The sequence below is a fragment of the Ascaphus truei genome, chromosome 11 (assembly GCF_040206685.1).
Source record: "Ascaphus truei isolate aAscTru1 chromosome 11, aAscTru1.hap1, whole genome shotgun sequence".
NCBI classification, from domain to species: domain Eukaryota; kingdom Metazoa; phylum Chordata; class Amphibia; order Anura; family Ascaphidae; genus Ascaphus; species Ascaphus truei.
Window position 1 is genome coordinate 27,550,116 of NC_134493.1, and position 72,089 is coordinate 27,622,204.

General features: G+C 48.7%; 3 protein-coding genes across 7 annotated transcripts in view; 1 reads left to right on the plus strand and 2 right to left on the minus strand.

Moving 5' to 3' along the window:
• BFAR (bifunctional apoptosis regulator) overlaps positions 1-6,945 on the minus strand; it is an 18,773-nt gene extending 11,828 nt beyond the window's left edge. For both annotated transcript variants that reach the window (XM_075565406.1, XM_075565404.1), the window contains exons 1-3: positions 6,815-6,945; positions 2,461-2,813; positions 224-428 (exon numbers count right to left, since the gene is read on the minus strand). In XM_075565406.1, the coding sequence (XP_075421521.1) occupies positions 224-428; positions 2,461-2,726 (471 nt within the window). In that variant the 5' untranslated portion in view covers positions 2,727-2,813; positions 6,815-6,945. The remainder of the gene's footprint in view (positions 1-223; positions 429-2,460; positions 2,814-6,814) is intronic.
• Positions 6,946-17,145: 10,200 nt separating this feature from the next.
• Positions 17,146-26,599, plus strand: LOC142462960 (fibroblast growth factor receptor substrate 2-like). 4 transcript variants are annotated; one of them, XM_075565169.1, is made up of 5 exons: positions 17,146-17,271; positions 17,448-17,634; positions 22,119-22,232; positions 24,821-24,972; positions 25,124-26,599. In XM_075565169.1, the coding sequence occupies exons 1-5, from the start codon at positions 17,206-17,208 to the stop codon at positions 26,000-26,002; spliced, it is 1,398 nt and encodes a 465-aa protein (XP_075421284.1). In that variant the 5' UTR covers positions 17,146-17,205; the 3' UTR covers positions 26,003-26,599. The 4 variants fall into 4 exon arrangements, with proteins under 4 accessions (XP_075421284.1, XP_075421285.1, XP_075421286.1 ...); XM_075565170.1 differs by having other exon boundaries at positions 24,881-24,972; XM_075565171.1 differs by having other exon boundaries at positions 24,884-24,972.
• A 19,343-nt stretch (positions 26,600-45,942) lies between these two features.
• Positions 45,943-56,719, minus strand: LOC142462961 (PDZ domain-containing protein 9-like). Its single transcript, XM_075565174.1, has 4 exons — positions 55,751-56,719; positions 54,046-54,205; positions 53,081-53,300; positions 45,943-46,102 (listed from the first exon to the last, which is right to left on the minus strand). The coding sequence occupies exons 1-4, from the start codon at positions 55,859-55,861 to the stop codon at positions 46,063-46,065; spliced, it is 531 nt and encodes a 176-aa protein (XP_075421289.1). The 5' UTR covers positions 55,862-56,719; the 3' UTR covers positions 45,943-46,062.
• Between the last annotated feature and the right edge of the window lie 15,370 nt (positions 56,720-72,089).

Sequence of the window (72,089 nt, forward strand, 5' to 3'; positions counted from 1 at the left end):
GTTGCGACCACTAAAATGCTCAAGGATTAAAATATTTAATGGCCACGTCCAAGGTCTTAACCGTGGGCAACCAGTACTACAGAAAGGATCTGCTGAATTTGTAAAAGACGATTATATTATTATTATTCCCCAGCTTCTCTCCCCCTTTTTTTAGCTAAATGCTATTGGCTCTTTCCATGCTATTGATGTTTTGCTCTGTTATCCATTCTCAAAGATGACTCACCGCCACGCCGGTTAAAGCGGTCAGAACGCCGGAGAAAAACCCCCCTCCTCTTTGGGGGTTTACACGCCCTCCGCCGGGCGCAGTGTGATTCTGATCATTGCCGTATTTCTGGAAGGCCTGCAGACTCTGAATGATCTCACTGTTTTGCTCAATGTCCTCATTCTTCTGCCTGATGACATCAGGGAACAGTTTTTCGATGACGTCCCTGAAAACAAACCCCTAAATTAGCGTGATGATGTTAGATCTGGAGCATTCTGGTCCACTTGAGAAATATACCAAGACTAAAGTATTTACCCATCTACCACCCACTATCTTAACCGTGGGTTCAGTTTAATCGTCATAAACGTGAACTCAACCCATTGAGACTGACCTTTGATACTTCTTAGCTCAAATTACCAATGCTGATTAATCTGAGAAATGTAAGGACTCAAATGTAAACAATGACAAATTGGCACTTTCCTTTTGCAACAATGAAACAGCCAAAGGGTCCAAAGTCACAGCAAAAGCAGCCAGTCCAAAAACTCGTTTTTAGACAAATGTAATGGCAGCCATATATAAGGAAAACAACCACGATACATTTTTAGAGTACTTTTTTGAGTACTTTTTTTTGGGGGGGGGGGAACTTGATAACAAAAAAAACCTCCATATATTGATTATGAAACCATTAGGAATGGGACTGCAATACTAGCTGGGAGCACAAAAAGGAATATGGTACGAAAGGCTGTTATTTAAAGTCAAATTACTTATTGAACTCTAGACTTCTCTTTTGCACAGGGGTCTGGCACCTGGGCAAGAGTCAATCTGCATGAAAAGGTTTGAACGGGCAATGCGGGGGTTGCAGCTATTGTTTCTTAAAAGAAAATTAAAAAATGGTGCAATATTGGTTCCTTAACACAGGGGTGTTTCTCTGGCGTTTTAGGACCTCACGTCATGTGACCCCGTGTTGCCATGGTGATGCGTCGCCAGAGACAAGCTAAGGGGCATACAGAGGCTTCACATGCGCTCGCCCAGCATTTAATATATATGTTGTGGGGAAGAGCGCAGGGCCTCTGTAAGTGCCGCACATATATACACATGCACACCCAGCGTCTGTCCAGAGAGCCATATAGTCGGTGGGTTCATAGTCACCAAAAAAATTACCTCCATCTACGGACAGCATATGAGAACGTGTAATGGTGCTTACAGGGAAACAAAACAACATAAATATATAAGATCATATATATAAAATATTATTGAGAATGATCCATCTACTATGATGTGTCCTTATTAATTTACTAGGAGATAGTGGAAGGTTTATTTAACTGCCGCAGTACCTGCCGGGAACACCAATAATTCTGATTAATAGAAGTCTGATTAATAGAAGGACAAAAACCAGTGCAAATAAGTCATGGAAATGAATGAATTTATGTAAAAAAATATATTTAAAAAAAAATGTACATTGGGAAATACACATATAAATAACAATTCATCAATGAAACAATGTTACCGAACCCTCAGGATGGTTAAGGGGTTGAAGATGGTCACGAAGTGGGAACACCAGCACGGTAATTGTGGATTTAACTGTGCGCTAACTTGTGTACGTCCATATAGTGTGAGCTCCGTATGTCACCATCTTACTTTTATCAGCATTCTATTTGTCGCCACCTTTCCCCTATCACAGCATTATTTTATTTTTATGAAGATAAGGAAAGGAGTTAAGTGCGTATACTTTCTTCCTGAGGATCAGTGCTTGGTAGAAGGCTTTACCCATGTTTTGGTGTCTTCATGCTTAATTGAATCCTACTCGTAAATCAAATGACCAGCCCCCACATGCCCCCGGCTCCGTGAGACACTTACATCCGTAGGAGGTGCCGGTAGCAGCTCTGCACGTGGGTCAATAGGAAGCTGCAAGGGATGACATCACAGCTTACTATTGGCCCACTTGACACGGGACATTTAAAAAGGTGCCATTTCGATAGCCCCACCAAACACAGTCAGGGCTGGTACCGGCAACCCCTTCTGAGGCAAGTATCTCAGGAAGCATGGGGTCCCTGGGGCTGAATTGAACACGGTTCAGCTCCAGAGACCCCCTTGCTTCAAATCTATTACAAATAAATAAAGTGTCACCATGTTCTGCTTCTTTAAAGAGTATTACCATTTGAAATATCAATAAAGAAGCTGCATTGATAACTCGGGAAAGGAGTTTTAGTGGCTGCTGATCTGCTGTTTGAGCCACACACATCACAGAAGTTTCTCACCTAAGCAGGATGTTCACTTTGGGGAATCCTTCCCACTTATCTCTGCACTCAGGGCACTCTGTCTTCTTTGAGGACACCCACCACAGGGCCAGGCAGTGCCTGCAGAAGCTGTGGCCGCAGTTGAGTGTGGTGGGGTTCACCAGGATATCGTAACAGCAGTGGCATGAGAACTCGCTGACCGAAATCTGACGGCCAAGTTTAGCTTCTGTGGCAGTCTCAGCTCCATCGCTGTCCCCATCACCTTCTAGCTTCACATCCTCCTCCATAGCTGTGGCACTCAAGACGTCTGCTCGAGTCAAATAAAGAAGCTGGTCTTCAGGGAGAGTCGTTAAATCCTTCAGGCATAATTAATCCTACAAAAACAGCAGACATCTTATTACCGCTCAATCATAGCCAAAAAGAATAGGTTGAAGGACAGAAACCAGCGCAAATAAGTCATGGAAATAAATGAATTTATGTAAAAAAATATATATATATATATAAAATGTACATTAGGAAATACACACAAATAAAAATTAATCATCAATGATATAATGTTACCAAACCCTCAGGATCGTTAAGGGGTTGAAGATGGTCACAAAGGGGGAACACCAGCACGGTAAGGCCGCGCTTATAGTGCGCGCGATGGCGACTGATAACGTCACCCGTCGCTGTCGCCACTAGCGAAAGTTGTAATTCGCTTTCCGGCAACACGGTTTTTGATTGGTTCAGAGGCTGTCACATGTGGCGACAGCCTCGAAAAAATCAAAATTTGACCGGCTTCAAAAATTCGCGCCGCCACGTCGCTCCCGTCGTGTTGCACTTACTATAAGCGCACGCGACGGAGGCAATACATTTGTTTTGCCGTGACGTCGCGTCGCCGGCACTATAAGAACAGCCTAAGTGTGGATTTAAATGTCCAGGTTCAGGAGCACATTAGAACAAGTACGGTAGACGCCCGCTCCTCGATAATAGCAAGGAACCCCCGTTGTTGAGGATATAGTGCAGGCTCCTGATCTCTCAAGTCGACACCCACAGCACAGTAGGAAGAGGTCGGCTCCGGTAGGGAAAGCACCCGCTCCCGGTAATGGTCCCGTGAAGGTAAGGGAATCAGCTCCAATACAGACTCCAGATCTCTGGACGCAGCATCGTGAGGAGAAATAGACTCCGGTAGGGTATGCGCACCCGCTCCCTGTCTCAACAATGAATCTCCCAAGTCTCCAGTGGCTAGGCAAGTGGAGTTTATATAGGTTAGCACCTCTGTAGGTACAGCAGCTGCCGCAGATCAGTTGGGAGGTATAATCACTGCTTGTTAGTGATACAGGCAGGAAAACCCAATGTGTACAAATCACATATTTAAAGAGCTCTTGTATGTGATACATACAACCAAGAATAGCACACAATCTATTCCTTCCCATGCGTTTCGTAGCAGGTGCTACTTCATCAGGGAAGGTGCTGTTACGAAACGCGATAGATTCTGCGGGTTCCTTCTGGACCAGAGGGAACGGGCCTGAAGAAGGGGTATCCCCCTCATACGTTGCCCCCCCCCCTAATTTACCCTCCCCTACTGTGTTTGTTTCCTCCCCACCTTGTTTATTGCCTCTCACTCCCTTACCCTGTGTTCTTTCCCCATACTACGTATATACCCTAGAGGTCTCATCCATTGTGACACATCACTCCAAGTTAATGTTATCTTGTGTAGACATTCAATTCTTTTCATTTTTGGCTTATTTCCTGGTTGACATTTTCTTAGTTTAGAGTCAGTGAGTGCTGGAACATTGGTTGATGTTTAAATATAGGAGCTTGTCCCATAAGAATATAATAGAAAAACGTATTTCCAGAGGAAAAAAGAGGCAGCACTCTGTGTTAATCCAAAAACCTTGTGTATTAGAGTAAAAAAAGCACACATACAGACCCAACGTTCAGGTCCTCAGAGAGGGACCTTTCTTTCTTACTGACAGTATCGCGATAAAAAAAATAATAGTAATATGCGATTTACATTATCATACTGCTAAATTGCCAAACGCCAATCACTCCTGTGTACTAATCTACAAAGAACCTTCATTTAGCAATGCTAAGAGGCAACAAAAACACTGACACGTCTTCTCCCCATAATACCATATATACTTCCTTTTTTTTTTTTTTTTGGAACCTTAGCCCTAACTATATATAAAACCATAAATGTCTACACTTAGAAATCAGAATTAGAGGGTCACCCCATCAGCTAGATCAAACTTGAGTCTCCCAGTACCATAGCTTCTTTTATTTAATTTTTTTTTAAAAAGCGCTGTTCGATTAACTCTTTAGATGCCCTATAAACGTACTTTGCAAGACATAAGGACCTGCACTCTACGGACCCTATAATATACAGGGTACGCCATGCAATTAATGCTCGCTTTCTAGGGATAGATCGCTGACCAGAAGCGTACTACCCTCCTTTTCCGTTCACCTCCAGCGGGGCGTGCCCTGTAAACCCACGATCGCTACACCAAACAACCGTTCCCGAAGGACACCTGGCATGCTGGTACCAACCAGTCTTCTGGCATTTAAAGGGTTAAACGACGGTCAGCTCGTCTGAGCAGGGACTCCTTGTCCCAACGTTCACTTTTATGTTTGAAGGGCTTATTCCCATTAGGTCTCCTATTACTCTGTAGCTACAAACACGTTATTTGAGCAACAACAAAACATCTCTTTGGAAGTGAACATCTCGGCAGTCCACACTTTATACTGGTTGTCACTCCTTTATCAGGAAGGGAGGGTGTTACAGTGCAGACCAGGCCTTTGGTTACATGAGGAATCTGTTGCCACTCCTCTCTATCAGGAAGGGAGGATGTTAGGCTGCGGTGATGTAACCAACTCTCTAAGCATGAGCGCCGGGTGTCCTGCCTATTTTGCAATCGCGAACGGGGGAGGGCGTTGCGGGCAAGTTGAGTGTGCTTCAAAGTCAGTTTTTTTTTGTCTGCTCAAGCGCCAAGCTTGGGTGACAGCGCACAGCGTGAGCGGGGTCTTCCACATAAAGACTGCAATAAGTAAAAGCGGCAAGCGCACAGCACACTCAGCGCCAGCAGGTACTGAGCCTTAGGCCGCGCTTATAGTGCTGGCGACAGTGACGTCATCAGTCGCTGGCGAAAGTTGTAATTTGATTTTGAGCGACGGCGCTGGCGACAAGGCCAGTGACATCACTAAAAGGGCGGGCCGCGCAATTTGATTTGCTTTAGGCATCGGCCAGGTAGGGAACATGCGCGCTTGCGCTCGTGCACTGCGCCCTGCACGGCTGGGCGATTCGTGGTGCGCGCGCCTCTGGGGGCACAGCCACGACGTCACAGAGCTGGTTCGCCCTCATTGGGTGAATCGCTCACGTGATGCTCACATGATGCGCTTGTGAGCAGCAATTCAAATTTGCTTGCTCGGCAAGCAGCCAAGCGCCGAGCAGGCGCTCACGCTGGCCACACACATTGTCACAATGTGTCTCATCGTCGCGATCGTGAACGCACCCGCCCGCTCAGCTCCACCCTGGAAGAGGCCTCAGAGACAGTCACGTGGCGTCTCTAAAAAAATCAAATTTACCCGTCTTCAAAATTTTTGGTCGCTCCGTCGCGCTTACTATAAGCGCTTGCGACGGAGTCAATGTATTTGTTTCGGAGCTACGTCACGTCGCCAGGCACTATAAGCGCAGCCTTAGGCCTCGGACATGGTGAAGGGAAGAGCGCTGACGCTCATGCTCTCCTGCTCAAGCAGGAGCTTTTTTGTGTCCCTGCATGAGCGTCAGCGTGCGCGCTTGTAAAGCCGTGTGGGAGCCGGGCGGGAGGCGGGGCTAGTGCGCCACGTCACCGACGTCACGGACTGCCATTGGCTTTTGGCAGTCACATGACGGGCCCTCCGCGGCAAAATTTAAACTTGCCTGTCTCCTGCATTTCCACATGCCTCCGCAAGCGGCTCCTAAAGCCGCGCTGATTACAGATGCAGGGGGTAAGTGCATCTGCTCAGCGCTGCTCAGCGTGGTCTTTTTGACCATGGCCCTGGCCTAACAGTGCAGCCCAGGCCTTTGGGTACATGAGGAATCTGTTGCTACTCTCTCTATGAGGAAGAGAGGGTGTTACAGAGCAGCCCAGACCTTTGGTTACATGAGGAAATCTGTTGCCAATTCTTTCTATCAGGAAGGGAGGGTGTTACAGAGCAGCCCAGGTCTTTGAGTACATGAATAATCTGTTGCCACTGCTCTCTATCAGGAAGGGAGGATGTTACAGTGCAGCCCTGGCCTGTGGTTACATGAGGAAGAATCCCCATTAAAACCGCACATATAAAGCCCCAGCTTGGGTGAGCTTGTAATAACCCTACAACCCAGCCTGCGGCGGGCAGGGCATTCTTCCCATACCTGCTGCCCTTTGCCGGCCAGGGGAAGCGCTTCCCACCCCCTCTCCTCACGCTGGGGGAGCCGCGGGAGCCCCGGCAGGTGCCGCATCCCTCTCCCGCAGCGCCCCGGCGGCCATGACAGGCGGCGTCACTTCCGCAATACCATAGAGACGGGAAACCCCCCCAAGCATAGACCGGCTATGCTGCATAAGCCAATCACGGGCAAACATGTCACTACACTGCAGGGGAAGAGGAGACGGTTACACAGTGCAGGAGCTGTGCACTGTAATAACATGGGCGGCTATACATTACCAAATAATATATATATATATATACATACACACACACACTATATTGTATATATGCATGTGCATTTTATGTCAATCTTGTGTACATTTTATTTTTATATATACACAATTTCTATAAGTGTGTGTGTGTGTGTACGTACACACACACACACACACACACACATAGAAATTGTGTATATTGTGTAATAGAGATTGAATAAATATATATACATATACACACACACACAAGATTTAAATAACATAAACATGAATACGTACATTATATACATAAAATAATTCAGATGCCGGGTGCACACTTAAAAGTTCAATGAAAAAAAACAAAATGATACTTTGCAGAGAATGAGGTGCAGGCAGAGAATGAGGTGCGGGCAGGGAATGAGGTGCGGGCAGAGAATGAGGTGCGGGCAGAGAATGAGGTGCGGGCAGAGAATGAGGTGCGGGCAGAGAATGAGGTGCGGGCAGAGAATGAGGTACAGGCAGAGGGACAGGGAACGCCCACAAGTCCAATTGATATACAGCAGCAAGGATTCCGCAGCACTCTCCAAATGATAATAGAAATCACAGATTTAATAATACATCAGGCAAACCAATGCAACCAAAGCAGAGCAACGTTTCGGACCTAGCACAGTCCTCTCAGAGGGCTTAGGAAAGGACCGTGCTAGGTCCGAAATGTTGCTCTGCTGTGGTTGCATTGGTTTGCCTGATGTATTAATAAATCTGTGATTTCTTCTGTCATTTGGCTGCGGAATTCTTGCTGCTGTACATTATATATACACACATTATTTAAATTGTATATATATATATATATATATATTTATGCATACAAGTTAAATATATACACACCTATTGTTGAAGTTGTATACGCACACAATTTATATTTATATTATTTATGTTATGGTGGGTGAAAATGTGACTAAAAACCCTCCACCGTATAGCTTATAAAAATATTACTTGTGAGCACATTCACATGTCTTAGGCTAAGGCCCCAGGGCCTCCGCTGCACGCGAGGATGGCGGCGCGTGCAGCCGATTCCCCGGTCTGCAGTGAACTGCAGGAAGAGAGACCAGGGGGGGGCGTAGCGGGGGAGTGACGAGGACGTGGCCATGATGTCACCCGGCAGGTTCGCCCTCATTGGCTGAACCGCCAGGGGGCGTGGCCTAGCGCTCCATCGCGAGTCCTGCTCAATTATATTGAGAGCAGGAGCAACTCTCGCCGCGGCTCTGCGGCCCCCCCTCGCAGCGGGCCCGGCGCCATTGAGGGGAGGGCTCTCGTCCCTGCAGCGTCCGCCACAGCGGGCGCTGCAGTAGCATGCGGGGACCAGGCCTTAGACAGGCCGGCAACCCTGCTTTTTGCCATTATCACCTAGCATACAGTGCTTCCACTGCAGCAAGGGACTCTGGGAAATTACATGCAAATGAGCACACCGTGCCACCTTTTGTCTCAAGTCCATTATTACACGGAGCCCTTAAGCAAATGCTCGCTATTTTAAACACAGCTTTTAAACATAGCCTGGGATGAGATGCAAAGCCAGTGAACCCACTCACAGACACACTGCTTCAACCTTTTGGGTCTCATCAGTGTGAGGTTGGTTGTACTGGCTTTGCAATTTGAGACTTTGGGTAGGTCTTCACCAGACATTATTTAGGTTATGGTGGGTGAAAAGGTGACTAAAGTTGCAAAGTCTCAAACTGGAAAGCCAGTACAATTTCGTGGCTGGGTCGTATTTGGGCAATCAAAATGAAAGTTTTGCCGCGTCTCCTATATCTTCCGGTTCGTGTCCCACCCCAAGAGCTAGTTGCTTTCTAAGGGATATTAATCAAATGTATATGGAATAATAAAAAGCCCTGTATTAAAAAAAGACATACTGAATCGTCCAAAAGAACTTTGTGGTCTAGCCATGCCGAATATTCTCAACAATTATAAGGCAGCCCAACTAGGACAGGCGATGCAATGGCACATCCCACCAACTTCAAAAAGATGAGTAGAGCTAGAAGCCTGTTTAACTTCTCCAGTACCGTTGGCAGATAATCTGGCTAGATAAGAAAGACCGTCCAACGGTAGTAGCAGACAACTTGATAATGAGACATTCTTATGCTATCTGGAACATATCTATTATATATTTGTGAAAGCACTGTATGTCTGCGTCCCAAGGGCCAATCGCATAACACCTTTGGCCTGTCACTCCGGCTCAGGCCATGCCCGCCCCCGCACACCTCTCATTGGCCTGCGTCCAACACCAATGCCACACTGTCCCACCCCTCACTGACTCTCATTGCCCTGCGTCCAACACCAATGCCACACTGTCCCACCCCTCACTGAGCTACCACTTCCACACTGTCCCACCCCTCACTGAGCTACCACTTCCACACTGTCCCACCCCTCACTGAGCTTTGGGAACGCTTTGCATGCCACGCTTCACAGCTCTCAAAACCCTCACCGTCTGCTACCACACAACTGCCGAATCAGGTACAGAATCAGCACGATCACCTACACACAACCCACGATAACACCAAACACTGCACACACAGACATTCACACAACACCAAACAATGCCTCTTCAAAACACCACCCTCGACCCCCCCCCCCCGGTCCATGCCACAGATCTCCCTCCCGCTACCGCAGACCCTCTACGGGCCGCGGCCTACACTACAACACCATCGCCACCGGCCCACACGCCACACATCTCCCTCCCGCTGCGTCAGACACTCTACGGGCCGCGGACCGGGCCGCACGCCACAGATCTCCCTCCCGCAACCGCACACCCTCTACGGGCCGCGTCCTACACTAAAACATCATCGGCACCGGACCACACGCCACACATCTCCCTCCCGCTACCTCAAACACTGTAGGGGCCGCGGACCGGCCCGCACGCCACAGATCTCCCGCCAAACACCATCGGCACCGGCCCACACGCTCCTCCGCAGGACACCGCACGCCAGATCTCCCGCCAAACACCATCCGCACCGGCACGCATGGTCCTCCTCCGGAGACCACGGCACGCCACAGATCTCCCACCAAACAAACGCCCCCAACAAACAAACACACACTATGCTAGGTACTCACTTCGGCACCGGCCCGCACGGAGCTCTTCCAAAGGCCAGCGAACGCCACAGATCTCCCGCCAAACACCATCGGCACACACGCTCCTCCTCCGGAGGACACCGCACGCCACAGATCTCCCGCCAAACACCATCGGCACACACGCTCCTCCTCCGGAGGACACCGCACGCCACACATCTCCCGCCAAACACCATCGGCACACACGCTCCTCCTCCGGAGGACACCGCACGCCACACATCTCCCGCCAAACACCATCCGCACCGGCACGCACGGTCCTCCTCCGGAGGCCACCGCACGCCACACATCTCCCGCTACCACACCCCCTCCGCTGACAAAACACCTACCACTGGAACTCAGCTGTTCGTTCAAATAAACTATATTTTGCTAACAATGCCAATTTAACCGTCTGTCTCATTTATTGCACAAACACTAATCACACCACCACTCACACACAACACTCAACCACACAACATGCAACTAACATACACTTTGCAAATTTGCCCTCATATACATGTGCTTTCTACTGCTGTTGCTTTACAAACACAATTTTAACTAATATTACATAACATTCACATCACATTACAACTTTCACATACAACATTTACACGTACTTATTCACACTTCACATCCCGGGCAACGCCGGGTATCTCAGCTAGTCTAGGATAAAATTGAAACTCACAGAGAAAAGCTCTCTGATGACCCAAGTAGCGAACAATCACAATTTCCATCCAGGAAATCATGAAACTTATTTAGATAACTGGAGAACTAGGGATATCTCAACGGTTATAGATTCATTCTCGCAGTCCAAAATGAAATCCTTCCAAATTTTGCAAGAACAACGTGATCTCCCAAACACAGACTTTTACCGTTATTTACAAGTCAGACATTTTGTAGAGGAAAAATTCGACCATCCCAGATCTCATATACTATGTGAAGATGTGTAGACATGCTCCTGAAAACAAACTAAATTACATCATCTTTATATTGTTATCTCACTACATTGGGTCCCCAAGAAAAAGATAGATATATGTTGGCCTGGGAGAGGGAACCAGGCGAGGAACTGGGCTGGGAAGATTGGCAAGACATCTGGGAAGCAGTTTAATAAAGGAGAACTCCTATAAATTACTGTATAGATGGTACAAAAACACGACAAAATTAAATTTAATTGATCCAAATATGTCTCCATTATGTTGGAGGGGCTGTGGACAGAGAGGATCCTTATCTCATATCTGGCTGGATTACCCCAAGATTCAGCCCCTACGGGAGAAGATATTTAAATGTATTCTTGATACCACTGGGATCAAGGTACCAAGAGATCCAGGGTTCCTACTCATTAACAAACCACTAGAAGGTATGAATAAAAATGAGTCAGAACTAATAATACATATTCTCAATGCTACCAGATGTCTAGTCGCTAGATGTTGGAGACAGACCAACCCTCCCACATATAGAAAGGTCAGGGAACAAATATCCCATATTATGCTTATGGAAAAACTAACAAGCTACCTTGAAGACTCTATGACTAGGTTCCGGAAAATATAGGACCCCTTTTATTATAAGGATATACATATTTCTTCTATAAATAAGGACAAAACTCGAGAGGAATGGTTGATGACTTGTGTTTAATATTCAAACGGAACAATATATGTGGATCTCATGCATAAGGAATTTGATATATACAGTATATATATATATATATATATATATATATATATATATATATATATATATATAACAGTGGTTGACAAATCACCAAAAAATCTACTCGCCACACAAAAAAATCTACTCGCCACCTAGTACCAAAAGTGTGCTGCTTGGGCCAATATTTACTCGCCCGGGGGTTAAATCCACTCGCCCGGGGCGAGCAAATGTATAGGTTTGTCGAACACTGTATATATATATATATATATATATATATATATATATATATGCAAATATAACTGTATGCTCATCTGCATGTCTTTGGCAGGTCTGCAACCCCGCCTTTCCCCATTATCACCCAGCATACAGCACTTCCACTGCAGCAAGGGATTCTGGGAAATGACATGCAAATGAGCACACAGTGTCACTTTTTGCCTCAATAACCATTTTTAACATGGTTCCCTATAGGCTTAAGCTTGCTGCATATATATATATATATATATATATATATATATATATATATATATATATATATATATATATGTACAGGTATCTGTACCGTGTTAGCCGAGCTTAATAATCAAAAACGAATAGATCGCACACGCCAGGGCTGAGTGCAGCAAGATCGCAGACCGAGTGGGGGCGGACACCAACCGCAAAGCGGGGACTGTGCTGTTCAGACCAGGTAGCTGTAAAAAAAATAATATCTACATGGTAGCAGCAAACCTAATAGGAGGATCAGATCAAGCATCTGCAGTTGACGAATTAGTGAGTGCATTCAAGCCACAGCACCAAGTAGGTGAGAGGATCGTGGACGTGAGAGATCCAGAAAACCACACCAAAGGGGTAAGACTGCATTAAACACTCTGGTGGTATATATACTCACATAAGGTATTAACTGAGAAACTCTCACACAATGAATAACAAAACAACTACATCCTGCATTAAACTTATCAATCTGTCCTGCTATATTGAACTATATCCGCTCATAAAGAGTTAACCCATTCAAAGGAAATGTTAACATCTTATCCCTCTAAACCGAGAAGGGTGGGCACTGTTTCAAATATAGCAAAAGGAAAATCCCCCTGCCGTTTAGGGCTATAAGTGTAACACCTATTGCACATGGTTAGTACTATACATTGTATAAGAAATGCATTATTCTATGTTTTAAAATGTGCTATTATACCTAAACTGAACATATCTCTCCTCAAACAGCACAACCTACACTGGGAATTATATCTCTTTTTTTTCCATTTTTTGTGGTACCAGTTGTGGTGTTTTTGTTTGAGAATTGAGATTTAGTTTAGGTTATTTTATTGTTGTTTATAATTGTGGTCAAGCTGGAACCCAGCCTAGGTATACCAAATTTTATATTTGGTGATTATTATTATATAAGTATATTTTAATAAAATTATTTTATTTTACTACATGTAAACCTGTGGGTCCTCTTGCTATAATCAGCTTCTGGGGAACTGTGGTTCTCCTAATACTATTTAATGCGCTAGGCTCTTAATTATCTGTCAGGGGACAGTATAAAACACACACCTCTTTATTTGCATAAAATGAAAACGGTGCTGGTTACTGGCAACAAAATCTGGTGAAAAAACATTGGGAAACCCTTTAAATAAATGCTAACACAATTTCAAGCAACTTGTGGATCATTAATCCCAGCAATCTCCCATCTGGAAAAAATATAGCAACACTAATCCACAAAAATGCACCAGTTTTATTAAAGGATAAAATACCATTGATTTCAACGTGAACGTTTTTAATCAGTAAATTTGCTGCAGTTATGTTTCCAGGAGAATATTGGGAAACTGCTGTGTTTTATAGCAAAAGTGCTACAATTCTGGGAGGGGGGGGGGGGGGAATATATAAAAAAAAAAACACGGGTGTATGAAAGAAGTAAATCCAACAGGATGTCTTTTTCTTTAATAACCGGTATTATTTTTGGCTTGGTCCATAGCTTCCATAATTGATCTAAGAACCCAAACCAAGTTGACTCACCTGTTAGAATAAAGAAAGATGGTGTTACACAGCATGGCACTATGGGGTTCAAATGAATGTTACTTGCTTGTTAACGATAGGTTGAGGGAGGGGGTGGGAGGAGAGAGAGATTTAATGAATTATCTTCCACAGGTGGGTTCATTTCCACAATTATAAAAAACCTGTGCTAACCAAACCTTTTGGTTTGGGATCCCATTCCAGTGTGAATGATGCCAAAAGAAGCTTAATTTTGAAATGAACCTGCAACTTTGGATGATTTTTACAATAGATCCATTTATTGCAGAAAACAGGTAATTTTTATAAATGTTGTGTGTGGATTAGTCACATATAAGAACCCATCCAGTTTAAGGCAATATACCCTTTCCGTTGTCTCTCAATATATTGTTCCCTCTTAACTTTTTGAACTTTAGGTGGGTTGTTTATTACAATCACACGGCTGCAACAGGCACCCCATTTATTAAGGAAAAATATTCCCAGTGAAACAAGTGGGCTTTTCTTGATTTATTAATTAAGTTCTGCAGCTGAAACGTCATGATAAATCACCGCCTAGGTATATTTGCAATATCCATGGGTAGTCAATTACTGCTGTTGGTTATTTCTGTGCGTTTCCCCCATTAATTGTACAACTATGAGATTTTGGTTACTGGCTCTTCCAAGAATGAATCGTTCTTTAATATAATTTCCATAAACCCATTTACGTTTAGTGTTACTCTGCAAATCTACTGGTAATGAACAAACCTTTTATAGGTATTGCTCAAGGCTGTATATTCCAATTCCATAACAAAATGAAGTATATACAGTATAGCCTTTTTACTTGTCCATCTAATGGTAAAGAGATTCAACCAAACTGTTGTCTTCGTTTGTAGGTAACAGAGCAGCTGCATTACTCACGGTTTATATACATGTATCATTGTGTGTATATGTATATACAGGTGTATTCTATATGAAATATAAAAATAAGGCCCAAACGTGCAACATGTAAAGCTGCTATTTTCATACTTTTGTCAGCTTCTGTCTAGGTTAAACTATAATACATGAAAAGCTCTTATAGAAAGGATTGCTGCCTTGAGGTTCTTGTCCAGGTTTGCAGGTATGAACTGTTGTGTTTGTGAAGGTGACCTTCATTTTTAAAAGGGTTGAGCTGAACTTTGTTGCTGAATGTCTGTCTGCACGCGAGACACTCGTTCTATGGAACAGAGCTATTATGGATTTGTCGAGCACTGCTGATATTCATATTTGTACAGTCTTCCCTGTGCCCACTCTTAACATACATGGGAGGTGCATCTTGTGGTTATTTAGGTGCTACTCATCTGTTGGGTCTGGTCCCCCTTTCTTATCAACACCCGGCAGTCTCTTTTACTGTGGGCCCCTATTGAGATCCTGGCCTGTATAACGTTACGGTTACTTCCCCACTCCTGATTTAGAACTGCCACTTCCTCGGGGAGTACTGATCACTGTGGATGGGGATCCGTGTGTAGGGCTGATCCCACAGGCATCCTGGTGGCACTTCTGCTTGGCCCACTTAGGAATGTCTGCAATCCCTTTCTTTGGACATGCACTTACTTAATCTAGCAATACTAAAGGATCCGTACTAATGGGGCACTGTCCCTGACTGACATACAATAAAGGGGGGCCTGACCTAAACGTACGTCAGGTGACTCGGAGATGCCGGTCAACCGACGATGTCACTCAAGCACACAACCTCCCGGAGTAACAATGGCAGTAATATGCCGAGCGGAGTGGGGGCAATACAGTAACGCTCCCAATAGTATAGAAATCACAACTGCTCCCTGGGATTGTGCCAAAGAAGCTTTTTATAGTTGGGATTTCTATACTATTGGGAGCGTTACTATATTGCCGACACTCCGCTCGGCATATTATTGTGCCATTGTTACTCCAGGAGATTGTGTGCTTGAGTGACATCCTCAGTTGACCGGCATCTCTGAGTCACGTGATCCAGTTTTCCCGCGGTGCTGTGCGGAGGGCGGCTAGTGTGCTGAACCTGACTGTGGGACTGGATCTGCGTGTGCAGATGCACACAACACATTGGCCTGCGCAGAACTGTTCGGATCTAACGCTGTCTCCACGGCGGGCTGGATGTGTCATGGTGTGAGAGACTTTCCTCCATTTACCATCGGGAGAACTGAATCATCTTGCCGCTGACGAGGCGTGACCCAGACGTTAACATCTCGATCTGTGGTTCCAGTTCCATTGTGCGGTAACCCTCGCCATGCCACATGCCATGCCTGTTTGTTTTTAACCTGATGTGCGCAGAACCTTTAACTGTTATTAATACACGTGTTTCACTCTTCACGATGAGCGTTGTGCGCTGTTTTTTCCTTTTTTCTCTCCAGTGCTTAGGGGTACTGAGCAACGCCCTGTGTTGGCTGCAGACACTCCTTATGTTGTATGGGTTGAGGTTGTAATATATATATTTGTTATATACACATTTATTCACCTATGTGTGGGGGCATTTAAATAGACAGAGTGCACTCCTTCACTTTTTGTGAGTTAATTTTAGTTGCGCTTTTTTTCCCCGCACTTTCCAGCACACCTTCCTACGTTCTCCTTACCACTTAGATTGTAAGCTGTTCGGGGCAGATACTCCTTTTTCCTAATGTTACTTTTATGTCTTGTGCCTATTCCCGTTCTGTCCTCACTATTACTGCTGTGAAGCGCCATGTACCTGGATGGAGCAATATATCTGTATCTACCCATTATTCCTGATCTGGTATCTAAGAACCTGATCAAAAAAGTTACATCAAAGTGAGCGTGAGAGAGAGAGAAGTTCATGCATTTATCACAAATGTTGAATCTATTCATCCTTTTATGTTCCATTGAAAATTACATTTGAATTAGTGGAACAAAAATGGCCTGCAGTTCATTCCTTAGCATTTCCTGAAGTAAAGATCTCCAGAAGCAGGGGGGGTCCGCTCTGGAAATCTCCTCCATCAATCCTATGTAAAAAAAAAAGAAAAGCATTTTATTCTTGTTTACGATGAACGCACTCTGTGCCAATATCAACTGTGAGCTGTTCAAATGAAGAATTACAATCTAATTCAATTGCTTTTTGCAGAACCTTTTGTTCTTTAATCCATTTTAATTCTGCCTTTTCAGCAATAACCTGGGGAACATGGACAGAACATTTCCGAATGTCACTTCATCATCTTTACATTGCAGTGACTTACGCATTTACTCTTTGTGTAGTTAAAGTGTGTGTGTGTGTTGGGTCACCCTCACCTCTGGCATGTCACAGAGTGTGGTTTTCTCGCTTTGTTACTTCAGTATACTGCAGATTGATTTGTGGGAAAGGTTTAATACTGCTGTAATGATTCATGGAAAGTGTAACATATTAAGCTCTCATAAGCGTTATGTGTTCTTTTCCCCTCTAGAAGCCATGGGTCATTGTCTCTGTTGCACAGAAAAATGCAATAGCATTGAGGACGCGGAAAACAGATTTCGGGTAAGTCCTGTTTTCCGAGCCACGGCGCTGCAATCCATGCGTTCCGTCGCTTGTCTTTTAGTACAGTTCCAGGCAGAAGATTACAATCCATTTGAAATGTGATTTTCTCTTATCATTTTAGCTGTGTGGTTTTTTTTTTGTTTTTGTTTTTTTAAACATTTCTTTTTATCTTGAAGGTAATAAATGTGGACGATGACGGTAAGAAGATGTGTCCTGGGGTAATGGAGCTTACAGAGACTTGTTTAATCTTTCATCTTAAAAAAGGAGGGTTTGTGAAATGGCCGTACCGCAGCTTGCTGAAGTATGGCTGCGACTCTGACCTCTTTTCCTTCATCTGTGGTAGAAGATGTCAGACTGGAGAAGGTAATACTGTGTATAAACTGTATCAATTTGTTTAAATCGATGCTGCTCTTTCTGTGTCCTGATGCTTACAGTTCAATTTTCCCCAAACTACTGTAGCAAACAGCCGTGGCAGCGATGCTGAGGCCATGGTTCCGCAGACCGTGCGGACGCTGAGCGAACAGACTGCTTTAAGGCAGTGTTCGCGTCCATGCGGCGTGCGGGAGGGGGCTTCCGTTATGCAAAAAGTCAGTCCAAACTGATTTCTTGGCGCGACAGGCCGGTCACGTGAGCGGTTCGCCCAACGAGGGCGAACCAGCTCCGTGACATCACTGGCACGGCCCTAGACACGCCCACTGACGGCGCGCGTATCATGGCCAAAAAAACGCACTCGCTTGAAGCGGGTGACGTCACGGCCGCGCACGCCTAGGCACGGGCGAAGGCACCATGGACCTGGCCTTACACTGCTCAGCAAAGAAATAAACATTCTCACAGCTGCCAAAGTAGAAATGGTTCAAATAGAGTATAGAAGAGTAAAGGTGAGGTTATATATAAAAAGTAACGGTGATGCATTCCCCAATGTAGAAAAATAAAATGTACTAATTGGTATACAAGCATCTGCTGTCCGGAGCTAATCTCTCTAATCCCCCCATCCATGAGGAAAACAAATAGTGTGTGTGTGTATTTCTCTTGATAAAGGGTTTTGCCGAGACGTTGAGGATTCTCTAAGGTGCGCTGATACTTTTCGCTTGCTCTCCTACTTTATTGTATATAAAAAGTGAAGCGGGTTTCCTGCATATCTTACACCGGTAACCCAGCTATGTTATACGTTTCCAAAATGTCGCACTGGTCACAAACTGCAGATATTACATTGCTGATCATAAACCTGCAAACGGTAATTGCCACCTTTTTTAAGCCTTCCATCCGCGTTTATTTAGGGTTTTTTTTTTTTAAACACTTTTTTTTCCTTTATTGGAGACATACATATAAATTACAAACAGAGGGTACAACCAGTGCGATACATAACGATCTGAGTATAGTGAGTCTTGACTGTAAGGTGGGCGCATAGTCTCAATAAATTCTTTTGTTAATTTTTTGGTAAGGAAAGCAGGGGAGAAGACTCAGGGGGGGGAGTCGATAGATGGGAACGACAGGAGAGGGGGAAGGAGGGGGGGGGGGAGGGGGCAGGTTAACCCCTCTCTTTCTCTCCGGCTCCTTAGCGCGTAGGCTCTTTGTCGATGGGATCTAGCCGGGGGGTGGGGTTCAGGAACCTGTCCAGGGCTCCCAGGTGTTATAGAATTGTGGCATTTTCTGTTTTAACATGGCTGTTAGTTTTTCCATGTTCATTACTGTATTTACTCTGTTGACCACAGTCCTTCTTGAGGTTTTTTTTTATTTATTTAGGGGTTTTTTTTAACACTGATTTCTTGGAAGAATTGAGTACGCTTCAGTAGGGCTCTTTTACAGCTTAGAATAATCTGTTTGTAATAACTTCAGTTGATATTTCCCCATTCAGAACTGTAGCCTCAGGACTCTGTACTATGGTAGCAACGTTCAAATGATCCCAGGGAGCGCAGGAAATGAGATGGCCCCTCCCCTTCCATCAGTGACAGAATGATCATGTGACCGCTTCAGAGGAGCACTCTGGCCCCCCTTGGCCCCAAGTTGTAAGAGCAGTTCTCTCTTCCTCCTCCTGGATGGGAAGACTGGGACCCCTGGAGCTGTACCACGTAAATTTCAGCTCTGAGGACCCCCTCGTTTCCGAGAACTTACTGGTCTTTAAATCCTCCCCTCATGTCACGTGGGCCAATAGAAAGGCTGCAATGGATGCCGCCGCCGCCGCCCACATGACTCCCCAGATTTAAAGCTCCATTTCGCTTCCCATGGAGGCGACAAACACGCTGCTTTCAGCGATCAGTATCTCAGAAAACAGGTTTCACCTTTCCACGGAGCAGAAAATGGCTCATTATATAACTTTCTCCCCCCTCCCCCCCCCCCTCACATTTATAAACTTTGAACTTCTCCATTTTACCTGGCAGTAATCATGGAGCAAAATTTACAGTTCGCAGCCTTTACAAATAAAAGCTGATGCCAAAGAATCTAGTCAAAGTACAGCTGTAGAGTTTGATCTCTGCTGACTCCTGCATTGCAGGGCTGGGATTCAAGAGTCCAGGGAGCATCTTCTAGTTTCCTAACTTTCTCAGTAGGCCTCTGTTTAACCCTTTTTGGGATTTAACCCTTTTGATAGTGTTAGTGCTCGCACTCCTTATAGTACTCACTGTACCGGGACAAAAGCATTGCGGTGCACCATATACCGACAAGAGTTTGATCCAGTGGTAGATCCGGCTGTATAAATAAGTTCAATAGTAGGAAGGCAGAAGGCACTCAAGAAGTTTGAAGAAAGGTTTCTTTAATGAATATACATATTTGTCCTGGAACTAGATTCCACATTTCTCTGTCTCCCTTTGCAGCTTGTGGGATTCATATCTCCCTAGTTTAGCTGCCTGTTAGTTACCCTGTCCTAGCAGCTTGCTGCATGTGAAAAGGAAACATTTTTGTTACACATGTTGTTTACACAGTCAGTCAGTGAGTTGCTACAGCAACCTCAGCCTTTCTCTCAGAATGGGCTAGTCTGTCCTCCCCTCTGCCTTGCTGACAGATAATTTGTCCCCAGACTATTCCTGCTACCCAGGTTCCCTCACACTTCCTTTTACTTCCTACATTGGCTGAGTGAGTACGTCTTCTGTTACCCCTCTACTGGCAAGGCCTCATCCTTTTCACCTTTCCCTACTTTCAAGCACATTCTCTGTAGAGACATTCTCTCACAACACCATCTTCCACAAGTGCCTTTGTGTATCTACGCTTTCCCCAATAAAGTGAAGAAAAGACAAAGAACTTGTTGTGCTTGTAACAGGAATGAGTTGAAGCTATCTGGGTCCATTCATACCCTAGACATGACCCTGGGTCCAGAATAATATTCCTACGCGCTTCGGTGAGACAGAAACGTGTAGGAAAATATGTATATTGAATTAACCCTTTTGGGTTCCCATGGATGTAGCTACTACTGTTTTGTCATGGGTTGTGGCACTCCAGGGGCCACAGCACCTGGTAGCTACAGCCATAATCTTATTGCTCGTTTTTTGATCGAGACCATGTTCTGCGCTGCGATTGCGATCTAGCAGGAAGAGGAGGACTTAGCAGGGGGTGATTGCTTGGGGGGGGGGGAAATCACGAGTGTTGGAGGGGCCGTAGCACTCAAACGGGCAATAGGGAGTTGCAGTAGGGAGTTGCAGTAGGGAGTTGCAGTAGGGAGTTGCAGTAGGGAGTTGCAGTAGGGAGTTGCAGTAGGGAGTTGCAGTAGGGAGTTGCAGTAGGGAGTTGCAGTAGGGAGTTGCAGTAGGGAGTTGCAGTAGGGAGTTGCAGTAGGGAGTTGCAGTAGGGAGTTGCAATAGGGAGTTGCAATAGGGAGTTGCAATAGGGAGTTGCAATAGGGAGTTGCGTCTAGAAGAAAAACTGATGCAGGAAAAATGGCAGTGCATCACCAGATCTTTACAATGAATAAGCAAGACACTGTGTATATATATATATTATAGGCAGCACACTATTGAGGGAGATTGTCAATACACCATTGAGGGACATTACATGTGAGCACCTACAAATGAGCTTGGCAGCCCACTGCTGGATTCCTCAGCCCCTCCAGTGCTGAAGAGCCAAAGCATTTATGTTAAAAGCTTGCCGTCCATGCTTTATATATTATCAATCTTGCTCCCAAACTATTACAAATCCCCCCCCCCCCTCATACCGTAGTGTAGTGGCGGATTTCCCATTAGGGCTGGGCCTGGGGCGGAAAATTCCCCCTCCCCCACCCCCCATATACAGAAGCCCCGCTCTCTAACCCGGGGGTGCGGGATGTTTTTTTTGGGGGATGGGGGCGTGCGGGCAGTTGCAGAGGCACCGCACTCTTCCCAAAGGCATTTAAATTAAATGCCGGGGGATGGCACAAGGCCTCTGTAACCTACTAACCGGGAATCCGATGCCTTGTGCTGCATCACCATGGCAACACGGCATCAAATGACACCGCGGGGCCATGTGACGTCACTTGACCCCGTGGTGTCATGGGAACGGGGTCATGTGACGTCACCCGGAGCGTCGGTAAAAAAGTAAAAAGGGCGCGAGCACCTGGGGGAGCAGGCAGGGGGGGTCACAGCTCCAAATGTTTGTGCTCCCGTGCTCTAACCCACTGATTCCTGGGGCCTCTAACGTTCTTCCCTCCTTCGTTCTGCGTCAAATGACGAAGCAACATCACACGGCGTTGTGTTATCACTACAAAGTGACAGCACACTGCATCACGCTGCCATGGCAACGCACGGCACCAGGTAAGTTCCCAAGTGCGTTGTTTCTCTGAATCTGCCACTGCACAAGGGATAACAGTAGTTTCTGCTTCCCTGAACAAAGAACGTCGGCAGTGTATATTGGTAAATGTTTTTTTTTTTTTTTGTTCTTGTCAGGTATATTTGGCTTCAAGTGTCACCGTGCGGAAGAGTTATTCAATATGTTACAGTGCTCCATGCAGAATAACCGAATCAGTGTGATCTCTGAGACGGACTGCGACAGTCCTGCATGTAAGCACATATAATGCTGGACCTTTTCTAGTATAATTTACTTTTGCTAAAATAGAATGTTTGGGAAATAATCACATTTTAAAATCCTTTTTTTTTTATTAGTTTATTAGTTTTTAATTTAAGGTTTTATATTTATCTACAAGCTATTTCATATAAGAACATAGTTTCATTCTTGTGTGTGGGTATATATCAACAAAAAAGACCCTAGCGATGGGTTAAAAAAACAAAAAAAAACGTTCATTATTGCTACAATTAAATGTCCCACCTGCAGCCCATATACTGGAGAACAAGAGGCAACTCTCCATGTATTACTTGCTCTTAAAACCTTTTTATGAATAGTAGTACAGAGGTTAATTTTTTTTTTTTGGTACTGTTTGAGCCACCTGTGCTGAAGCTGGGATATCCTTAAAACCTGACCGGTGGGTACTGGAGTTGAGAACCCCTGTACTGGTGCTTAAAAGGGGGCTTCCTCTTCAAGTTCCTCTCCCAGTCACTGGTACTGCAACCTTCACTGAAAGACAGATCACACCAAACAAACCCTCATAATGTAGCACCTTTTTTAATATGGACAAATATAACAAGTGATGACAAAAACGCACTTGCATACTGTATTCCTCATCGAGTTTTAAAGCATATCTGAGAGGGCTCCAGTTCCCTTCTGGATTATGCTCAAACCTGCGATGTAGATGGGGAATTCCCCGCTCTCGCGCCATCTCCGCCGGGCTGCTCCGAACGGTGCTGAGCGGCCTCTCCTTGCCTTTTGAGCACTCACATGGCGGGCGTATCCAGGAGATGTCACCACAGGGGGACCTGGAACTCCGCTTCCTATCTCGGAGGCTCCGCACTACACGTTTCACAAGCTCCATCTTGCTTCAGGGGAAAGAACAGCTGAGCCACTGATTGTTTTGACTCTGTAAGAAGCCATATTAACCCATACATTACTGGTGTGAATGCACACTAAGATTCTTGATTAATTGTTTATGCCGCCTCTCCAGGTCGTACAACACACACTGATTCTTTTTTTCTTTATTTTCATATTCATTTTGACTTTTTTAATCCTTTATTTTGTTAACAAATCACTTTCTATTTATTTTATACTGGATTCTATCTACCTGCGTATCTCATACTAGACGAGGTTGAAAAAAGACATACAGTACTATATATGCCCATCAAGTACAACATATGTTTAATGTAGATGAGATACTTTATCCATATCCGTACTTATAGTATATTGATCCAGAGGAAGGCAAACAAAAACCCCCAGTGTCATATCATCCAATGATATCTCATAAGGGGAAAAATAAATTCCTTCCTGACTCCAAATATTGGCAATCGGATTTCTCCCTGGATCACCATCCTTCCCATGTATACTTATTTGGTATATCCCTGTATACCTTTCCTTTCTAAAAAGATGGCCAACATTTCTCCACCCTTCAAGATATCTATTGGATCTGCCATCAGTCTCCATGAGTAATGAATTTCACTTTTTTTTTTTTTAAATGTATATCTTGTGGAATATCCACAAATAGCTATTATTTTAGATCCTAAACAATGTCACTACAAATGTTTATTACATTGGATTACCTTCTATATAATGGCATTGGCCCAATCATGTTTTTTTAGTTACTGGAAATGCATTATTGGAGAATTGTAGGGTTAACATATCTATGGTTCCGTATTTTTACTTTTTGGTATGTACTGTATACCAGATTTTATGGTGTGCATTCACACTAGCAATGTATGGGTTAATATGGTGGCTTAAGGAGCAGAAATGATCACTGCCTCAGCTGATCGTCTCTACTCCCCTCCCCCTTCCCCCCCCCCCCCTCCTACCCCCCCCCCCCCCCCCGAAGAAGCAAGGTAGAGTTTGCAAAATACAAATGGTGGAGCTGAAGTGTGAAGAGGCTGGATACCCCTGTCACGTGAGCACGACCATCGGAGAGAGCTCGGAGGGAAGGAGATGCCGCTCTAAACTCCTCAGAGAAGAGGAGCCCTGGGAGAGGGGGGGGTGGGGGGATTCCCCAGACTACATCGCGGGTTTGTGCGTATAGTGCCCGTGACTGCGACAAAAACAAATACGCTGCCACGTGCGCTTATAGTAAGCGCGACGGCAGCCATGCAGCGTCGCAGACTTTGGAAGCCGGGAATATTTGATTTTTTTTAAGGGCTGTCGCCTGATGTGACAGCCCCTGAACAAATCAAATGCCCGGAAGCCCGCGCCGCAAAGCAGAATACAGTATAAGTTTCGCTAGCGGCGACGGGTGACGTGTCCCGTCGCCGGTCGCGGGTACTATACGCGCGGCCTAACACAGAAGAGAACTACAGCCCTCTCAGATGTGCTTTAAAACCAGATTACGAATGCGACTGATTTCTTTTTTGCCATCGCTCTTTATGGTGCGTGTTCGTATGAATGTAATATGCAATAAGACAAATGGAAACCTTTTTGTTTCAAGTAATATTAAAAATGCAAAGTTTCCACAACAACTTGTACAACAATAAAAAAATAATAATAAACTATATATGATGAGTTGTCAGAGGGATAGATGGATAGATATAGATATATTTATTACACTTTTTTTTTCTTATAGCTGTTCAACTTTCAGAACAAAGATTACTGTATCGATCTGAGAAGTATCCTTCTTTTCCAGCAGCGTCTTCCGTTTTGTCATCTTCTCAGAGACCTGAACCTATCGGGGGTGAGATCATTCTGGAGTCTGCTTCACCTCATGTTTCAGAACAAGTGAGCAATTTATACTTTTCTTTCTTATCCTTGTATGTTGTCGGTAGCTGCAATTCTCATTTCTTATCCTTGCCTGCATTTCCCCCAATGTCCTCCTTCCAATTGCCTTCATCCTCTGCTTGATTTTAATGATAGTTTTTCTTCTTTCTAGGCTTACTCCACCAAAGCTCAGAAGGAAGAACGAATGAGACACAGGGGTCATTTAACACTGGAACAAAAAACCTCAGGTGGTGGAATCAGCCAAGCTTCTTATAAGCACAATTACCTCGAGGTAGAAAAACCTCTGCTGTCAGTGGAGTGTCAAGGCGTGAAGTGTTACCAAAAACCAACCTATATATTTAGAAGTCAGATTGAACGAGAAGAATTGGGGATAATAGAAGGCTTCCATTATAACGGAGATTCAAACTACGCTGTCTGGGACATAGGTTATGACAGTGACGAACGAAGAGAGGCATCTTGTATAAGAAGAATGGGTTATGAGAATATTGGAGTTCTACCCAGTGAGTGTTTAAGATCGAGAAGCTGTATGATTTCAGTCAGCAGCTCAGACTCTCAGAACATTGGAATTGTTCCAACACAGTCTCCAGCAGTTAGTTTCGAAAGTCAACCATCTTCTCCGTCTGTCCTTGAAGAAAAATCTAGTTTAGAACAGAAGACTTGCTCCTCTGCGATAGAAGCCAACAGTTCAGAGCATGCACTTCTTAAGAGACACTCTGCAGGGCGGGAATCGAAGACTCGGCAGGACTGTCCAGTCACGTATTTCAATTTTGACGTGAGGCAGCCAGCCCAAGAATCCAGACAACTTAACTACATCCAGGTTGAGGTGGAGAGTGGCTGTGATTCTGACAATCCCCAGACACCACAAAGTCCCAACACTACTTCTATTTCGTGGACAACCAGTCGCCAATCTGAGTTTTATTCGGAACTGGACTTGGAGAAAACGGCTGCTTTGTCACTCATACAAAGATATAGACCACAGGATGATGGTACTAGAAAGACTAGGCATAGTAGCAAATACTACCCAGTGTGATCACGCCTGCTCTCAATGTTTTTGCCAGGACATAGTAGCTATGCATTTTCTCATTGACATGCTACAGTACCAGTTTTTTGTGTTTTATCTTACACACATTATACAAGCCCAATTGTGTTTAGGATTGCATTGCTAACATGGGCTGTTTCACTCTTTTTAAAGGTGGAATAAATCCTGCACTGGATTTTCATGTATTGACGGAGACCACGGAGTCTGAGGGTTAGACCTGCAAGTGTCTGGCCACGTCTATACAGTATTTAACATATTTCAATGTATAGCAATGTTAAGTGTTACGGGATGATTTTCTTTAATGACTGATGGATTACTCCAAAAGTATCTTAAACTTTCTGATGTGAGGTTTAGCTTTAACATACTAACAGGTTAATAATCCACAGCATGCAACAAGGACCTTGCTCGAGAATAGGCCTTGGGTGGGTGTCCTAATGCTTAGTATCCTGTGGTAAACATGAGCTATACTTAAGGGATGTCAAAATTACTCTGCACTATCAAGTAATGCACCTAATGAGGGAGACTTGCACAATAGTAAAAAAAAACAAACTTGTGTTTTTATCATGGCTTTTAACTAGATCTTTTTATCGGCAATATCAATAAGTGTTTGATTCAAAATGTTAATTGCAAGATACACAACATTTTAATAGATGAGTTGTTTTGATTGTAATTTGTTTTTTTTGGTTATGCACTAAAACTGAGAAGAAGAGAGTTGATTGGCTGTGGTCCTTTCATACAGATGAATATATACAATGAAGAGAATAGTATTGGGCATCTTCTTTGGGGTAAACTAGAAACTTCCTCCTCTTGCCAGACACTGAAATCCATTCTTCTTCAAACCACTCTAGTGGCGCACTTTTTTTTTTTTTTTTTTAAATCGTTTATTCGTTTTTAAGAATATACAACAAATACAAAATGTAGAAACCATATACCATTTATAAATCTCAAATATCTGAGAGGGGGAGGAGAGTCACCACCACACACTCTATTCCGGTGTGAACTTTGTAAATGTGATATTGTACACCTTAAATCTGCAATTTCAGCAATATCCTACATGTGAATTTTTTTTAATAAATACATTTTATTTATATATGTTACCAGGAAGTAATACATTGAGGTTTTTTTTTTTTTTGTTAAATGATATTTTCACTGAAATTCAGCCTGTTTGTCCATGATTCCCATGTTTTGTGGAAGTTACGGCCTCTATCAGCAGGACCTCATTCACTAGAAATAACTATAGACCTTGGTGGGACCGGTTTTTAATTTTTCAGGCTGCTGCAATTGTGCAACGTGCTGCCGTTCATACAGTATACGGAAGATCCACTTGTGACGTGGGAAGCCTAGTATTTTCTATTGGTTTTGGTAGAAGTATCGTAACTGGGTTGAATGGGATTGAAATCTCTAACTTCTTCAATCTTCTTCTCACCAGTTTCCAGAAAGTCCTAGAAAGGTAGAGACTCCATTTCCGCAAGTGTCTCCATCAAACATTCTGGCTGACACTCAATAGGGGTGTATAGTTTGACCAGTACAGCATTAACTCTCATTAGGAGTCCAGAAATCATTATATATCTCCCCTTCGGATCTCTTTTGACTCCCAGGGCCTGAAATGGGGGGGGGGGGGGGGGGGGTTAGGGGGAGGAGGAGAATGAAAAGAGTTTATCAAAATGATTCTTGCAAAAATAAGGTATCTCCTTGTAATATTTTTAACTCCACTAATGCTAGCCTTAAGATTTGAGCTGACATTCATAGATATAGTAATCAAAACTCCAATAAAAATGATAAAAAGGGAGCAAGGAGTGGAGGTTATTTAAATTCTTTCTATAGAACATAGGCCTGGTGATTTGGGCTATATGTCCTCTGGGGGTTGTCACAGACCTCCGTCACACTAAGCCTACCAGGTGCCAACTGGTTGGATCCTGCAATTTGATCCTTTCCTGAACCCCTTCAAGACCTCAAGGGACCCCTCCATGTAATTACCAGGAAGTTCCCATGAATCTTTCCAGGGCCCAATTCCACCCAACCCACTTCACATGAGGGCAGAAACTGTAGTTGGTACATATCGACAAATATCTTAGTACTTTTAACTTTGTTACTTTTGTTATGAAAAGGTTAATAATCATACAGGGATGGGGGGGATAGAGAAACGGGGAACATTTAAAGCGAGGAATCTTAACTATCCATTACTAAAAGGACAATGCTGACCATACCACATGCCCTGACAGCTAATACTCATCATTGGGGTGGGTATTCACCAGCTCTCCCCCCTGCCCCTCCAACTATATTTTATTAATGAAACCAATAATGTTGCCCCCTATGTTGAACCTAAATAATGCCCCCCTCTCTACTCTACACACGTAACTGCCCTACATTTTATTTTGGAAAACATTCTTCCAAAAAATATTTGAAAAAAAAACAAAAAAAACGTGTGCATCCAGTAGTTGGGAATATACTGTAGTTTCAAGTGCATAAATGCCAAGGAAAGTCCACAAATTACAAAGCACATTAACCACCATGATTATTCTTCGGGCCTGATTATTGGTTCTTCTGAATCTAAACCATTGAATAGAAAAAACCTGTGTCCACTGGGGCATGTGCAGAGGTATTGGTGATTAAGTGAAGACAAAGTGGGCAACCCCACCACTGGTCCAAAAATGTTAAAATCGAACCTGCTCGGGGATAAATTGCCCTCAGACCACTCTGTACCTGATGGGCATCTTACAATCGGAATCCTATACAGGTTTGTGCCATATGTAGTAATGATACTTAATTTGTGTAAGTCATACTGATGTGACAATAACCATAGAAATAACTCTATTTATATAAAAGTTTTCATAGTCTTCAATACTTGTGTACAAATATAATATTACATATAAAAGTGCAAGTGAGTGCATTAATACAAAATCAGTTGAATAAATAAATCATAAAGTCTGGCGACATTAATCCACCAGGACAGGATTACACACTACTGAAGTAATACTTCCATTATCCTCATAGTACAGCTCAACCCCCTTATAACGCTGTGCTTGGGGTCCAAAGAACCACATCGTGTTGTAAGCGGATCGCGTTAGAAATAATGTACAATTGTATGCATTGTACAATAAAGTATTTAAGATACCAATAACCGTGTTGTAAAGTACATTATTCATAAATATGAAAATTGGGAGCCACGCTTGCATCGCGCTATAAGCGGATTCGCGTTGTATCGGGGTTGAGCTGTATTATGACTATCAAATATAATGTAATGTGTTGCACTTTTATAAACCCATTTTTGTAGCCAATCTCTATCAATTCAATATTTATTTAAAGAGCTTTCAAAACAACTATTGATTGCAAGGGCAGTATAAAGGACTCTGAGCCATCCCTTAAGGTTGGAGGAAAGGAAAATTCACCAGCAACACATGAAAGGGTTCTTTACAGTAAGAGCAGTTACAATGTAGAATTCAGTGAGACTGTGATGGCAGATAAAATGAATATATATATTTTTTTTATCAATTTTTTTATTTGAGAACAACAAACATTTTGCATGAATACAACAGTGTCATAGGCACATGACATGATTCTTGACTAAATAAAGCATGTTGTAGTCTCAATTGAGGGTGTGTTTTCCTTAGTGGGTGGGGATGAGGTGCGGGGGGGGGGGGGGAACGGTGTTTTCGGGCTTCCTCTCCATTGGGTTTTGGGGGGTCTAAAGCAGGCCTATTCCCGTCGGGCCACTCCAGGGCCCCAGGTGTTCCGGAACTGTGGCGTTTTCTTATGTAGCATTGCCGTTAGTTTGTCCATGGACATCACTTCATCTATTCTTCTCAACACTGTGTTTCTTGCTGGGGCTTTGGTGTTTTTTCCAGGCCGCTGCAATTGAGCATCTAGCTGCGGTTAGTATAGCTGTTATTAGTCTACTCATGGGTGGGTCTAGGTCGTCTATTGGTTTGCTCAGCACAAAGGTCAGGGGGTCCAGAGGGAGAAGGAGCCCCGTGGTCTGTTGTATGAGCACCTGGATCTTGGTCCAGTATCTCTGGATCTCCGGACATGACCACCAAATGTGGGCCATGTCCCCCTTTTGACCACATCCCCTCCAGCACAAATCGGGGGTGCCGGGGAAGATCTGGCTCAGTCTAGCCGGAGTCAGGTACCACTGAAAAAGTATTTTATACTAGTATATGTTCTCTTTTGTCACTACAAATTGATGTTTTTGTGGCCAGCTCCCAGATATCCTCCCACTCGTCCATGTCAATCTGGATGTTAAGGTCCTCAGACCACTTCTGCATATACTGGTGGATTGGGGGCACTGTTGCCGACTCCATCCCCCTATAGATCTCTGAGATCAGTCCTTTCTGATAGGAGCCTTTGCGACAGAGGGATTCAAATCTGGTTAAGGGGGGGAATTTGGCGTTCGGGGCTAGGGAGAGGAGGAAGTGTCTAATTTGCAGGAACTTGAATAGGTGGAGGCCTTGGTGGTGATATTTATCTCGTAGTTCCTGGAAAGATAGTAACCCCTCACTCTTCAGCAGATCTGCAACCAGGCTTATGCCTAGATCTTGGAATTGGTCAAATTGTTTTTTGGAGCACCCGGGCGGGAAGTGCGGGTTTCCAAAGATAGGGGTAAGTTGAGATGGGGTAGCTAACAGGCTATACTTCCCTTTGTTTTTGAGCCATACTTCCCATGTGCACCTCATTGCCCCAAGAGCAAATCTCCGTTGTCCCCCCTCCCTTCCTGCCGGGGACCATAGGTGGACCTGGAGGGTGGCCGGCTCGGCATGGTGGGATTCGATTGCCAGCCAACATGTAGTGGCTGGGTCATAGTTCCACACCACAGCCTGTTTCAGCTGGGCTGCTGAGTAATATCTGATCACGTCGGGGACCCCCACCCCCCCTTTTGTTTTAGGGGACAACATTACTGATCTGGGTACTCTTGGACGTTTATCGTTCCAAATAAATTTGGACATAAGGGCCTGAATATTTTTTAGAGCTGCAATGGGAACGGGGATAGGGAGTGTTTGAAAGAAGTAGAGAAGTCTCGGAAGGATGTTCATCTTAATTGATAATTCTTCCGAACCAGGAGATTTGGAACTTTTCCCATGTCTCCAGGTCTTTTTTAATTTGGTCAAACAGGGGAGGGTAGTTGTATTGGTATAGGGAGCCGTATGAGTTAGATATTCTAACTCCTAAATACTTAATATGTGTGGTGCTCCATCGATATTTAAAGTTAGTTTGAAGGAGCTGCCATTCTTGGGTTGGGAGGGATACGTTGAGGGCCTCTGATTTGTCCATATTGACTTTGTAATCAGAGACCGTGCCAAATTGATGGAGTGACCTTTGGAGATTGGGGAGGGAGACGTGGGGGTCTGCGAGGGTCAGTATCACGTCATCCGCGAATAGAGAAATGTTTGTGTTCCGTTTTGCCAATTCGAATGCCCTTAATGCTCTTATCCTCTCTTATTGTGGTTCAATTGTGAGGGCAAATAATAGAGGAGAGAGGGGGCAACCCTGTCTGGTCCTGTTTCTAATCTTGACTGGGTCGGAATATCCGCCCGAGATTTTGACATGTGCTGTCGGGTTTTGATAGAGAGCCCTGACCCCCTGCATGAAGGGACCGCTGAACCCAAATTTCAGCATTGTTTGGTTTAAGAAGGACCATTTGATTCTGTCGAACGCTTTCTCTCCGTCGAGGCAAAGAATCATCGCCTTGGTTCCCGTGAGGTGCACATGGTCTATTATATCCACAATTTTGCGGGTGTTGTCAGTTGCCTGTCTGCCTGACACAAAACCTACTTGGTCTATATGAATGAGTCTCGGGAGAATTGGATTGAGCCTGTTTGCCAAGATTTTGCTGTAGAGTTTAAGGTCGGTGTTTAATAGGGATATAGGTCTGTAATTGCCGCAGAGGAGGGGGTCCCTGCCTTCTTTATGAATGATCGCTAGGTTTGCCGCTGTGATTGTGGCGGGGACCGGCTCTCCCTGCAGAAAGGAGTTGAACATTTCTAGAAGGTAGGGGGACAGAGTCGGCAAGAATGTTTTATAGTAGGCGTTGGAAAAGCCGTCCGGGCCGGGAGTTTTAGCTACTTTTAGGGATCCTATTGCTCCTGACAGTTCCTCCTGGGAGATTTCTTTATTTAGGTTATCTAGTTCCTCGTCCGTAAGGGATGGCAGGTTACACTGCTCTAGATAGTTCGAGATTGTATCCAGGGATACTGGGTCTTGGCCCAGGGGTGTAAATTGTAGAGGTTGGAGTAGAACTCGGCAAATTCCTGCGCTATCTCCTTCTCTAAATAGGAGATTTGTCCGTTTTTGGTGCGGATTTTTGAGATTTGGGATTTGACTCGGGCTCCTCTAAGTTTTGTGGCTAGGAGCTTATCCGCCTTGTTGCCCTTGTCGAAAAACTTCTGTCTAGTCCATTTCAGTTCATGCTCCATCTCTTCTAGTTGTGTGTGTTTGAGGACTGCCCTGGCTAGGTTTAATTGTTTAAATATTTTTTTGGAGGCTGTGGTTTTGTGCTGCTGTTCGAGTTGAACAATTTTGTCTGTTAGTTCTTTCTGGAGTTTAAGTTTCTGTTTCTTTTTGTAAGCCGCCACTGAGATTAGGTCTCCCCTGATGGAGGCTTTATGTGCCTCTCAGAGCATTGCCGGGGCTGACACTGAGCCCTTATTAATTTGGAAAAAAGTAGAAAGTTTTTCTTTAATTAATAGCTCTGTTTCTGGGCAGTGGAGTAGCGAGTCATTTAACTTCCATCTATATGGATTATTCTTTACGAAGGGTAGGGTGAGAGTGAGTTCAATGGGGGCGTGGTCGGACCAGGTGATTGGGCCTATGTTTGAGTGGGAGGAGGCCTGGAAGATGTTGGTGCCTAGAAAGTAGTAGATCCTCAAGTAGGACTGATGAGGGGTGGAGAAGAAAGTATAATCCCTCTGACCCTGGTGCTGAGCCCTCCAAATGTCTATGAGGGAGAATGCTGCCATTATGTCCCTGAATTTTTTGGCCTTCTTTTGGCTTTGGATATGGTGGTTAGTGGATAGACGTGCTGGGGGTGGGCCTCCAGGAGTTGCTGATTTATCCTGTGTGTGGGAGGCTACCATATTAAAGTCCCCTCCAATGATTAACGAGGAGAGAGCTTGTTGCTCCATGAAGTCAAGTATGTTCTGTAGGAACAAGGTTTGGTTATCATTTGGGGCGTATATGTTGAGCAGTGTAATGGGGGAGCCCGCTAGGGAGCCTTGAATAAGCAGAAATCGGCCATCTGGTTCAGCTTGGGCTTTGGTTAGGATAAAGGGGACGTTGTTCCTTATCAAGACAGCGACCCCTCTCTTTTTGTTTGGGGAGGATGCAAAATATGCGTGGGGAAATATACTTTTAAATGTATTTGGTGGTGTAGGGGAGTTAAGGTGTGTCTCTTGAAGAAAGATGATATCTCCTTTTGATTTTTTAAACTCTAGGAGTGCCAGTTTTCTTTTCCTAACTGAGTTGAGGCCCTTTACGTTGAGCGAGATTAGTTTTATTGCAGACATTTGTAATCTAACAGTTTTTCCAGAGCTAACAGCTTCGAGGCTCTTGGATTTCCCATGACAAGAGCCGGGAGACCTGGGACCTCCAGGGAGGCCCGAGGGGGAGGGGTGCAGTGTGTGGAAGTCTGGCCCCTGGGTCTTAGGGGCTGGAGAGGTTGAGGTGAGCTATGGGGAAGGTGACGAACCGTTCCTTCCGCGAAGGGGGGAGAGGGTTGACACATGAGGGAAGGTGGGGGAAAGCGGGCCTTCAACAGGACCTAAAGTGGGAACCTCTCTCGTTGGATCGAGAAAGGTAAAAGGGTTAAACACGCCTGGAGAGGTTTCCGGGGCACAGAACATGGATCGGGCACGACAGAGGGTCGAACACCCTCACTAGTGTTTGATATAAGCACCGCTTGCATGTGAGCAGAGCTCGGTGGGGTCGGATAGGAATTCTTGGGGAGTCTTTTGTGGTACTGGGTGTTGGGTTGGGCCTGGGGACCTGATCCCGGTGCGGGTGGGGGGAGGGTTGAGGGGGGGGGAAGAGGGGGGGAATTCTTTGCATTATAGGGCTATTTATTCATATATTTTGTCTAACGGCCTACGCACTGCACATGTATCTTAGGTTACTGGGTGGGGGGGAGGGAGGAAGGAAGTGGATAGGGTGTGTGGGTATTTCAAAGCATTATAGAGACATTTATACAATAATTACATTTGTTGCTGGAATGTGGTTTGCACTCATTATCATTACAATCATTTGCATTACAGGGCTGTCTACTCAGTTCTTTTAACTAGAGACCTGCGCACTGCCCTTGAGTCTTAGGACACCGGGTGGGGAGAGGGGAAGGGGGGGGGGGAGGGGGAAGGGGGGCGAGGAGGGGAGGGGGAGAGAGGAGAGGGAAGGGGGGGAGAGAGGGGAGGCCAGGTTTTGGGGCGTGCGAGCATAACAAGGCATTTTACAGACATTTATGCTGGAGAAACAGTTGTTGTCGAAATGTGATTTGTGTACCCTTATTATTACACGTCGTTGGATTATAAGATTGTCCAAATATTTCTTTGAATTAAAGTCCTGATCATTGCTTGCTTATCTTAGAACCCCGGGTGGGGATAAGGGGGAGGGGGCAGGGATAGGGGTGTAGTGGGGGGGTGGGATGTAGCATAATGGGGAGGCCTGAGTGTGACAATGCCCCAATCTGGGTCCTTTGCTGCTCCGTTAATCAATGATTATGTCGCTTTTGCACACTGCTGACCTGGGGGAGGCTATGGGAATGTGGTCGGGGGGGATATAGGGGGGGTAGCTAGGGCCAGGGGAGAGCTGGGAAGGGGGTACGTGGTCTTAGTAGTTCTGCAGGTGTATGCCAAGTGGGTTATTTTTTTTTTTTGGGGGGGGGTGGTGCCAAGTGGTCGCTGGTGAGAGGGGGGGGGGGACGACCTGCGAGTGCGCGGGGGGGTTTATATGACCTTACTCTCCCGGTCTTCTGGGAAGCAGTCCAGGGGGGCCCTCGGTGGGGCACGGATGAAGTGGTGGGGGCCTCCTCCGGCAACTGCCGTGGAGGACGTCCATCGATGTGCGGCCCTTCCGTCGCTGCGCTTGATCGATCCTCGCGGCTCTGCGAGGGGACGTCTCTGAGAGAGCGGTGAGGTGGTTATGTTCCGCGAGCTGCCCCGGATCGCCGGGTGGGTCTCCGGAGCCGCTGGAGGAAGCTGTGTGAGCGGAGCTGGGCCCGGGGGGGGGGGGGGGGGGCATCGGCCGGGAGACATCTTCGGCCAGGAACCAGGTAGGTCCCCGGGGATGGCACTGCAATAGCTCGGAGGAGGACGGGGGAGGTGTCAAATAGGTATCGGGATGCAGGATGGATGGCTAGGAGGATGGATGGGTAGGAGGGTGGCGTGGTAGGTATATGCTCTGGGGGAGAGGGGGGAGGGGAGGTATGGTGGGGGGGGTGTGGAGTGGGTGGGGGGGGACACCGGGGAGGGGGGTAGGTGAGAGCTGATGTTCTCTGCTGGTCGTGTAGCCATCTGTCAGGCTTTGTTGTCTGCAGCGAGGAGGGAGGTAGTCGGACGCTCCGCCGCAGGTACAGTAGTCTTCCTTCTTAGGTTGGGGGGTGGCGGCTGTATGCCTGTCGACGTCGTGAAGAGATGCTCGGCAGTGTCGGTTTCATCTCCTCCTCACGGTCCGCGGGTGAGGGCCAAGTGGGCGGGTGAGATCCCCGTCGGGTATTAGCGTGTCTGGAGGCTCTGGTCTTGGTCTGGTGCGCTAGGAGCCTTTTGGTTTGCTATGCGCTCGGAGGCTCTAGGTATTTCCGCCTCATCTTGGCGCGTTGTAGCCTTGTGGGGGCCTCTGCTGTCCGATGGTGGGGTTAACCCTAGCGCTTTTGAGGAAGGAGGGGGAGTCCTCAGGCCTGGAGATGGTGTGATGCCGGCCATTTCTTAAGACGATCAATTTGAAGGGGAAGCCCCAGCGGTAAGTGATGCTGCGTTCTTTCAGTATGTTTATGAGGAGCTTCATCTCCTTCCGTTTAGCCACGGTGACCCTTGAGAGGTCGCTGAAGATCTGAATTTTATTGTTGTCTATGTGGAGGTCTCCTGCTTTCCTGCTCACAGACATAATGCGTTCTTTAGCAGAGTACATATGGAATTTGATTATCACATCTCTGCGACGGTTTGGGTCTGCGGATTTGGGGCCAAGCGCCCGGTGGGCCCTGTCCATTTGTATGTCGTGCTCTGTCAGGTTAGGCACCAGGGACCGGAACAGCTTGTGGAGGTAGGGCTGGAGGATCTCAGGGGTGATTTCCTCGGGGATATTTCTTAATCGTATGTTTTGTCTTCTATCCCTGTTTTCTTGGTCCTCGAGGGTGTCTTTGAGTTCCTCTATGACACGGCCCAATCTTATCACCTCTTCCTCTGTGCTGTTTTGTGACCCTATTATGTCTCTTATTTTGTACTCTATTTTATCTATGCGCTTCGTGAGGCCGTTAATATCAGATCTCAGGTTTTCTAGGGCAGCATTCACATCTTCCTGGACTCCTCTCCTCACCTGGAGAAATAGTGCGTCGAAGTACTGTTTGTTAAGGCCAAATTCTGGCAGTTCGCGGTTGGCTATGTCTGTGTCCTGCTCCGCGTTTGAGGCTTGCATGGCCTCCTCGGCACCATCTTGGGAGTCGCAGTTCGGCTCCGGCAGGCGCGTTGCAGCGGTGAAGTACTTGGTGACCGCTTGGTTCTGCGTTGCCTTGCCTTTGGATGGCATAGTCCCCTGTTCTTAAGTGTGTTGGGGTTTTTTTTAGAAAATTTTGGTGGCGTTGGGTGCTATATTTGGCGAGTTATCAGCGAGGGTCTTTAGGAGCTCCTCTACAACCCGACCATGCTCTGTGACGTCACCGGAAGTCCCACAATGAATATATTTTAAAAAAGGTTGGAGATCCTTTTAGAAAGGAAAGGTATACAGGGATATACCAAATATGGGAACAGTGGCGTAGCTAGACATGTGCGGACCCCCGGGCAGATTTTTTTTCAGGGCCCCATTGTTAGGTCCAATCTTTTTGATCAGACCTAGGGCAGGAAACCTTTTTTACTCTACCCGGGGAGCTTTCCACGGCACTGGTATACGTTTGGTCTCAGATATGATGGTAGACCAGCTCGGAGAGGCAAGGATTCAGGGACACACAATGTGGCTGAGTTCTTACTTCTGTTTAATAATTGGACGGAGCGGTCTTTTATACAGAAAGCAAAAAGAAAAAAAACGTTTGTCAGTTCATTACATCTGTTACTAATTGAGTTCCCACATATAGATCACACATCTAAAATTACAGGTAACATTTAAAAATGCCTTTCCTGTGAAACTTTTAAACATTTTACTGCTGAGAATAGGGATAAAGGTCAAACAGCTATTAATGGGGTCATATAAGGCTTGGTGGTTTTTTTTCTCGTGTAGATGACATACTGAGACAACTGGTCTAAAACTAAGCTAAAATATGTAACTATTTCAGTCCCTGAGACAAACATGGCTGGCACATATTGCTTTAACCTTTTCAGTCCCTGAAGGGAACAGAGCTGACAGATACAATTTTAAACCTTACACCCATTATGAGTGAACATATTTGGGAGTTTCCATTGGGCGCCCATGCGTGTTGGCGGCCCAGTGAGCACCCCCTCTTTTACACCTCCTCACTCTCGATTCACTCATCTCTCCTCATGTATTTATCTCCCCTCTCATAGTCCCTCCCTCACTACCCCCATTTTCCCTCACACTTTTTTCCCCCCTTTCATACTCAATCCAGCTCCCTCAATCCTCCCCTCCTCACATTAATTTCCCCCTCTGCCCCCTGACACCACACACACACACACACACACACACACACTCCTCCCTCTACAATACAGTACCCCCTCACCCCTTGTGACGGGGGAAGTAAGGGGTTAAACTGATTTGCTATGCATTACTGTGTTTGCCCTGTCCCAGCCATTTTTATCCCCCATTTGCAGGCCATTCCCTGCCTGCAAGGTTAAAAGAAAAGATGCATTGCTTGCCATACCCTCTAACCGACACATGATGGCAGTCTAGCAGCTGGCATTTCAATGAGAAATACGAAGTCTAGAACGAAAGCACCCAGAAACCTGATTTTTGAGGTGCAAATACAGTGAACCACTACATGCATGTACATATCATTTTTACAGTTATGACACAAACAGAACATGCTGTTTTAATAAAGTGTGTATAAACTGTAGATTGTAAATGTAAGGCAGGAGGTATATTTTTTAAGTCCAAGCAGGAATTCCGAGGACATCCAGCGGTGAGATGGGTGAACGAGCCCCAAAGGGATCTAGCTGATTTCGCATTTCCCTGTCTAAAAGAGTTTCAGTTACGAAAAGACCCAGAGGCCCATAATGTACACAAAACTGGCATACAGATGCACAACAGACGCCAGGCTAGTGACACCTCTGGCTCAGAAATCAGACTCAGCGGCACCAAGTTATGGGTGTAGCCCAGGTATTTCAAGTAGCATGGGCATCAACCTGGCCCATGCGCCCTGCCCACCGGACAGCCCTTTTGACCGGTCTTATGAACTGTGGATAAACTGGCTATTGGTGAGTTAATGGTTCCCACGAGGGGGATTGGATCCACATGTTAAAGATAGCTTTGGGCAGTCTATAACTGTGGCTCCCCAGGTATTCCCAGGGTGATCCTGAATTTTGATCCATGATTTTGTTCCAGCACAGCGGCAACTGGTCCAGGAGTGAAGGGGTTAATAACAACATAACCACAGGACTTTTAAAACCAAGGTTGCATTTCTGGCGCTTGCAAGCAGAGGACAATTTCTTTCGTTCCAATGATAATTTATTTCGTTCCCTTATCCCAGTAAGTGTTGTTTTAAGTGTATTCTGCAGATGTTGTGTGTTTGTCTATTAAGGTAATAAATCACAATTTAGTTTGCAACTTGTTCTGTTCAATCAAGTACCTCCCCCCCCCCCCACATGTGGTTGGAAAAAACTGGTGCACAGTAACACCTACTTTTAATACAGTTAACTATAGACAACAGTGTAAAGAATTACACAAACTATTTAAAAAATGCTGTAATAACATTTTTATCACGTGTTACCTCAATTACTTGCACTGAGGCGCACACAGCACACTGACAGGCACTGAAGCACACACAGCATACTGACAGATAGTGAGGCACACACAGCACACTGACAGGCACTGAAGCACACACGGCACACTGACAGGCACTGAAGCACACACAGCATACTAACAGATAGTGAGGCACACACAGCACACTGACAGGCACTGAAGCACACACGGCACACTGACAGGCACTGAAGCACACACAGCATACTGACAGATAGTGAGGCACACACAGCACACTGACAGGCACTGAAGCACACACAGCACACTGACAGATACTGAGGCACACAGCACACTGAAGCACACACAGCACACTGACATACTGAGGCACACACAGCACACTGACAGATACTGAGGCACACACAGCACACTGACAGATACTGAGGCACACACAGCACACTGACAGGCACTGAAGCACACACAGCACACTGACAGGCACTGAAGCACACACAGCACACTGACAGGCACTGAAGCACACTGACAGGCACTGAAGCACACACAGCACACTGACAGGCACTGAGGCACACACAGCACACTGACACATACTGAGGCACACACAGTACACTGACAGATACTGAGGCACACACAGCACACTGACAGGCACTGAAGCACACACGGCACACTGACAGGCACTGAAGCACACACAGCACACACAGCACACTGATATACTGAGGTGCACACACAGCACACTGACAGGCACTGAAGCACACACAGCACACTGACAGGCACTGAAGCACACACAGCACACTGACAGATACTGAGGCACACACAGCACACTGAAGCACACACAGCACACTGATATACTGAGGCGCACACACAGCACACTGACAGGCACTGAAGCACACACAGCATACTGACAGATAGTGAGGCACACACAGCACACTGACAGGCACTGAAGCACACACAGCATACTGACAGATAGTGAGGCACACACAGCACACTGACAGGCACTGAAGCACACACGGCACACTGACAGGCACTGAAGCACACACAGCACACTGACAGGCACTGAAGCACACACAGCATACTGACAGATAGTGAGGCACACACAGCACACTGACAGGCACTGAAGCACACACAGCACACTGACAGATACTGAGGCACACAGCGCACTGAGGCACACACAGCACACTGACAGATACTGAGGCACACACAGCACACTGACAGATACTGAGGCACACACAGCACACTGACAGGCACTGAGGCACACACAGCACACTGACAGATAGTGAGGCACACACAGCACACTGACAGGCACTGAAGCACACACAGCACACTGACAGGCACTGAAGCACACACAGCATACTAACAGATAGTGAGGCACACACAGCACACTGACAGGCACTGAAGCACACACGGCACACTGACAGGCACTGAAGCACACACAGCATACTGACAGATAGTGAGGCACACACAGCACACTGACAGGCACTGAAGCACACACAGCACACTGACAGATACTGAGGCACACAGCACACTGAAGCACACACAGCACACTGACATACTGAGGCACACACAGCACACTGACAGATACTGAGGCACACACAGCACACTGACAGATACTGAGGCACACACAGCACACTGACAGGCACTGAAGCACACACAGCACACTGACAGGCACTGAAGCACACACAGCACACTGACAGGCACTGAAGCACACTGACAGGCACTGAAGCACACACAGCACACTGACAGGCACTGAGGCACACACAGCACACTGACACATACTGAGGCACACACAGTACACTGACAGATACTGAGGCACACACAGCACACTGACAGGCACTGAAGCACACACGGCACACTGACAGGCACTGAAGCACACACAGCACACTGACAGATACTGAGGGACACAGCACACTGAAGCACACACAGCACACTGATATACTGAGGCGCACACACAGCACACTGACAGGCACTGAAGCACACACAGCACACTGACAGATACTGAGGCACACACAGCACACACAGCACACTGATATACTGAGGCGCACATACAGCACACTGACAGGCACTGAAGCACACACAGCATACTGACAGATAGTGAGGCACACACAGCACACTGACAGGCACTGAAGCACACACAGCATACTGACAGATAGTGAGGCACACACAGCACACTGACAGGCACTGAAGCACACACGGCACACTGACAGGCACTGAAGCACACACAGCACACTGACAGGCACTGAAGCACACACAGCATACTGACAGATAGTGAGGCACACACAGCACACTGACAGGCACTGAAGCACACACAGCACACTGACAGATACTGAGGCACACAGCACACTGAGGCACACACAGCACACTGACAGATACTGAGGCACACACAGCACACTGACAGATACTGAGGCACACACAGCACACTGACAGGCACTGAGGCACACACAGCACACTGACAGATAGTGAGGCACACACAGCACACTGACAGGCACTGAAGCACACACAGCACACTGACAGGCACTGAAGCACACACAGCACACTGACAGGCACTGAAGCACACTGACAGGCACTGAAGCACACACAGCACACTGACAGGCACTGAGGCACACACAGCACACTGACAGATACTGAGGCACACACAGCACACTGACAGGCACTGAAGCACACACGGCACACTGACAGGCACTGAAGCACACACAGCACACTGACAGATACTGAGGCACACACAGCACACACAGCACACTGATATACTGAAAACAGAAAAAAGAATGGTGTAAAACAGCGCTAGTATATAAATTAAAACACTTATATGTTAAAAAACTGGCAGCCAGGTAAAAACTGACAGTACAGTCAGTCAAAGCACAGACAGAAAAAAAAGAGGAACCGGCGCCACAGTGAATAATGAAAACCAAACCAATAGAATGTAATGTCCAAATGGAGTCCTATTAAGGTTGGTGATCAAGGATTCTCACGTCAACGATGTGATATGTAAAAAAAGAAGAAAAACAAATTATGGTGCAGTAAATCAAAATAGGAGATAAAAAGGTGGGCAAAACACACAAGACAAACAGGACATACAAACCAAGACAAACACACGTAAAACGTAACACTAGCACAGGCCTATTAATAAAGAAATGCTGATTTAATAGGGTGGAGGGTGAATGAGACACGCATCCGGAGGGGCAAAATTACAACCCTACTCACAAGATGCCAGATAAAACAAGCAGCGAACTGGGGACATGCAGCTGGGCTTCCAAGATGGCGACCGGGATCCTCTCACTGGCGTCCTCACGTGACAGGGGTGAAAGGCTGAATCCCTCAAGTGATACAACTTCCGGACGGATGTGACGTCACGTCCGCTGGAGATCCACACCGGACGTTCTTGGAGCACTAGTCCTCCACTGGTGAGCCGCAATGTCCTCAAAAGTCAACCGCTTGACTTAAAATCGCCAGATACACACTTCTCCAAACCTGGAACAGCACTAAAAACACTGGAAACTTCCCGACGCGTTTCGTACGCATGCGCGTACTTCTTCAAGGGATGTCACATCCCTTGAAGAAGTACGCGCATGCGTACGAAACGCGTCGGGAAGTTTCCAGTGTTTTTAGTGCTGTTCCAGGTTTGGAGAAGTGTGTATCTGGCGATTTTAAGTCAAGCGGTTGACTTTTGAGGACATTGCGGCTCACCAGTGGAGGACTAGTGCTCCAAGAACGTCCGGTGTGGATCTCCAGCGGACGTGACGTCACATCCGTCCGGAAGTTGTATCACTTGAGGGATTCAGCCTTTCACCCCTGTCACGTGAGGACGCCAGTGAGAGGATCCCGGTCGCCATCTTGGAAGCCCAGCTGCATGTCCCCAGTTCGCTGCTTGTTTTATCTGGCATCTTGTGAGTAGGGTTGTAATTTTGCCCCTCCGGATGCGTGTCTCATTCACCCTCCACCCTATTAAATCAGCATTTCTTTATTAATAGGCCTGTGCTAGTGTTACGTTTTACGTGTGTTTGTCTTGGTTTGTATGTCCTGTTTGTCTTGTGTGTTTTGCCCACCTTTTTATCTCCTATTTTGATTTACTGCACCATAATTTGTTTTTCTTCTTTTTTTACATATCACATCGTTGACGTGAGAATCCTTGATCACCAACCTTAATAGGACTCCATTTGGACATTACATTCTATTGGTTTGGTTTTCATTATTCACTGATATACTGAGGCACACACAGCACACTGACAGGCACTGAAGCATACTGAAGCACACACAGCACACTGACAGGCACTGAAGCATACTGAAGCACACACAGCACACTGACACACTGAAGCACACACAGCACACTGACAGGCACTGAAGCACACACAGCACACTGACATACTGAGGCACACACAGCACACTGACAGGCACTGAAGCACACACAGCACACTGACATACTGAGGCACACACAGCACACTGACAGGCACTGAAGCACACACAGCACACTGACATACTGAGGCACACACAGCACACTGACATACTGAGGCACACACAGCACGCTGACAGGCACTGAAGCACACACAGCACACTGACAGGCACTGAAGCACACACAGCACACTGACAGATACTGAGGCACACAGCACACTGAAGCACACACAGCACACTGACATACTGAGGCACACACAGCACACTGACAGATACTGAGGCACACACAGCACACTGACAGATAGTGAGGCACACACAGCACACTGACAGGCACTGAAGCACACACAGCACACTGACAGGCACTGAAGCACACACAGCACACTGACAGGCACTGAAGCACACTGACAGGCACTGAAGCACACACAGCACACTGACAGGCACTGAGGCACACACAGCACACTGACACATACTGAGGCACACACAGCACACTGACAGAACTGAGGCACACACAGCACACTGACAGGCACTGAAGCACACACGGCACACTGACAGGCACTGAAGCACACACAGCACACTGAGATACTGAGGCACACACAGCACACTGATATACTGAGGCGCACACACAGCACACTGACAGGCACTGAAGCACACACAGCATACTGAAGCACACTGACAGATACTGAGGCACACACAGCACACTGAAGCACACTGACATACTGAGGCACACACAGCACACTGACAGGCACTGAAGCACACACAGCACACTGACATACTGAGGCACACACAGCACACTGACAGGCACTGAAGCACACACAGCACACTGACATACTGAGGCACACACAGCACACTGACATGCTGAGGCACACACAGCACACTGACAGGCACTGAAGCACACACAGCACACTGACATACTGAGGCACGCACAGCATACTGACATACTGAGGCACACACAGCATACTGGCATACTGACATACTGAGGCACACACAGCACACTGACAGGCACTGTAGCACACACGGCACACTGACATACTGAGGCACACACAGCACACTGACAGGCACTGAAGCACACACAGCACACTGACATACTGAGGCACACACAGCACACTGACAGGCACTGAAGCACACACAGCACACTGACATACTGAGGCACACACAGCACACTGACATACTGAGGCACACACAGCACACTGACAGGCACTGAAGCCCACACAGCACACTGACAGGCACTGAAGCACACTGACAGGCACTGAGGCACACACAGCACACTGACAGATACTGAGGCACACACAGCACACTGACAGGCACTGAAGCACACACGGCACACTGACAGGCACTGAAGCACACACAGCACACTGACAGATACTGAGGCACACACAGCACACTGATATACTGAGGCACACACAGCACACTGACAGGCACTGAAGCATACTGAAGCACACACAGCACTCTGACACACTGAAGCACACACAGCACACTGACAGGCACTGAAGCACACACAGCACACTGACAGGCACTGAAGCACACACAGCACACTGACATACTGAGGCACACACAGCACACTGACAGGCACTGAAGCACACACAGCACACTGACATATTGAGGCACACACAGCACACTGACAGGCACTGAAGCACACACAGCACACTGACAGGCACTGAAGCACACACAGCACAGTGACAGATACTGAGGCACACACAGCACACTGACAGGCACTGAAGCACACACAGCACACTGACATACTGAGGCACACACAGCACACTGACATACTGAGGCACACACAGCACACTGACAGGCACTGAAGCCCACACAGCACACTGACAGGCACTGAAGCACACTGACAGGCACTGAGGCACACACAGCACACTGACAGATACTGAGGCACACACAGCACACTGACAGATACTGAGGCACACACAGCACACTGACAGGCACTGAAGCACACACGGCACACTGACATACTGAGGCACACACAGCACACTGACAGGCACTGAAGCACACACAGCACACTGACACACTGAAGCACACACAGCACACTGACAGGCACTGAAGCACACACAGCACACTGACAGGCACTGAAGCACACACAGCACACTGACATACTGAGGCACACACAGCACACTGACAGGCACTGAAGCACACACAGCACACTGACATACTGAGGCACACACAGCATACTGACATACTGAGGCACACACAGCACACTGACATACTGAGGCACACACAGCATACTGACATACTGAGGCACACACAGCATACTGACATACTGAGGCACACACAGCACACTGACAGGCACTGAAGCACACACAGCACACTGACAAATACTGAGGCACACACAGCACACTGAGGCACACACAGCACACTGACAGGCACTGAAGCACACACAGCACACTGACAGACCCCGAGGCACACACAGCACACTGATAGAGCAAACTGTAACTGACAAATTGACACACTAATGTCATTTAGAGATTTTCTCATATTACGGAACTGATTTATTAAAAATACCACATGTAAGATATTGCTTGAACTGCAGCTGCAGCCCAGTTTAATCCGTCACACTTGCCCTTTTCAATATTGCACGCGATGGACAGAAATGGAGGCTCTTGGCATGCGCTGTACCATCACATTGCTGGAGGTACAAAAACTTGAATGAATTCCGGGCTAAAAAAAAGAGAATGACTGGTTTATTTCTGGGTGTATGTGTTAGAGATATCCAAATCCTAGCGCACCCCATACACATTTCTTTAGTCTTCTAAAAAAAATAAACCCATCTGCGTGGCGTCCTATATTTTCCCTTTTCCCTTTACATTATTTGGAGCCTTGTTTCTTTTCTACCATTAGTGACTTGTTTCAAGCAATTGTGCCAACCTCTATAGAACCAAAAATCTATATTCCTACACTGACGCGTAGGCTAAAATGGGGTTATTTTTATAGTGCAATTCATCAACGCTGCACCGCTAATGCAGCAGTCTTTTATGAAGTCAGGGAGCCTTCCCTATTAGCTTTGCAAGGAAACCTGTGTGGAGAGCTTGAGCCCAGCACTGAGCAGGTTAATTTAGAGCAGACTGTCCTAATTAACTGGCTCAGCTGGCTCGTTAGTCCTTTAAAAAGACTAAGGGGCCTATTCTATAAGCCTCAATAACCCACTTATCCAGGCCTTTCTGGCCAAAAAGCCTACTGCTATTCAGTAAGCCTCGATAAGTGGGTGATAAAGGCATAAATCGCCCATTTTTTCAGCCGTCCAAAACAATTCGAGCCACTTATCGGCAGGTTCTGAAACTCGTGCGATTCTAGTAGCCTCGATTAGCTTATCGAGGCTACTCGCCACTCTAGAATAGCGAGTTCCTCCCAAAATCCTCACGCCAGGAAAAGTTGGCGTGAGGCTGGTGAGAAGCTGCTGAGAGGCGGCGAGAGAGGAGTTAGAAAAAAAATGCATTTTTCCTGCATCAGATTGATGCCGGGGGTCTCCAGAGCTGATACCCATTCATATCAGCACCAGAGACCCCCGGCATGGACCCCATGCAATAAAAATGCATTTACAGGTAACTTCATTACCTTAGCGGCGGACCGCTAAGGCAATGAAGGGGTTAATACAAGTGCCATGTTTATTGTGGGTAGCGGATGTGGGTAAAGGTGGTATTTAGCCCTTGGTGTGTGTTTAGTGCCTTGTGGGGGGGAGGGTTGTGGGTGGAGTAAACCCCCCTTCATTACCTTAGTTAATACCGCCAAGGTAATGAAGGGGTTAACCCCTCCCGCTACTCACCCCGTAGGTATACACACCCACCAAGGGCCAAATACCAACGTCACCCATCCTCGCTATCACAATAAACATTCAGAAACACAACAACACTACCACCCACCTCCTCTACCCCCAACAACCCCCCCCCCCAACATGTACAGTACAGTAATGGGCAAAATAACTATTATCCAGATATGGATAATAGCTCATTTGCCCATTCAAAATAAAACAATAGACAGCCAGCATAAATAAAGTAAATACAACTTTCTACTTACCCCTGCCATCATGAAGGGCGTCCTCATCAGCATACTGCAGGTCCATGTCCTCGGTTGCCAGCAGGAGTACATAAAAAAATACAATCTAATGGCTCCTAACCCCTTAATCACCTTAGCGATTAATAGGGGCCTAACCACCCACCCCGGACCCACTAAACCCACCCTCTACCCATTGATTGACAGTAATATGGGCATGATAAGCCACTATAGCACTCAATGGTCAACCTAATACAAATACCACAAATACACAATAATAAAAGAAATACACAAGCACCTAAACATCTCAACAATTGAAAACGCCTAATAGTATATGTAGGAGATGTGTGCAGAGGTACGCAATGGAGACCGTTTTTAAGGTGAAATTAAAATAAGGCATTATTGCATCTGTTCCTTTAAACACTGCAAACACAAACATAAAAGAAAAACATACTCCACTTTGGAGAAATCACTAAGCTAGCTAGCTAGCTAAGCTGCTTACCACCACATAGATAGACAGATATCTAAACACCCAATAGCCCAAAAAGAAAGTCTGTTATCTGTATCTGGGGGGTTTCTGTAGGGGAAGGCTTCTCTGTTCTCCTGAGTCAGCATACTTGTGTGCTATGGCAGGGGGGCGCAAACTTTTTTCCCTGCGCCCCCCTGCCGGCGGTCCCCTCTCTTCCGCGCCCCCCCTAACCACCAATGACCCGCCCTCCGGCGTCATGACATCACGTTGCCATAGCAACGTGACGTCACATGACCTCCGCCGCGTTGCCATGGCGACGCAAGAAGGAAGCCGCCGGAGTCACGGGTAAGTATGGTTTACAGAGGCCCTGCAGCTCCCCTGGCACTTAATTTAAGTGCCTTCGGGAAGTGCGCGGGGCCTCTGTAAACCCCGCGCCCCCCACCGGCAGTCTCGCGCCCCCCCTGGGGGTCGCGCCCCACAGTTTGCGCACACTGCTGTGCTATGGCACTCTCTGTGTCCAGGTATAGAGGTCTTGTCTTCTTGTTTTGCAAATGCAATCAAGACCCTCTTTTCCTTAGGTCAGCCCTGTTGTGGGCTATGGAAATTTCTGCAGTCTTTCCTTTCATTGGTCAGCTTCCTTGTGAGCAAAGGAATCTCCTTCCTGTTTCTTAGATCAGGCTTTTTCTAACAGTCCTAATCGGCCAGGTGGAGTCTGGTTGATTGCATGTGCAATTAACCAGCACACTGCTGGATTTAGAGACAGTTTTTCTCAATAGTGATAAGTCCCTGTTACAGTGCACATGAATAAAAATGATCACCAAAACAGCAAAATAATAAAAATGATTCCAAAACATAACAATTAAATAAACACCTATCTAACCAATTCAAGAAATAAAACCACTAGCCAACAAATCAATTCAATAAATAGACCCACTAGCCAACAAAAAAATAATTAATTGAAAACGCGAACCAATCCTAAAATGTACTAAAAACTAGCCATCCAAATTCAAAACAATTTAATCCTAAAAATAAACAGAAATAGAAAAAATAACAAATCAATTGAAAACAAGCATTTGCCAAAAAATGCATTGGCTGTCCCTGTATTTATCTGTACCCGCACAGATTAGTACATTATCAGTCAATGGGCAATCACAAACATAAAAATAAATACAATAAAAAAACCTGAAAAAAGACATTTACATACATTCAATATTTTACTTCCCTTTAGAAGTCTTGACCCTCCAAATCCCGACATATCTGCAAGCTCTCGACCCGCGACGTCATCTCCCACAGTCCGTCTCCATCCTCCTTGAAGAACAGCATCAGGTACAAAAATCTTCTCTTTTTGATCTCCTGTCACCTTCTTCTATCATTATCTGTCATTATTTTCTTCTTTTCTTTAATCTTCTTTCTTTCAATCCAAAGTACCCCATGTTAAATCCACAACGGATGTTGTCCCGTCGTCGTCTTGAGCTAAAATGAGACGGAACAGGCTTTATATAGGGCCTGTGACGTCACATTTTAGGGTCAGATGGTACAGCTGCAATCCGATTGGACGCTGTATCATGTGCCCGCCTTTTTTTTTTTTTTTAGGGCGGTATGTCACATTCTTAAAACCACGTCTCATATCACATGGTATTACAGCCAATCCCATTGATTCATGTACCATGTGATATGTAACATTAGTTTAAAGGATGTGACATCATTCCTTAAAGTGATGCCACAGCCTTTTTAACTAATGTGATATATAATGATACATGAACCAATGGGATTGTCTTCAATCCCATTGGCTGTAATAGCATGTGATACAGCCATGTGGTTTTAAGTATGTGACGTACCTCCCTTGGAGATGACGTCACATCCTTTAAAAAAAAAAAAAAGGCGGCCACATGCCCAGCGTCCAATCGGATTGGAGCTGTATCATCTGACCCTAAAATTTTACGTCACAGGCCCTATATAAGGCCTATACATCTCATTTTAGCGGAAGATCTCGACGAGGCAACATTCGTTGTGGATTTACCATGGGGTTTTGGATTGAAAGAAGAAGATAGAAGATTAAAGAAAAGAAGAAAATAATGACAGATGAAGAAAGAAGACGGTGAAAGAAGATTAAAGAAAGAAGATATTTTTTCCCTGATGCTGACCGTCAAGGTGGATGGAGTTGGATTGCGGGTGATGATGTCGCGGGTCGGGAGCTTGCAGATACACCGGGATTTGGAGGGTGAAATACAGATCAATACAGTGACAGGCAATACATTTTTTGGCAAATATTTGTTTACAATTGTTTGATTGTTAGTTTCTCTATTTCTGTTTATTGTTTGGATTAAATAGTTTGGAATTTGGATGGCTTGTTTTCAGTATATTTTAGGATTTGTTACCGGTTTAAATTAATTAATTGTTTTCTTGGTTAGTCCTTTTATTTATTTAATTGATTGTTTGGCTAGTGGTTTTATTTATTGAATAGTTTGCTTGGATAGGTGTTTATTTAATTGTATTGTTTTGTTTTAGAATAACACAATTTTAATTATTTTGGTGATAGATGAATTTTAGTGATGTGTAATATTAGGCTATTCAGTTATTTTATTGTTGGGGTGTTTAGGTGCTTGTGTATTTATTTAATTCTTGTGTATTTTTGGACTTCATGATTTGTATTCTGTTGACCAATCAGTGCTATAGTGGCTTATCATGCCCATATTATATTGGTATGATATACCACGGTGACAATCAATGGGTACAGGGTGGGTATAGTGGCCCTTGGGTGGGTGGTTAGTCCTCCCAGGTGGGTAGTGGGGGAGTTAACCCCTTAATTACTATAGCGGTTATTAATCGCTAAGGTGATTAAGGGGTTAGGGGCCATTAGATTTTATTTTTTTTCACGTACTCTTGCTGGCAAAGGAGGACATGGACCTGCAGTGTGCTGATGAGGACGCCCTTCATGATGGCATGGGTAAGTAGAAAGTTGTATTTACTTTATTTATGCTGGTTGGCTAATGTTTGATTTTATAATGGGCAAATGAGCTATTATCCATATCTGGATAATAGCCATTTTGAACATTAATGTATTGTATATGTTGGGGGGGGGGGTTGTTGGGGGTAGAGAAGGTGGGTAGTAGGGTTGTTGTTTTTATTTTTGTTTCTTGGGGGTAGAGGGATTGGGTGAAGAGGGTAGTACCCCCAAGGGTGGGTGTTTAGGCGTTCCGGGGGGGTAGCGGGACTGGTTAACCCTTTTATTACCATAGCGCACTGAAGGGGTTAACTCCTCTTGCAACCGTCCAGGCAGGCCTAACCACCCATCCTGGGACTACTACCCCCTTCAACCACCCCCTCAGCCCCAAGAAACTGGCTATTGAGGTTTAACCCCTTCATTCCTGTAGCGGCTAGTGTAGATGAGCAGGGGGGCTCCAGAGCAGAACCGCTTTGATTTGAGGTCCGGGGCCCACCTGCTTCCCGAGATACAGACCCCGTTATGGGGTGCCGGTATCTCCTTTGCATTTAAATGCCCAGGGTCATGTGACTGTGGGAATTAAATGCATAGGAGATAACGGGGCCAGTATCTTGGGAAGCAGGGGGTCCCCGGACCTCAAATCAACGTGGTCCTGCTCCGGAAACCCCCTGCTCATCAGGACTGCTGGACAGATGACGCAGAGACTACTCTCTCTGATAGAGGACGGTACTGGACACTGGACCGCCGTGGAGAGCAGCCTGCGCTGGGACTCTTCCCCCGTCCCTCAGATAGGGACTAGGACCGGTGTTACTCAGAGCTCCCTAGAGCCAGGTATCTTTATTTTGCTACTTCCTTTTTGCTGAAACATAAACCATGTTTTTGTGGTTTAAAGCCGTCAGCTAATAAAAGCCTGTTTTTGATTTCCCCTAAAACTACAGTAAGTCCCCTGTTTTAAACCTCTGCACACATCGCCTACACGTCTGTTAAAAATATTGGATCCGTTTAAAAAAATAGTCACAATACCGAATGTTTATGTATTATCATGCCATGCAACACGTTCCCATATTTATCGGAACGTGATTAACAGCAGGAATTATTCCGGGTGGCTTCAGACATGAAGATGAGGATGGCCTTCATCTTGGCTGGGGTAAGAAACCCATTTAGTATTACAGATCAACATTGATTGCCAATGTGGCTATTTAGGCCCCCATTGAGAGAGCATAGGTAGCCACAATGACAATTAATGGCTTTATGGTTTAAATGTATTTTTGTTATTATTTATGTTGTGTTATCCTATTATCTCCTGTGGGCCCGAATCCACACCCATTAGAGAAGGTTGCAAGGGGGCTTACGTTACAGACCCACCCTTGTCCCACCCCAGGCCTTCTGGGCTAATTAGGGACATTTTTGCATTGGCCATTCAGCTGGCCAGATTTGCACACACAGACCTCTACCCAGTGCGAGGGAAAAGGTCGAGGGGTCGCAAAGGTTGCCGCAGGCCTGCCAAACGGCACACAAAGGCGTCAAATCATTTGCACGTAAAACCTTTTTGGAGCCTTGCTTTTTTATCTACCTTTAGTGACTTTGTCTCAAGCAATTCAATCCCTACAATGCCTTTCATACGACAGAAAATGTATATATTTACTACATTACGACACTAACTAAATGCCCCCTCTCCTCATACCAAATATAGACAGTGAATGTGGATATCCCTGACACTAAGGGGCCTATGCAGAGAGCAGCGCTAGAATAAATTGGAGAGTTTAAGAAAAAGTAGCTTTAATGGAGAGTTTTATTCTCCATATGCAGAAATGGGCGAAATCCGCTATTTTTAGCATTACTGCATGTGGAGAATTGTAAATTAGGAGATGCGCGCAGCTGAAAGGGAGAAAAAAAAATTCGCGCATTTTTATTTTTTTTCCCTATAGCCGGCGAGCTCCTGCTTCTTGCCAGCTTTAGTTGGTGGAGAAAATTGACGAAAATCGCGCCAAAAACAGCCGCTAGATGGCGAGCGCGCCTTTCTGAATTTGGATATTTTTCAGACTGGCGAGATGTAGTTTCTCGCCAGCCGCGCGGCGAGATTTTCAATTAGAAAAAAAAAAATGGCGCTTTTTTCCTACCTCGCCATTTTCGGCTGTTTTTAGCGCGATTTTCGCCGGAAAATGGCGAGATTGTTAATAGCGCTGCTCTCTGCATGAGGCCCTAAATCCATACAGAAACTTTGCATATCACTTACAATTGAGCTGATTTTGCGGCTGCTTCTTCTGCTATTTCCTCTGGTGCAATCTGTGTGCAGGTTTCATCCCCGTCAGCCCATTCTTCGGGTAAACCAATCAGATCCCTGTACACGAGCACCTCAACTACAACGCCAATGTGAACCTTCCGCAATAAAAGTAGGAGCTCTCTGAGGGACCAGCCCATCACATTCTCCTTCCCCACTTTTACCAGGACGTCCCCTGTGAGAAAAATAATGCGCTTGTAGCAGCAGTGTAACGAGGACAGGGATATTTATAATGTTTCAACTCAGAGGTCCCGTATGTATTGTATATTCTTGGAAATATCGTTTTGGGCCCATTTTTTCTTATGGGGGGCGGGAGGGGGGAAGGGGCGACGACGCAGGCGGACCTCCATTTCTGAATTGAGCTGTTTTCCGCACAGAGAACAACCTGGTTTCATTTTTAGACATACTTACCGGTGAAGTTACCAGTGTTACTTCCTGTTTTTTAAATGGCCGTCCAATAGGAAGCCACCTCAACCGATGATGTTGTTGCTTCCCATTGGCAACCGCTGTGGTGGCCATTTTGTTTGCCCTGGAGGGAGATATAAAACTGGAAACTTCCCAGGTAGCAGCTACCAGTTTACAGCAAGCTGCCTGGACAGGCACCTCCACGGACACCTTCCAGCAGGCCCCCGCTGCGGATCAGGCCAGCTTAGGTTTGCCGTCAGGATAGTGAGGGAGAGAGGCAGCAGCTGGGGGTCGGCAACCTGCAGAGACCCGCAAGTAGCAGCGGAAAGAGCCGCAGGTTTCTGACCCCTGACCTATTCCATTATAAAGCATCATTATACAGTGGGGAAAAAGCCTTCTTTTTTGAAGGCTGGCAGTATTTTTGTGTCGTTTCTAACAGGTCACTCATTAGCAGGGAGAGGCACTTCAGTGTTAGTGACATCCATGGGGAAGGCAAATATAGGAGTATATAGTACCTGGCTTCAGCTCTCCATATCTTGCTACTGAACCATTTTCCTCTAATCTCACTATTTGTAGAAAATGTCCATTGAGTGTAATATCCATCCCAAAGCCTTCTGCCTCCTTCCATATCTGGGTTTTTACAGTAGGACTCATGTCATGTGCAGATATTGTGTCCTGCAATGACAGTATATGTTCAACAGACAATAATGTACATTTCATCTCTCAATATGCTAAATGGTAATCAAATGTAACGGTGTTTTCCCCAACCTGTGGGGGATTTGTCCATTACTACGGTGTATGGTGCATATACGTGCTGGCAACAGGAGGGCTGAGTCGTCTGGCGATGGTAGTGGGGGACACAGGACTGGGCTTCTGGGGCAGTTGTAACCGCTAAGGTAATGAAGGGGTTAACTTCTACTGCCACCCTCCTGCAAGGCCTTCAAACCTATCCTGGGGTAACTACCCCCTTCACCCACCCCCTGTACCAACAACAAATCAGTGACTGCTATTCAACCCCTTCATTACCTTAGCGGTTAGCCGCTAAGATAATAAAGCTGTCTGTAATGTTATTTTTACTGCACAGCATTGATACCGGACCCCATCTCCGGGAGTCCCCGCGGGTCTCCTGGGGCCTCCGGTATCAATCTTATACAGTAATAATCAAAGAAACTCCTTGTTATGCATATTGCAATTCCTTTAGCTGGCAAGAAAAGATTGCAAGTTTATAGTACTGCACACACACTGCGTGAAGGTGTAAAGGGGGACAAACAGAGCTGTAAAGGAGGGAGGGGGGGGACTGGATTGATGTGAATGGGGGACAAACGGAGAGAGGAGAGAGAGAGGAGAGAGAGAGGAGCGGGAACATTACATCCCGGGCAACGCCGGGTCTCTCAGCTAGTAGTACTATAAAAAGCCGTTTTAGTGCGATATTGCCCTGTTATCTGCGCCTTGTGAATAGCTACACATGCAAGATCGCACTAAAAGGGCCTTTCTAGTGCTATAATGCACTTATTGAAGTTTAGTGAATAAACCCCAATGAGTTTGAGCTACGAGTGCACTGTCGTTAGCCAAATCTAATCCGCCCCTTAGTGACTTGTAGCTTTTTATGGTGTTGAAGGAAAATGTAATACGTACATTGTTGAATACAATATGTAGCTGTTTGTGCATAAATGGAGTTTAGAGACATCTCACGGGTATCGCTTTTTTGAACCTTGTGGACCCATTGGCAAATAACACAATTACATGATTTACTTCTAATGAATAGAAATAACATAATAAATACAATAATATATAATTTCTTTAAAAAAATAAAAATAACACATGGCATCTAGGCAGAAATACAACCCCACTGATGGGCAGAGAGCATGTTTAGACCCATTTGTCAATAGGGAATTGTCACAGGCATTTTATTGTGTTGGGTATTCTGATTGGCACCATCTCATTAGCTGCCCTGAAATCAATGTGTCTATGAAACTGGGATATTTGAAATAAAGAGGCCCACGGGTTGACATTGTGTGATGGTAAACAACATCTAAGTCTAAACAACGTACAACTCTGCACATTGCATCCAATACCTGTATACGTTGTACAGAGTCCCGTGTGTCGGGGTTTAAGGCGCTGTTCTGTCTAAACATCTTTTTTAAAATAATATGACAATAAATCATTTTGGCCCTCTCTCGCTCTTGTTTTGTCCAATGTAAGTATAGTAACAAAACAAACCAGCTTTTGTTTGGATTCCATGGAGCGTCTCCGAGCCCCTGAGTGCTTCTCCGGCTCTCCGTCATCAGACGTGTCGGGGTGATGACGTGACCGGACGCAGCTTTGACCCATGTCAAGAATTAGCACACGTTCAACTCAGTCTTGAATGTTCTGCAAATGTGCCTCAGGTGTGTGTGCAAATGTGCCTCAGGTGTGTGCGCAAATGTGCCTCAGGTGTGTGTGCAAATGGGCCTCAGGTGTGTGTGCAAATGGGCCTCAGGTGTGTGTGTGCAAAAGTGCCTCAGGTGTGTGCGCAAATGTGCCTCAGGTGTGTGTGCAAATGTGCCTCAGGTGTGTGCGCAAATGTGCCTCAGGTGTGTGTGCAAATGGGCCTCAGGTGTGTGTGCAAATGTGCCTCAGGTGTGTGTGTGCAAAAGTGCCTCAGGTGTATATGCAAATGTGCCTTAGGTGTGTGTGTGCAAATGTGCCTCAGGTGTGTGTGTGCGAATGTGCCTCAGGTGTGTGTGCAAATGTGCCTTAGGTGTGTGTGCAAATGTGCCTCAGGTGTGTGTGTGCAAATGTGCCTCAGGTGTGTGTGTGCAAATGTGCCTCAGGTGTGTGTGTGTGTGTGTGTGTGTGTGTGTGTGCAAATGTGCCTCAGGTGTGTGTGTGTGTGTGTGTGTGTGTGTGTGTGCAAATGTGCCTCAGGTGTGTGTGTGTGTGTGTGCAAATGTGCCTCAGGGTGTGTGCAAATGTGCCTCAGGTGTGTGTGTGCAAATGTGCCTCAGGTGTGTGTGTGTGTGTGTGTGTGTGTGTGTGTGCAAATGTGCCTCAGGGTGTGTGCAAATGTGCCTCAGGTGTGTGTGTGGGCAAATGTGCCTCAGGTGTGTGTGTGGGCAAATGTGCCTCAGGTGTGTGTGCAAATGTGCCTCAGGCAGTGGCAGATTTACTATTAGGCCCGGGCCTAGGGCTGCAGAATTTTGGGGGCGAGGCAGATTTTCCCTGCATCCTGATGTCACAGTCCTTAGGCTCCGCCTCCCCTGAGCCTGGATTGGTGGAGCCGTCTGAATGGGCGGGGACAGCAAGCAACTGCACAGCGGGGGAACAATGTTACAATTCTGTTTGAGCACGCTGCTGTGCACTGCCTGTGTGAGGAGGCGGCAAGCAGCAGGGGGCAGTGCGGCACCCACTAAGGGGGTGAGTGTCTGTCTGTACCTCTTAGGCCACGTCCATAGAAGGACAAGCCGCGCTGAGCCGTGCGGACGCGCCGCGCTGAGCCCTGCATCCTCAATGGGGGCCTTTAGAGGGGGCTCACGCGAGCGTCCGCAGGCGTGCTGAGGAGTTGGATTTTTCAGCCGACAGCCAAGCTGTTTTTCAGCGCACTGGCGGCTGAAAACATCCAATCAGCACCGTGACGTTGACGTCAGTGTGTTGCGGGCGATTGGCCCAGCGACGTCACTGCCCCGCCTCCCGATCGCGCCCGCTGGCTCGCCTGCATGTGCATGAAATCGCACAGATTTCAGCAGGCGAGCCTCAGCACTGCTCCCCCCTCTATGGACTCAGCCTTAATCCGGGTGCAGGGGTACCTCTGTCCTGGGTCTATATTTGCTGCCTTAAATAGAGCTTTGGGGCTATGTTGTGTGTGTGCTGCGGTGGGTGCCATGTTGTGTGTGTGCTGCGGTGGGTGCCATGTTGTGTGTGTGCTGCGGTGGGTGCCATGTTGTGTGTGTGCTGCGGTGGGTGCCATGTTGTGTGTGTGCTGCGGTGGGTGCCATGTTGTGTGTGTGCTGCGGTGGGTGCCATGTTGTGTGTGTGCTGCGGTGGGTGCCATGTTGTGTGTGTGCTGCGGTGGGTGCCATGTTGTGTGTGTGCTGCGGTGGGTGCCATGTTGTGTGTGTGCTGCGGTGGGTGCCATGTTGTGTGTGTGCTGCGGTGGGTGCCATGTTGTGTGTGTGCTGCGGTGGGTGCCATGTTGTGTGGGTGCCATGTTGTGTGTGTGCTGCATGGGGGGGGTGCCATGTTGTTCTACCTTGTATCCGTGTCAAATGACACGGCGGGGTCATGTGACGTCACGTCATGAGACCCGTGGCGTCATTTGACGCTTGTGACGTCGTGTCACATGGCCCGCAGCGCGTCACACAGCCGGCTGAATCCTGGTAAGTGGAGTGTTGCAGGGGCCTCACATGCACAACATGGCACCCTTCCTCCTGTGCAGCACTCACACACATAGCACCCTCCTGTGCAGCACTCACACACATAGCACCGCCCTGTGCAGCACTCACACACGTAGCACCGCCCCTGTGCAGCACTCACACACATAGCACCGCCAGTGTGCAGCACTCACACACATAGCACCGCCCCTGTGCAGCACTCACACACATAGCACCCCCCTGTGTTGCACTCACACACAGCACCGCCCCTATGCAGCACTCACACACAACATAGCACCCCCCTGTGCAGCACTCACACACACATAGCACCGCCCCTATGCAGCACTCACACACAACATAGCACCCCCCTGTGCAGCTCTCACACACAACATAGCACCCCCCTGTGCAGCACTCACACACAACATAGCACCCCCCTGTGCAGCACACACACAACATAGCACCCCCCTGTGCAGCACACACACACATAGCACCCCCCTGTGCAGCACACACACAACATAGCACCGCCCCCCTGTGCAGCACACACACACAGCACCGCCCTGTGCAGCACACACACACAGCACCGCCCCTGTGCAGCACTCACACACAACATAGCACCCCCTGTGCAGCACTCACACACATAGCACCCCCTGTGCAGCACTCACACACATAGCACTGCCCCTGTGCAGAACTCACACACAACATAGCACCCCCTGTGCAGCACTCACACACACATAGCACCCCCCTGTGCAGCACTCACACACATAGCACCCCCTGTGCAGCACTCACACACATAGCACTGCCCCTGTGCAGAACTCACACACAACATAGCACCCCCCTGTGCAGCACACACACACATAGCACCCCCCTGTGCAGCACTCACACACATAGCACCCCCTGTGCAGCACTCACACACAACATAGCACCGCCCTGTGCAGCACTCACACACATAGCACCCCCCTGTGCAGCACTCACACACAACATAGCACCCCCCTGTGCAGCACTCACACACACAACATAGCACCCCCCTGTGCAGCACACACACAACATAGCACCCCCCTGTGTAGCACTCACACACATAGCACCGCCCCTGTGCAGCACTTACACACATAGCACCCCCCTGTGTTGCACTCACACACATAGCACTGCCCCTGTGCAGCACTCACACACAACATAGCACCCCCCTGTGCAGCACTCACACACATAGCACCCCCCTTTGCAGCACACACACAACATAGCACGCCCCTGTGCAGCACACACACACATAGCACCCCCCTTTGCAGCACTCACACACATAGCACCCCCTGTGCAGCACACACACACATAGCACCCCCCTGTGCAGCACTCACACACATAGCACCCCCTTGTGCAGCACTCACACACAACATAGCACCGCCCCTTTGCAGCACTCACACACATAGCACAGCCCTGTGCAGCACTCACACACATAGCACCGCCCCTGTGCAGCACACACACACAACATAGCACCGCCCCTGTGCAGCACACACACAACATAGCACCCCCCTGTGCAGCACACACAACATAGCACCCCCCTGTGCAGCACACACACAACATAGCACCCCCTGTGTGTGTGCTGCACACACATAGCACCCCCTGTGCAGCACACACACACATAGCACCCCCCTGTGCAGCACTCACACACAACATAGCACCGCCCTGTGCAGCACTCACACACATAGCACCCCCCTGTGCAGCACTCACACACATAGCACCCCCTTGTGCAGCACTCACACACATAGCACCGCCCTGTGCAGCACTCACACACATAGCACCTCCCCTTTGCAGCACTCACACACATAGCACAGCCCTGTGCAGCACACACACACATAGCACCCCCTGTGCAGCACTCACACACATAGCACCCCCCTGTGCAGCACTCACACACATAGCACCCCCCTGTGCAGCACTCACACACATAGCACCCCCCTGTGCAGCACTCACACACATAGCACCCCCCTGTGCAGCACTCACACACATAGCACCGCCCCCTTGTGCAGCACACACACACACATAGCACCGCCCCTGTGCAGCACTCACACACACATAGCACCCCCCTGTGCAGCACTCACACACAACATAGCACCGCCCCTGTGCAGCACTCACACACAACATAGCACCGCCCCTGTGCAGCACTCACACACAATATAGCACCGCCCCTGTGCAGCACTCACACACATAGCACCGCCCTCCTGTACAGCACTCACACACATAGCACCACCCCCCTGTGCAGCACTCACACACATAGCACCGCCCCCTTGTGCAGCACTCACACACATAGCACCGCCCCCTTGTGCAGCACTCACACACATAGCACCGCCCCCTTGTGCAGCACTCACACACAACATAGCACCGCCCCTGTGCAGCACTCACACACAACATAGCACCGCCCCTGTGCAGCACTTACACACAACATAGCACCCCCCTGTGTTGCACTCACACACATAGCACCGCCCTCCTATGCAGCACTCACACACATAGCACCCCCTGTGCAGCACACACACACATAGCACCCCCCTGTGCAGCACTCACACACATAGCACCGCCCTCCTGTGCAGCACTCACACACATAGCACCGCCCCTGTGCAGCACTCACACACATAGCACCGCCCCTGTGCAGCATTCACACACAACATAGCACCCCCCTGTGCAGCACTCACACACATAGCACCGCCCCCTTGTGCAGCACTCACACACATAGCACCCCCCTGTGCAGCACTCACACACAACATAGCACCCCCCTGTGCAGCACTCACACACAACATAGCACCGCCCCTTGTGCAGCACTCACACACAACATAGCACCGCCCCTGTGCAGCACTCACACACAACATAGCACCGCCCCTGTGCAGCACACACACACATAGCACCGCCCTCCTGTACAGCACACACACACAACATAGCACCGCCCCCCTGTGCAGCACTCACACACAACATAGCACCCCCCTGTGCAGCACACACACAACATAGCACCCCCCTGTGTAGCACTCACACACAACATAGCACCCCCCTGTGCAGCACTTACACACATAGCACCCCCCTGTGTTGCACTCACACACATAGCACCGCCCCTGTGCAGCACTCACACACATAGCACCCCCATGTGCAGCACTCACACACATAGCACCCCCCTGTGTTGCACTCACACACATAGCACCCCCCTGTGTTGCACTCACACACATAGCACTGCCCCTGTGCAGCACTCACACACAACATAGCACCGCCCCTGTGCAGCACTTACACACATAGCACCCCCCTGTGTTGCACTCACACACATAGCACCGCCCCTGTGCAGCACTCACACACATAGCACCCCCCTGTGTTGCACTCACACACAACATAGCACCCCCCTGTGCAGCACTCACACACATAGCACCCCCCTTTGCAGCACACACACACATAGCACCCCCCTTTGCAGCACTCACACACATAGCACCGCCCCTGTGCAGCACACACACACAACATAGCACCGCCCCTGTGCAGCACTCACACAACATAGCACCCCCCTGTGCAGCACACACAACATAGCACCCCCCTGTGCAGCACACACACAACATAGCACCCCCTGTGTGTGTGCTGCACACACATAGCACCCCCTGTGCAGCACACACACACATAGCACCCCCCTGTGCAGCACTCACACACAACATAGCACCGCCCTGTGCAGCACTCACACACATAGCACCCCCCTGTGCAGCACTCTCACACAACATAGCACCCCCCTGTGCAGCACTCACACACAACATAGCACCCCCCTGTGCAGCACACACACACAACATAGCACCCCCCTGTGTAGCACTCACACACATAGCACCGCCCCTGTGCAGCACTCACACACATAGCACCGCCCCTGTGCAGCACTTACACACAACATAGCACCCCCCTGTGTTGCACTCATACACATAGCACTGCCCCTGTGCAGCACTCACACACAACATAGCACCGCCCCCCTGTGCAGCACTCACACACATAGCACCCCCCTTTGCAGCACACACACACATAGCACCCCCCTTTGCAGCACTCGCACACATAGCACCCCCCTGTGTAGCACTCACACACATAGCACCCCCCTGTGTAGCACTCACACACATAGCACCGCCCCTTTGCAGCACTCACACACATAGCACCGCCCCTTTGCAGCACTCACACATAGCACCCCCTGTGCAGCACTCACACACATAGCACCCCCCTGTGCAGCACTCACACACATAGCACCCCCCTGTGCAGCACTCACACACATAGCACCGCCACCTTGTGCAGCACTCACACACATAGCACAGCCCTGTGCAGCACACACACACATAGCACCCCCTGTGCAGCACTCACACACATAGCACCCCCCTGTGCAGCACTCACACACATAGCACCCCCCTGTGCAGCACTCACACACATAGCACCGCCCCCTTGTGCAGCACTCACACACAACATAGCACCGCCCCTGTGCAGCACTCACACACAATATAGCACCGCCCCTGTGCAGCACTCACACACATAGCACCGCCCTCCTGTACAGCACACACACACAACATAGCACCGCCCCCCTGTGCAGCACTCACACACATAGCACCGCCCCCCTGTGCAGCACTCACACACATAGCACCCCCTGTGCAGCACACACACACATAGCACCCCCCTGTGCAGCACACACACACATAGCACCCCCCTGTACAGCACACACACACAACATAGCACCGCCCCCCTGTGCAGCACTCACACACATAGCACCGCCCCCCTGTGCAGCACTCACACACATAGCACCCCCTGTGCAGCACACACACACATAGCACCCCCCTGTGCAGCACACACACACATAGCACCCCCCTGTGCAGCACTCACACACATAGCACCGCCCTCCTGTGCAGCACTCACACACATAGCACCCACTGTGCAGCACTCACACACATAGCACCCCCTGTGCAGCACTCACACACATAGCACCGCCCCCCTGTGCAGCACTCACACACAACATAGCACCGCCCCTGTGCAGCACTCACACACAACATAGCACCCCCCTGTGTAGCACTCACACACATAGCACCGCCCCTTGTGCAGCACTCACACACAACATAGCACCCCCCTGTGCAGCACTCACACACAACATAGCACCCCCCTGTGTAGCACTCACACACATAGCACCGCCCCTTGTGCAGCACTCACACACAACATAGCACCGCCCCCTTGTGCAGCACTCACACACATAGCACCCCCCTGTGCAGCACTCACACACAACATAGCACCCCCCTGTGCAGCACTCACACACAACATAGCACCCCCCTGTGTAGCACTCACACACATAGCACCGCCCCTGTGCAGCACTCACACACAACATAGCACCCCCCTGTGTAGCACTCACACACATAGCACCGCCCCTGTGCAGCACTCACACACATAGCACCCCCCCTGTGCAGCACTCACACAACATAGCACCCCCCTGTGCAGCACTCACACACATAGCACCCCCCCTGTGCAGCACTCACACAACATAGCACCCCCCTGTGCAGCACACACACACAACATAGCACCCCCCTGTGCAGCACTCACACACAACATAGCACCCCCCTGTGCAGCACATACAACATAGCACCGCCCTGTGCAGCACTCACACACAACATAGCACCCCCCTGTGCAGCACTCACACACAACATAGCACCTCCCCTGTGCAGCACTCACACACACAGCACCCCCCTGTGCAGCACTCACACACAACATAGCACCGCCCTCCTGTGCAGCACTCACACACATAGCACCCCCCTGTGCAGCACTCACACACATAGCACCGCCCTGTGCAGCACTCACACACAACATAGCACCGCCCCCCCTGTGCAGCACACACACACATAGCACCGCCCCCTTGTGCAGCACTCACACACAACATAGCACCCCCCTGTGCAGCACTCACACACATAGCACCCCCCTGTGCAGCACTCACACACAACATAGCACCGCCCTGTGCAGCACTCACACAACATAGCACCTCCTGTGCAGCACTCACACACATAGCACCCCCCTGTGCAGCACACACACACATAGCACCCCCCTGTGCAGCACTCACACACAACATAGCACCCCCCTGTGCAGCACTCACACACATAGCACCCCCCTGTGCAGCACTCACACACACATAGCACCCCCCTGTGCAGCACACACACACACACATAGCACCCCCCTGTGCAGCACTCACACACATAGCACCGCCCCCCTGTGCAGCACTCACACACATAGCACCCCCCTGTGCAGCACTCACACACACATAGCACCCCCCTGTGCAGCACTCACACACATAGCACCGCCCCTGTGCAGCACTCACACACATAGCACCTCCCCTGTGCAGCACTCACACACATTGCACCCCCCCTGTGCAGCACTCACACACATAGCACCCCCCTGTGCAGCACTCACACACATAGCACCTCCCCTGTGCAGCACTCACACACATTGCACCGCCCTCCTGTGCAGCACTCACACACATAGCACCTCCCCTGTGCAGCACTCACACACATAGCACCGCCCCCCCTGTGCAGCACTCACACACATTGCACCGCCCCCCCTGTGCAGCACTCACACACATTGCACCGCCCCCCCTGTGTAGCACTCACACACACATAGCACCGCCCCTGTGCAGCACTCACACACATAGCACCCCCCTGTGCAGCACTCACACACATAGCACCGCCCCTGTGCAGCACTCACACACATTGCACCGCCCCCTTGTGCAGCACTCACACACAACATAGCACAGCCCCTGTGCAGCACTCACACACATAGCACCGCCCTGTGCAGCACTCACACACAACATAGCACAGCCCCTGTGCAGCACTCACACACATTGCACCGCCCCCTTGTGCAGCACTCACACACATTGCACCGCCCCCTTGTGCAGCACTCACACACATAGCACCCCCCTGTGCAGCACTCACACACAACATAGCACCGCCCCTGTGCAGCACTCACACACATAGCACCGCCCCTGTGCAGCACTCACACACATAGCACCCCCCTGTACAGCACTCACACACAACATAGCACCCCCCTGTGTTGCACTCACACACATTGCACCGCCCCTTGTGCAGCACTCACACACATAGCACCCCCCTGTGCAGCACTCACACACATAGCACCGCCCCCGTGTGCAGCACTCACACACAACATAGCACCCCCCTGTGCAGCACTCACACACATAGCACCCCCTTGTGCAGCATTCACACACAACATAGCACCCCCCTGTGCAGCACTCACACACATAGCACCCCCCTGTGCAGCACTCACACACATAGCACCGCCCCATGTGCAGCACTCACACACAACTTAGCACCCCCCTGTGCAGCACTCACACACATAGCACCGCCCCTGTGCAGCACTCACACACATAGCACCTCCCCTGTGCAGCACTCACACACATAGCACCCCCCTGTGCAGCACTCACACACATAGCACCCCCATGTGCAGCACTCACACACATAGCACCCCCCTGTGCAGCACTCACACACATAGCACCCCCCTGTGCAGCACTCACACACATAGCACCGCCCCCCTGTGCAGCACTCACACACATAGCACCCCCCTGTGCAGCACTCACACACAGCACCCCCCTGTGCAGCACACACACACACAACATAGCACACCCCTGTGCAGCGCACACACACAACATAGCACACCCCTGTGCAGCACTCACACACATAGCACCGCCCTCCTGTGCAGCACTCACACACACAGCACCCCCCTGTGCAGCACACACACACAACATAGCACCCCCCTGTGCAGCACTCACACACATAGCACCCCCCTGTGCAGCATTCACACACAACATAGCACCCCCTGTGCAGCACTCACACACATAGCACCGCCCCTGTGCAGCACTCACACACACACACATAGCACCGCCCCTGTGCAGCACTCACACACATAGCACCTCCCCTGTGCAGCACTCACACACATAGCACCCCCATGTGCAGCACTCACACACATAGCACCCCCATGTGCAGCACTCACACACATAGCACCGCCCCCCTGTGCAGCACTCACACACACATAGCAATGCCCCTGTGCAGCACTCACACACATAGCACCCCCCTGTGCAGCACTCACACACATAGCACCTCCCCTGTGCAGCACTCACACACATAGCACCTCCCCTGTGCAGCACTCACACACAACATAGCACCCCCCTGTGCAGCACACACACACATAGCACCCCCATGTGCAGCACTCACACACATAGCACCCCCCTGTGCAGCACTCACACACAACATAGCACCGCCCTCCTGTGCAGCACTCACACACACACACATAGCACCGCCCCTGTGCAGCACTCACACACATAGCACCTCCCCTGTGCAGCACTCACACACAACATAGCACCTCCCCTGTGCAGCACTCACACACACATAGCACCCCCCTGTGCAGCACTCACACACACATAGCACCGCCCCTGTGCAGCACTCACACACAACATAGCACCGCCCCTGTGCAGCACTCACACACAACATAGCAGCCACCTGTGCAGCACTCACACGCATAGCACCGCCCTCCTGTGCAGCACTCACACACATAGCACCTCCCCTGTGCAGCACACACACACATAGCACCCCCCTGTGCAGCACTCACACACATAGCACCGCCCTCCTGTGCAGCACTCACACACATAGCACCGCCCCTATGCAGCACTCACACACAACATAGCACCGCCCCCCCTGTGCAGCACTCACACACAACATAGCACTCCCCCGTGCAGCACTCACACACATAGCACCCCCTGTGTTGCACTCACACACATAGCACCTCCCCTGTGCAGCACTCACACACATAGCACCCCCCTGTGCAGCACTCACACACATAGCACCTCCCTGTGCAGCACTCACACACATACTGTAGCACCTCCCCTGTGCAGCACTCACACACATAGCACCCCCCTGTGCAGCACTCACACACATAGCACCCCCCTGTGCAGCACTCACACACATAGCACCCCCCTGTGCAGCACTCACACACATAGCACCGCCCCCCTGTGCAGCATTCACACACATTGCACCGCCCCCTTGTGCAGCACTCACACACAACATAGCACCCCCCTGTGCAGCACTCACACACATACTGTAGCACCTCCCCTGTGCAGCACTCACACACATAGCACCCCCCTGTGCAGCACTCACACACATAGCACCCCCATGTGCAGCACTCACACACATAGCACCGCCCCCCTGTGCAGCACTCACACACACATAGCAACGCCCCTGTGCAGCACTCACACACATAGCACCCCCCTGTGCAGCACTCACACACATAGCACCTCCCCTGTGCAGCACTCACACACATAGCACCTCCCCTGTGCAGCACTCACACACAACATAGCACCCCCCTGTGCAGCACACACACACACATAGCACCCCCATGTGCAGCACTCACACACATAGCACCCCCCTGTGCAGCACTCACACACATAGCACCCCCCTGTGCAGCACTCACACACATAGCACCGCCCCTGTGCAGCACTCACACACATTGCACCGCCCCCTTGTGCAGCACTCACACACAACATAGCACCGCCCCTGTGCAGCACTCACACACATAGCACCCCCTGTACAGCACTCACACACATAGCACCCCCTGTGCAGCACTCACACACATAGCACCCCCCTGTGCAGCACTCACACACATAGCACCGCCCCTGTGCAGCACTCACACACATAGCACCGCCCTGTGCAGCACTCACACACATAGCACCCCCCTGTGCAGCACTCACACACATAGCACCGCCCCTGTGCAGCACTCACACACATAGCACCCCCCTGTGCAGCACTCACACACATAGCACCCCCCTGTGCAGCACACACACACACATAGCACCCCCCTGTGCAGCACTCACACACATAGCACCGCCCCCCTGTGCAGCACTCACACACATAGCACCTCCCCTGTGCAGCACTCACACACAACATAGCACCCCCCTGTGCAGCACTCACACACATAGCACCCCCTGTGCAGCACTCACACACATAGCACCCCCCTGTGCAGCACTCACACACATAGCACCGCCCCTGTGCAGCACTCACACACATAGCACCGCCCTGTGCAGCACTCACACACATAGCACCCCCCTGTGCAGCACTCACACACATAGCACCGCCCCTGTGCAGCACTCACACACATAGCACCCCCCTGTGCAGCACTCACACACATAGCACCCCCCTGTGCAGCACACACACACACATAGCACCCCCCTGTGCAGCACTCACACACATAGCACCGCCCCCCTGTGCAGCACTCACACACATAGCACCTCCCCTGTGCAGCACTCACACACAACATAGCACCCCCCTGTGCAGCACTCACACACATAGCACCCCCCTGTGCAGCACACACACACACATAGCACCCCCCTGTGCAGCACTCACACACATAGCACCGCCCCCTTGTGCAGCACTCACACACATAGCACCGCCCCTATGCAGCACTCACACACAACATAGCACCCCCCGTGCAGCACTCACACACATAGCACCCCCTGTGTTGCACTCACACACATAGCACCTCCCCTGTGCAGCACTCACACACATAGCACCCCCCTGTGCAGCACTCACACACATAGCACCTCCCTGTGCAGCACTCACACACATACTGTAGCACCTCCCCTGTGCAGCACTCACACACAACATAGCACCCCCCTGTGCAGCACTCACACACATAGCACCCCCCTGTGCAGCACTCACACACATAGCACCCCCCTGTGCAGCACTCACACACATAGCACCCCCCTGTGCAGCACTCACACACATAGCACCGCCCCCCTGTGCAGCATTCACACACATAGCACCCCCCTGTGCAGCACTCACACACATAGCACCGCCCTCCTGTGCAGCACTCACACACAACATAGCACCGCCCTCCTGTGCAGCACTCACACACATAACACCCCCCTGTGCAGCACTCACACACATAGCACCCCCTGTGCAGCACTCACACACATAGCACCGCCCCTGTGCAGCACACACACACATAGCACCCCCCTGTGCAGCACTCACACACATAGCACCGCCCCTGTGCAGCACTCACACACATAGCACCGCCCCTGTGCAGCACTCACACAACATAGCACCGCCCCTGTGCATCACTCACACGCAACATAGCACCGCCCCTGTGCAGCACTCACACACAACATAGCACCCCCCTGTGCAGCACTCACACACATAGCACCGCCCTGTGCAGCACTCACACACATAGCACCGCCCTGTGCAGCACTCACACACAACATAGCACCGCCCTCCTGTGCAGCACTCACACACATTGCACCGCCCCCTTGTGCAGCACTCACACACAACATAGCACCGACCCTGTGCAGCACTCACACACAACATAGCACCCCCCTGTGCAGCACTCACACACAACATAGCACCCCCTTGTGCAGCACTCACACACAACATAGCACCGCCCCTGTGCAGCACTCACACACATAGCACCGCCCCTGTGCAGCACTCACACACATAGCACCGCCCCTTGTGCAGCACTCACACACAACATAGCACCGCCCCTGTGCAGCACTCACACACATTGCACCGCCCCCTTGTGCAGCACTCACACACAACATAGCACCGCCCCTGTGCAGCACTCACACACATTGCACCGCCCTGTGCAGCACTCACACACATAGCACCGCCCCCTTGTGCAGCACTCACACACATAGCACCGCCCCTATGCAGCACTCACACACAACATAGCACCGCCCCCTTGTGCAACACTCTCACACAACATAGCACCGCCCCTGTGCAGCACTCACACACAACATAGCACCGCCCCTGTGCAGCACTCACACACAACATAGCACCCCTCGTGCAGCACTCACACACATAGCACCCCCTGTGTTGCACTCACACACAACATAGCACCTCCCCTGTGCAGCACTCACACACATAGCACCCCCCTGTGCAGCACTCACACACATAGCACCGCCCCTGTGCAGCACTCACACACATAGCACCTCCCTGTGCAGCACTCACACACATAGCACCGCCCCTGTGCAGCACTCACACACATTGCACCGCCCCCTTGTGCAGCACTCACACACAACATAGCACCGCCCTGTGCAGCACTCACACACATAGCACCGCCCCTGTGCAGCACTCACACACATTGCACCGCCCCCCCTGTGCAGCACTCACACACAACATAGCACCGCCCCTGTGCAGCACTCACACACATAGCACCCCCTGTACAGCACTCACACACATAGCACCCCCCTGTGCAGCACTCACACACATAGCACCGCCCCTGTGCAGCACTCACACACATAGCACCGCCCTGTGCAGCACTCACACACATAGCACCGCCCCCCTGTGCAGCATTCACACACATAGCACCCCCCTGTGCAGCACTCACACACATAGCACCGCCCCTGTGCAGCACTCACACACATAGCACCCCCCTGTGCAGCACTCACACACAACATAGCACCCCCCTGTGCAGCAATCACACACATAGCACCCCCCTGTGCAGCACACACACACACATAGCACCCCCCTGTGCAGCACTCACACACATAGCACCGCCCCCTTGTGCAGCACTCACACACATAGCACCGCCCCTATGCAGCACTCACACACAACATAGCACCCCCCGTGCAGCACTCACACACATAGCACCCCCCTGTGCAGCACACACACACACATAGCACCGCCCCCCTGTGCAGCACTCACACACATAGCACCTCCCCTGTGCAGCACTCACACACAACATAGCACCCCCCTGTGCAGCACTCACACACATAGCACCCCCCTGTGCAGCACACACACACACATAGCACCCCCCTGTGCAGCACTCACACACATAGCACCGCCCCCTTGTGCAGCACTCACACACATAGCACCGCCCCTATGCAGCACTCACACACAACATAGCACCCCCCGTGCAGCACTCACACACATAGCACCCCCTGTGTTGCACTCACACACATAGCACCTCCCCTGTGCAGCACTCACACACATAGCACCCCCCTGTGCAGCACTCACACACATAGCACCTCCCTGTGCAGCACTCACACACATACTGTAGCACCTCCCCTGTGCAGCACTCACACACAACATAGCACCCCCCGTGCAGCACTCACACACATAGCACCCCCTGTGTTGCACTCACACACATAGCACCCCCCTGTGCAGCACTCACACACATAGCACCCCCCTGTGCAGCACTCACACACATAGCACCCCCCTGTGCAGCACTCACACACATAGCACCGCCCCCCTGTGCAGCACTCACACACATAGCACCGGCCCTGTGCAGCACTCACACACACATAGCACCCCCCTGTGCAGCACTCACACACACATAGCACCGCCCTCCTGTGCAGCACTCACACAACATAGCACCGCCCTCCTGTGCAGCACTCACACACATAACACCCCCCTGTGCAGCACTCACACACATAGCACCGCCCCTGTGCAGCACTCACACACATAGCACCGCCCCTGTGCAGCACTCACACACAACATAGCACCGCCCCCCTGTGCATCACTCACACGCAACATAGCACCCCCCTGTGCAACACTCACACACATAGCACCCCCCTGTGTTGCACTCACACACATAGCACCCCCCTGTGCAGCACTCACACACATAGCACCCCCCTGTGCAGCACTCACACACATAGCACCCCCCTGTGCAGCACTCACACACATAGCACCCCCCTGTGCAGCACTCACACACATAGCACCCCCCTGTGCAGCACTCACACACATAGCACCGCCCCTGTGCAGCACTCACACACAACATAGCACCCCCCTGTGCAGCACTCACACACAACATAGCACCCCCCTGTGCAGCACTCACACACACATAGCACCGCCCCTGTGCAGCACTCACACACATAGCACCGCCCCTGTGCAGCACTCACACACATAGCACCGCCCTGTGCAGAACTCACACACATAGCACCGCCCTGTGCAGCACTCACACACACATAGCACCGCCCCTGTGCAGCACTCACACACAACATAGCACCGCCCCTGTGCAGCACTCACACACATAGCACCCCCCTGTGCAGCACTCACACACATAGCACCGCCCCTGTGCAGCACTCACACACATTGCACCGCCCTCTTGTGCAGCACTCACACACAACATAGCACCGCCCCTGTGCAGCACTCACACACATAGCACCGCCCCTGTGCAGCACTCACACACATAGCACCGCCCTCTTGTGCAGC

What these genes read in the sequence shown, in the direction of transcription:
- LOC142462960 (XM_075565169.1), top strand. Translation starts at nt 17,206, where the DNA reads ATGGGTCATTGTCTCTGTTGCACAGAAAAATGCAATAGCATTGAGGAC. An exon ending in ACGCGGAAAACAGATTTCGG is followed by an intron (nt 17,272 to 17,447) that starts GTAAGTCCTGTT and finishes TTTATCTTGAAG; the next exon opens with GTAATAAATGTGGACGATGA. An exon ending in AAGATGTCAGACTGGAGAAG is followed by an intron (nt 17,635 to 22,118) that starts GTAATACTGTGT and finishes TGTTCTTGTCAG; the next exon opens with GTATATTTGGCTTCAAGTGT.
- LOC142462961 (XM_075565174.1), bottom strand. Translation starts at nt 55,861, where the DNA reads ATGGGTCAAAGCTGCGTCCGGTCACGTCATCACCCCGACACGTCTGAT. An exon ending in ATATGGAGAGCTGAAGCCAG is followed by an intron (nt 53,301 to 54,045) that starts GTACTATATACT and finishes TTTTTCTCACAG; the next exon opens with GGGACGTCCTGGTAAAAGTG. An exon ending in GCCGCAAAATCAGCTCAATT is followed by an intron (nt 46,103 to 53,080) that starts GTAAGTGATATG and finishes TCTTTTTTTTAG; the next exon opens with CCCGGAATTCATTCAAGTTT.